We start from the raw sequence: 54,413 nt of genomic DNA on the forward strand, positions 1-54,413 counted from the left end.
GGGGGAGCAGCGACAGTTGACACTGATCTCTGTGACCTATACCTCTATGGGCTCTATCGTTGGTCACACGCCATCCATATTTCTCAATCACTGCATGCAAAACAGCACATATTATAGTTCTAAGAAGACATTCCAATCATGGATGTGATTCCAAGAAATCAATTTGAACGTATACACTACACCCCTGCGCCATTTCCCAAATACAATAGATTTTTTTTTCATAGCTCAGCGCGGTCGATCATCAGCAAAATCGACTGTATGTTTGAAGATTAAGCTAAGAATAAATCTATAGAGTCTTTTGTTTGTATTTTGTTTTGTTTTTCTTTTATAAAAGACCTGGTATGTGGCAAATACGCTCATGCACATTAACTTGTTCATCTCTATAGACTCCACTGTGGAGTGCGCAAGGATTACAAAAATACTCATAAAAAAGACACAGAAAAGCCAAAAAAAAAAAAAAAGAAAGAAGAAAACCCCGAATCAGAATACCCTGCGTCAAAGAAGTATATACTATTTTGCAAATGACTTTTTGAATTGCCTTTTTTTTTTCTTTTTTTTTTCCATATTCGTTGTTGACGGAGACGAGAATACCCGATAACGATTAACATTTAACTACTATATTCAGAAGATGCAGTTTCGATTATTCAAACGACTGCTGACATAAAACGCATAATATAATATCGTTTAAGAAGAAATACGACTCCAGGGCCCCGTCATCAGAGTTACAACCTGATTCAAATCAATGGCAATACGCCGCGTACAATCATGGGTCCTATACAATATGTATCCCCCCCCCCCAAAAAAAAAAAAAAAAAAAATACAATCAGATTTTCGCATTGATAACACCCAATATGATTTAAGTGTCTAAATGCTACTTTAGGGTCTTGAAATAAAACATCTTAGCTCTATTTTGCAGAAAATCCCATTCAATTTGGTTCTGCTGTCACAGAGAAATTCGTATAGTGCTGTAAAGCATGTCATGAGTCTGCATGATTCTTCCAAGTTTAGCACTTGGATGCTCAGTAAACGTGTGTGAACACAATAGACAGAACTTGGAGGGAAGAGATTCCTGACATGCTCCACAAAATTCCTCATTTCTCTTTGACCACTGAAGCGAATCGAATGGGATTTTCTGTAAGATGGATGGGTAATGAGTTATAGTTTCGTATACCCTGAAATTGTATTTGGATTAATTAACCATTTTTAAAGTCATCATTGCAGAGGGTCCCGTTGTATTTTTTTTTTTTGGGGGGGGGGGGGGAGGGGACATATACGGTAGTATAACTTAACGATTGATTGCAATCCATCTGATATAACCGCGATTTATTATATTCATATCCCTTTAGCATGTGTATCATTCAATCGATCCAAAATTGGGATTGTCTTTAAATTAATCGCAATTGTATGTTGCCTCGAAATTGAAATTTGATAGGACCTATATCGGATTTTAAACGCATCCCAATGTATATAGGGCCTTTACTTTTGCCCAACTTTTTAAGCCTTTGATATATTTTGATCCCATCTTCAATATTTACTTTAGAATCCTGCTTGTTGAGGCGGGAAAGGGGTTTATATCGACATTTTTACACTCAGGGCATAATTTACACTCTGCTTGAATACACAGTTGCTGACACTATAGGATTCTGCTCTCGGTGATTTACCTGTATCGTCTCATGTCGTCCACAACAGTGGCGGATCCAGAAAGGGGGGGGGGGGGGGGCGGTGCACCGGGCTCGCGCCCCTCCCTTTATTGTTTTTAGTTAAAACAAAAGAAATAAAGGGGGTGCTCGTGCTCCCTTTAATTTGGTAAAGGCGCCTCCTCTTTACGGAATTTGGATCCGCCCCTGCACACAAAGATACGAGTATAGTGTCTCGATTAGAGCAGGTATACTTTATACACAGCGCAGAGTGTACAAGAAAAGATTCCAATCGGTGGGTGTTTCCACGAAATCAATTTGAATGCCCTGAATGAAATTCTATAAATAACACGACTCTGCGCCAATTTTCTGAATAATAATGTATTTTCTTACTTCATAGTTCAGCGCGGTCGACCCTCAGAATTGATTGCATGATCGACCGTCGACTGCCAGCAGACCGACCTAAGAGTAAGAGTGTTCATTTAAAGTTTTTTTTTCCTGCTATGAAGAGGAAAGACATGATAATGTGGCAAATACGCCCATGCACGCTAACTTGCTTGTCTCTGGATCTTTAGACGACACTGACGTGCACTAAGTTATGAATAAAAAAATTACTTAAAAACATGCATTCATATAGCTCACAAAGAAAAAGGAAAGGCAAGAAACGAATCAGGGTATATCTCTCCGGCACTAGAGCAGACCTATGACTTGATTTTCTTTCTTGAATGCTTTTTGCTGGATAAATAATGCCAGTATAATAAAATGTTAAACTATATGAGTCAGAAAGGGCGATTTTGCGATTTCTGACATAAATGAGTGTCATGTGATACCTTTCAGGGCCCGTATGCTAGGCTAGTACCTCCTTGGTATTACAGTATAATAGGCGTCAGTCTGTAATCAACAATAACTTTACGATTACTGTTGCAAATTCATGGGTCCGATGACAGAGACGATTAAAATCAATCTCAACCTTTACCATGTGAATTCGTTGCAAATGTGTCAAAAGTTGGGACTGTTTCTTTCGATTATCAATCGCATGAAAAATTAATGTTCAGTGGCGGATCCAGAGGAGGGTGCAGCCGGCGCACCCCCCCCCCCCCCTCCCCTTTATTTTTCGAATAAAACAAAAGAAATAAAAGAAACAATGAAATGAAACGCGGAAGTGGCACAAGAAACATTAGTTTCGCCCCTCCCCCTCCCCCTTACAGAATTCCTTGATCCGCCCTTGAATGGCAATTTTTCAGTGGGTTTGACTGAGCTGCTGCAGGGGGGGGGGGGGATATCAATCATCATAGTGACTTCAGGTTGCATGGAATTTGCAATAAGGCTTAAATCAATACACTTTTTTTTTTTTACATCAAACGCATGAAGATAGGGTATCAGATAGAAGAGATACGACCCTCATGATCTGATCTCTGTAATTTCAAGCTCACTTGGAATTCAGGCTTGTTGGAACGGAATTTTGTATCATTGTATAAAATTCACACATCTTTATCAAATTTCTTTGTAATCGCATGTTGAAATCAATCACAAGTATCATGATTTTGATAACAACCTTTGTAAGACGGGGCCAAGGACTCACAGCCTGCGGAACCTGCGCCATACACCTTATCATCTCTAGCTCTTGGTGCGATATCATGGCCCAAACTGAAAGAGCAGTATGAGTAGGCGGTGGGGAGGAAAAAACATCTCGTCGGACTAGTTTTACTTTGAACTTTGAACTTTGAACTTTATTGAGAATTTGGCCCCGTGGGGGCATATAAAGGCTTAAACGCACATAACATAAACATAATATAATACTATAACGATATAGAACATTATTTACAAATATACATGTATATACAGTTGTCAGCCGTCACTCAATCTGTGAATCAAGGTCTACTTGGCAGTAAGCAAAATTAATTATCTAATCACTTAAAGGGCAGGTTCAGCACTGGGGTAAAAAGAGGGAGGTCTGAAATATATTTAAAAAAAAAAGATTTTCGATTATAAATTCATCGATTAACAAATTTTTCATCACTTTTGAATTGCAAGTTCTCTAAAAACTAGGACAAAAATGCAAATAGGTTCTAAAGTAACAAGGTTACATTTTAATCGGAGTATACAATAACAAAAAGTTTTTTTAAGACAGTTGAAAGCCTCGATTTTGTTCCACTATTGAATGTGGCCCGAAACAGCGACCTCTCGCTGTTGTGTATGTTACCAACTGAACCTGCGTACGCTCATAGAGCTGCCTGTAAAGAGTAGCGTGCGCTCTATACTCTTTGCTGTATACTACGTACGCACAAAGCGCACAGCCAGTGTTCGTGCGCTTGGTATGGATGCGACGATGATGTCAATGCATTTACCCACGTACGTGTCTAGTATATTACATGTACACTGTATGTTGGTTTTACGACTGATCTACGAGTACACCGATTTTACGTTAGACAGTGGATGAAACTGTACCGTCGGTACCGAATCCGAATATACAATTCGGCTTTGGCGAGCTACTTGAAGGTGTCCTAAGGATCAAGACACATCAAGACAGATCCCACTCTTGCTTCCCTCGTGGAAATTTAGGTTTGATTTATAAATAAACTCTAAAAAAATGCATTCGAGACGATCCCCTTCACAACTCATCGCTGCTACTGCCGTGGTTATCGGACTGGCCTTATGTAATGTCTGCTCAGTTTGTGCTCGTGAGTTGCAACCTCTTGTTTATCTACGTTAGAAATGTACAATTTATATATACTGTAGTCTAAAATGTGTAACCGTAGCAAATCGTGTTTAACCGTGATCGTTACATATACATGTTGTAAAATTTACTTGTGGTGGTGCGTTGCGTTGTGCTTGTGCTGTCTTTGACCGACAAGTAGACCATCTACATGTAGATCTAAACCTACATGAAGAAGTAGAAAAATGGGGGGTCTAACGTTAGGCCTAAGGCGAACAACTTCTCATTTATAATAATGACATTTATATTTGCTGGGTCAGTTGTTCGCTTCTTAGACAGACACCATTGTAAATACATACGCCATTGCAACGGTTTCCACTGTTGTGGTGGAAACGCAACTTCGACCCAGTTCCCCCGCACAAAAATGGTTAACTTTTTCCAGCTTGGTTTTCAAACCAATCTGGAAAAAATATACACAGGATTAATCAGTCAACATTTAATGACTCACCTCTTCCACTTTTTCCTCCTGTTTTCTGGTTGTTTCCTCCACTTCTTTGCAGCACTCCCCAATTCATCGCCGCCTTTGTTTGAAAAATGACCACACGAACGTCTACGGCAAGCCAAATGCTCCATACAATCACTACTGTAAAACGAGAAATGTTCGCGTGCATTTTAATTTCGCGAATTTCGCGAGCGCCAAGATTCGCGAAATTAAAATGCACGTGAAATTTCTTATCTGCATTGAACGCAAGAGGCAATTCGCGAAAATTTCTTGCCACGAAAAAGGCCGTCGGCTCCAATTCGCGAAAATTTCGTGCCGCGAATATTTCATGTTTTACAGTATATCGGTACACTTACGTTTATTGACAAAAGGACTAGTAGATATTCTAAGTTGTTTGAGCGCTAAATTTAACTTCGTAATATTGTGAGAAACGTACAAGTTTGTAAGTGTACCGATATAGTGATTGTACGGAGCATTTGGCTTGCCGTAGACGTTCGTGCAGTCATTTTTCAAACGAAGGCGGCGATGAATTGGGGAGCGCTGCAAAGAAGTGGAGGAAACAACCAGAAAACAGGAGGAAACAGTGGAAGAGGTGAGTCAAAATGTTGACTGATTAATCCTGTATATGTTTTTATCCAGATTGGTTGAAAACCAAGCTGGAAAAAACAATAATAACCATTTTTATGCGGGGGGAACTGGGTCGAAGTTGCGTTTTCACGACAACGGTGGAAACCGTCGCAATAGCGTATGTATCAATGGTGTCTGTCTAAGAAGCGAACAACTGACCCAGCAAATGTCATTATTACAAATGAGAAGTTTTTCGCCTTAGACATACTTGTCGGTCAAGTGCTGTCTGTGTGCTTCTTTAGCAAGGGCCCGCGTCCGTGGCTGGCTGCCGCCTTCATTCAACAGCAAGCTGCAGTGCGAATGATGAATATCCCACCCTCCCACTAAATTTACTTGTGTCTGAAGTCCCAGTCCCACCAAGTGTTCCTGACAGTTTAACTTCAATGAAGTACACTTTATGACTTCCTTTAATTTTTTGAAGGAAGGACAAAGGAATACAGTAGGGCAATCCTGGGGGGTTTAAAGGGGGTCACACATGTACATGTTTGACCTAAAAAAATGACTCTTGTAAGTAAATTTATGCACTGGCTGTAAATTTAATTGATATTATTATTGATAATCTTTGGCTAGGTTATTTACAATGTAGGCCCTACAGGCGCAGGTTGTAGAGCAAAGTATAGACTCTAGAACTCTATCAAGAGGAATAAATCATATAAAATTGGTGGGCTTGACTTGTGCCTTGAGCAAAGGTACAAATCTTGGCTAACTGTCGTTATCCCTTATTTAGGAAAAATGGGGAAAAACAGGAAATTCTATGTACTGTTTCCTCTTGTGTATCAAGTGAAGTACCTCAACATGTAGGTCCGAAGTCCACACAGCAGAGTGATTGGAAGATGCAATTTGTATCTGTCTGTTGTGAGGGGCCGACCATATTTTACGACCAACTGTACAGTTAAGACGTGTGACTGCATGGCACTGCCAGCTGGATACATCTTGCTAGCCACATCACACACTATGCAATTTACATCATACACCACCTTGAAAATTATCAAACTGACCTAAATTTTGCTACATTCTATACAACTTTGTTTTCTTGAAATGATTTCCACTTCATTCTAATCGTCTGTTTTTTCCTTTGCTTTTCTGGTCTTGTCACAAACATTTGTCTACAGCAAGTTTTCTCAAAGAAGAACTTACTTCCTATCCCAAGGCCCCTGGTGGTTTTAGTCCATTAAGATTTCAATTAGAATTTTGCCTGTGGATGCTTGCATGAGAGGTAGACTAAACTACTGGTTCTGCCAATGTTAGGATACTAACATTTTTCCCATTCAGCATGATGATACACAATGAAATGCGAGATACAGTTTAACATTGTATGCAGATGAGTACATTGTACAATACATCAAGTTCAATTTTTTTATCTGTACCAGGGTAGTTTGTGTACATTCAGAGCCACAATTTATGTTGTTGCTAGACAGTGTATTATGACAATAATATTGAAACCCTTGACCAGTTTTGGTATGGTAGTACCGATTCAGTTTGAGAGAATAATGTCCCAGATGTTTATTCAATATTCTTAAATCCTGACAAAGCACAAGACTCTGAACAACGAGGTGCAGTGATAGAAATAAAGATACCACACTTTACTGTACAGTATGTACTATAAAAAATATATTTTTTAACAAGTGTATATATTCTTGCTTACAATCTACAAATTGTACTGCTACAGCTTTACCTACTTTCAACAAATAATATTACATGCAATTTGTATTATTGTGATGTAAACATACAATTTTACGAGATGTAACTAGATATTTTTCTGTTTTGAAGTCATTCAAATTGGTCTGAAGGCAATAGTTGCCTGAAGCTTCTTACCAGTTTTTTCTTCTCTAGGACAATTTAACCAGATAGAAACTTGACAATGCTTTGCATTTGGTTTCCCCAGACATTAAAAAGGTAGGATTTTATGGGTTTTTTTTACATTCATATGTACAAATTTGTACAACTATATTATATAATTCATATACAAAATGTGAGTAAAAATGTGTGAAAGACAATTTGCATTTATGAGTAGGGCGTACTTTGTAGTATATGAAAGAGAAAGATACATAGCAGGTGGTATGAAAGGAGCAGCATCAGCTTGAAGGCTTCAGTTTCATAGCAAATATCCATTCATAGGAAGATGTACAGCCATGTACATTGTACATTATGTGTACTAGTTATTATGGATCAGGATGATCGCATCCACTTTATGGATTTTCTCTTTGAAAGATTTAGTCACCAAACGAGTAATTCCAAGAACACAGAGTTACTGTATTTTGAGATTCTGTCCTGCTTTTCCAGTGTGATCAGACTGTGAGAAGTGGTGAAGGACAAATTGGTATCATACATGCAATGTATTTCATGCAATATCACTGTCAATTTGCCATTTGCACGCTGTAGTTAATGTCACAGAATCAACTCAAACCGCTCCCACCAACTCAACAGGTAAGATCTGGCCGATTTGTACCAAGAACTTACTGTATATGGTAGTCTGCTGTACCCCCATCAATATCCCCTCCCCCACATGTCCAGTTCATGGTGTTGGTGGACCAACATGTGTGTGTAGGGTTGCATTTTCATATGTAAATTAAGTATGAATGTGTACATTTCATATGGTGCATTTTAAGATTTTTATTTTGAGAATAACACTTCCTTATTTGGCTGATGATTTTGGCTTCTTTTTTTTCTCTCTCTCTCTCCAAAGATTGAAATGCATTGGAAAAAAGAAAACATACAATGTAGGCCTTGTACGTACTGTACATTGTATTGAAAAAAACATATTTTGGTATTGGGAAAGGCACACTTGTAAAACTTCATGTAAATTCTGGTCACCTCCTTCTTTGCTAGATGTCTGTATTTCGCTCCATACACAAATTTCACAAACACGTGTGCCTATATTATTTAGTGCTGTTATTGATTTATACATACCACATATATGCCCTTATAAACGGAGACTGGTCATACAAATGTAAAAGGCACTCTAATTAATTATAAGTGGAAGATGACAAACAACCAGTGATTTTGTGCAGCAAGACTGTTTGCCAGTCGTACAGCCAGCAGTTGCAGTTTCTTTTTACTTTTTTTTTTGGTATTCATTGCTTTTGTTGTTTATTATAATTATGGCCCTAGCCAACATGGGATACTAAGACCATTTCATACATTGTGGGCAAGTCACAAGCAAACTGGATGTTATCAGTGGAAAAAATTCAGAACATACATATGTAATAGACCAGTTTATTCAAACTTCATGCATACATTGTCATCAGTACCTCTATAACACAAGACTTCGTGACAGTCAAAGAGTTTGCCAGAGGCAGGCCTGATGTTTGCCCAACATAGCAACAACTGTTGCATGCAAAGTGCATTACCAGTAGTTGCAGTTTAAACTGCATTTGATATTACATTGGTACAGTAAATGGGATACAAAATTGTACATTGTACAAATTGTAGCTTGTTTGTAGGTCTGTAGAGGAGAAATATCCATTTATAATGCACACTGAAGTTAGTATTTGTAATAAAGAACATTAATTTCCCTACCTCTGTGAGAAAATCAGTTAATCTGAGCGTGTCTCAAAGTTGCAGGCATACTATAACAAACTGTATTTGTGTCTTACAAATGTATGCAATCACCACAGTGGGTGAGTTCTAATTTGAGGCTTAAGATTTAATTTGATGAGTGTGCCTTTGATGGTACAGTAGTTTATTAGGTTTAAAAGTCAATAAAAACATGTGCAAATTCAAGGAATGTTAAACAATATATCTGCAATTTTCACAGGCACACATGTACAGTACATGTATATGAAATTCAGGTGCATGATAAAGCAAATGTAGCATTTATACAGAAATAAAACTGTATCTGTTTTAAACCAAATTGAAGTCACTACAGTTGTGGGTTGTTTTTTGGTTGTTGTTGTTTTTTTTTTTTTTTTTTTTTGAGAACTAAAGTCATTTTGCCTTTCATTAAAGTTTAAATGTGTGTGTGTGTGTTTTTTTTTTCTTCAAATTTTGTGTGGGAAGTCATACTCATTTAATATTGTAAGATGTGAACTGGAAACAAACACACATACACAGTGAAATCTGAGCAACATCATGATTCAGTGTTGATACAAATAGCCTGTTCACCTCATTTTCTAAGTTCCATGTCCATCCCTTCACACCCCACCCTCTTTGCCATTGTACTTTCAAGATTTGGTTTTAGAAAGCAGAATGAGTGTTTGTTTGAGATTGGGGGGGGGGGGGTCTTTTACAGTATGCAAATAGTTTGCCAATTACAGTATTCTGCTGGTTTTGATTTTTGTGTTTGTAATCAAAGATCTCCAACATTTATCAGTGAAAGGATTTTTTTTTTTTTTTAGTCCCAGTGAAGTTTGTTATTGGAGACTGTCAAAAGTGTATTATTGAGTGCATTGAATAGTACAATGAACCATAACTTGTGGAAACACTTCCTGATGTTAACTTTTGTTGATCTGCTCTATTATCCAACCAATTAACAGTAGAATGCGAAAGTTGCAGATTGTGTGTTAATCCTCATACAATTGTAATATTTCATTCCCCCCCCCCCTCCCTTTTTAATGACCTTTTAAGAGATCCATTTTGTGTGAACAAAGTCAACATCATGTAGCACACACCACATCTATGCACCACAATTTTGTGTTCCGGTACACTTGTACACCTGGGCTGATCTTCACTGCAAGTCATACAATGTACATGTACCTCCTTTTTGTGTCTGTTCCTTTGTTGTTGTTTACAGGTATTTATGGTATAGGCATTTGGGACCAAAAACTGCATACAAATGTAGAAATGGTTGATTTTAAAGATGATTTTGAGGATATCTTTTTGTGTTTAATTTGGGCTGAGTTGTATATTTTCATGTGATTTTCCACATTTTTGTTTGTAGAAACCCAGAGGGCTTTTTTTTTTCTCTATTGCAGTACCACTTCCATTCCCAACACCTTGTAATAAACTTATAATACACTGTAGTGCCAAGACTATTATGTTAGTGGTATTCTCTGTCATTCAGTACTGACACTTGGTAAGTCTAAACTACAGGTATTGTATAAGTTATGTATGAATGAATGTTTAATGCGATGACATTATTGTGATAATTATGTTTACCAAGCTTCTTCAAAGTATCTGAGTACATGAAGATATTTTTCTTTCGACAAGAAGCCAACACCGTTACCAGTGGCGGATCCAGAGGGGGGCGCAAGAGGCGCACACCCCCCTCCTTTCAGGGATGCCAAGTTCAAAAAAATTTTATGAGTGAGATTTTCATGACTCGGCATTTCGGCATGCGAATGTGCGCGCGAGCGAGGGTGTGGGAGGGGTTTTTCCCCCTGTGGCCTCCCACGGTACATGCAGGGAGCTTTTTCAATTTTTAGCTCTTAATGGTGCGATCAGGTGCACTCTTAAGTGACTATTTTTTACTTATTTTGAAAGACAAAAGGGAAATATACCTTCAATTGCAACTATCACTTTAGTCTTTTGAGCTATGCTCATTATTATAGGCCCAAGTTAGAGACTTCGCCAGATGCGTGAGAAAAATGGGTGTCATGCGTGAGATCGTGAGATGGCCCCTATATGCTTGAGTCTCACGCAGAATGCGTGAGACTTGGTAGCTCTGTCCTTTATTTATCATCAAAAACATAAGAAATAAAAAGGAAAAAAAAAATGAAATGAAACCCAGAAGTGGCACCAGAAATATTAGTTGCGCCCCCTTTACAGAATTCTTGGATCCGCCCCTGGTTACCTACAGTGGGTAGTGTGGGTCTGCATTCAATTTTTTTTTTTTTTTTTTTCTAAGCAACTCTTTATCATGGAATGCATAGTACACTGTATTCTGTAATTGAAGTGGATATTTTTGTACTTTGTATGACTAATTTTTCGCGCTCCGCCGCGTAAGAATAGTTTCACATGTGAAGACATCAACATATGGCAAGCAAAAATATTTGCATGCTTTTATTGCGCTAGCTCCTGGTTGTGTGAAATGGGCGAAAATTTCAACACCACGAAAATTTCCCCTTTTACAGTACTCAGTAAGTTAGACAATGACAGAAAAACCTGATTCTGTGTACCATAAAAACAGCAGGTGAGTGTAGTTTCATCAGAATAGCTGCTTTTTCTTTCCTCATGCCATTGAAGGATCTGTTCAGAGACCAAGTCCAAGTTCACACACACACACAGAGACACACAGAGACTGTGTTGCTTCTGAACATTTTTAAGGAAATATCTTGTGAGCGTGCAGGAATTCAAGTTACCTTCATGTGTGGGCAGCATGTATGTATGACGTGTGTAAATGACGTGTGTGAATGATGGATAGGGCTACAAGTGTAAGCCACCACGATGAGATAATTGTTTAGAATCCTGTGGAGGATATTGGGCAATTTTAAGACGTGTTTGGTTTGAGGCGCTGTTTTGTTTTGTTTTGTTTTTATTTTGTTTTTTTAAGTGCTGATGTCTATATTTATTAGTTATACAGCTGGGAGGCGGGGGGGGGGGGGGGGGCTTTGGTACAACACTGTACACTGTATGTCTATGTACTGTTTACTATTTGTATACTGATGTGTACATTGCACATTGTAGCAATGCACCTGACCCATTGTATAACCCATTACTTTCATCTTCTAATTTAGAAGCCTTCTAGTCATGGCCAACTTAATTATTTACACTAGTGTTTTAAAACAGAATAGGTCTAGCAGATGTACACACTACTGTACAATGTATGTGAACCAAAGTACAACATATGCACAATGTATAGCTACATGTATGTACACTTGTATAAATGTGCAAAATAATTGTACCCTAGACCAGCGAAATATGTGTGTATGCGGTGAAAATTGGTGCGCGCATTTCATGTGTGTGTACAATTTATACACACTACCCTCTTTGTAGGGGAGCTCAGCAGAGGGCAGTTCAGGATTTGGCACAGTGGATTACGAACCAGATGGATTACGTTCATCTCATCCCCATGGAGTGTACAAGTTTTAAAATGGTGTTCGTGTACATGTACTGTATACACAATTGAGTGTGTGTTCAATCAACTGCACCCATTCATCACAGCGCCTACTGTGGCATGCACGGCACAGTTTAAAAAAGGATTGTTTTGTCAAAGTGTAGGCATGACTGCTTCAAATAGTTTCCCTCTTTCAAACTGTACTGTATATTCAAGGCAGCATCACAATTTCAACAAGACACATATTTTACAAATTTTTTCTTTCAGTATTATCTAAAACAACAACGATGAGGAAGGCTAGATACATGTACCACTAAACCTACTATTGCACTGTACAGTACTGTATGTTGATGTGTTGTCATAAACTCACATACATGTGCAAGTGAAATTACGACATTTGTTATACTCTGTACTCGCTTTCTTCCGAACTGCAATAAATGAGTTACGGTATAACATTCCCTGTATTCAATGATGTGCCTTTGATGCTATACAATGATTTGCGTTTGATGTTATAGTGTTCATCCTCCCATGCCTCCTGTTGCTCTTATTTCAGTCACATTACAGTGTGATGCACAATTATAGCTGTGAGACATTGGGCTGCATTATTTTCAAGAACCAACTGCCTTTCTGAGGGGAATCCCTTTTGTTTTGTTTTGTTTTGTTTTGTTTTGTTTTTTTCCTTAAGCTGTGGCTTCTTGGTGATTTCATTTCATTGTGCACTATTAATACACTGTATATAAACGGCATGAATTTGAAACTTTCCAGTGTTTTACAGATGTTCTTTCAAGTGCATAGAAATACAGCTGTAGCCCATTTGGAGTACTTGTATTGACAATAATGTACATTGTACAATGTACATCATGTACATTATATTATTGACTTGAACTGCCTTTCAGTCTCTATTTCTTCTTCCTTGCTATAAAACAAGTTTGTTATCACTCTCCATCCTGAAGCACTATACACTAATACAGTATATGTACACCTTTGTTCATTACCGGAAATGGGGAATTCTCTTTGAAGAAAACATGACTTTGTGACAGGCACAGCAACACAGGTCTGTAAAATATAGGAGAGTAAATATCCAGTCCTTTGGAGGGGTATTTTTTTTTTTTTTTTTAAGCCGTCAATCCTGTAGTTGCTTGCTACAAATACTTTCCCTTTCTTCGGGGCCATACAATAGTGTACATTTGTACATGTACAGCGTATATTGTAGCTACACTGTATTCATGATCATTTGCTGTATAAACATACATGTACCTGATATCATACAAATATTTATTTTTGTGTCACCCTCTGTGAATAAGACATGGGGCAATTCTTCTTCCAATTTTGAATGATCAATTGGATCACATTTTTTTTTTTTTTTTGGATCTTGAGAAATGCAAAATGAAATTTATCCAAGATCATTGTTCTCATTTGAGTCAAAAAGAGACAGTCATTTTTCAGTACACATACTGTACACTATGCATACATGTACAATCTTTTAAGGAAATATTTTCTATAATTCAGTGATATTTCATGTGTGCTACAACTTGAGAATGTTACGTAAGCAATCTCACACTCCTGTGACCAAGGCAGCTCTTTGTACATGTGCTCAGTAAAATTTGAATGGCTGATTACATTTATGTTGAAAATGTGTCTGTGACTATACTGATCTGGTGCATAAAAGCTTTTCATCGTTGACATAAGTGCCATGTGGAGTTCCTGTGCCACCTTGTTCTCCTTGACTGAGCATATGACGAGTACGCCTACACTGTATAGGCTGTGGCCTACAGAGTTTGTATGTATACAACGTCCATGGCAAAACCAGCTGGTGGTTACTTGCTGTAGTGTACATACGATGTATGTAGTATGTACATCTTGTACATGATTACCAGGAATTGATTCACTTGTGTGGGAGACTGGGAGCATCATCTTACAAACATGGTGTACAATATACATGTACAGTTGTACATGGCACATTTAGTAAACTGTAGAAGATGTTGCCACACAATGTACAACTACAATTGTATACATCAGCATAAATTATCTTGGGTCACTGTTCAGATATTATACTCTGTTGGATTAAACATACTGTACATTGTACACAATATGTATTGTATGTCTTGTATGAAGTTGTATCTCCTGCAATTCATAGCAGTGTTGTATGAACTGTATTTCTCTATGTATACATCACTGGGTGTTGAAAGTCAAGCTTTGCTACAAACTTTACAGGATTACGGTATTCCTGAGTAGTCATCAAGTCCTGATAACATCAGGGATTGTACGCTCTCCTAATGCACTGGTCATCAAAGTACATTTCAGAGATACTGATTCCAGAGGAGCAAGTTTTTGGAAAGCTTACAGTATGCTTAGCCCAAAGATTATGGGATGATGTGAAGCTGCATACATGTACAAGCGTGTACATGTACTGTAACCATCTGCATATTACACTGTGCTTAGTAGGACATGGGCATTTGTGCATCCTAGTGACAGCAAGGACTAGCACAAATTTGTGATTCATGCATTTGTGATTAATTACTCATTTAAAGGCCTACATGTTGTATATCACATCAATATCGGTAATGGAATGGCTCGTCGTATCTCAAGAAAACTGACTGAAGTCTAGTCTGAGTGACAGTAATCATGCAAACTGATGAGTTTTCTTTTATTACAGTATATGATGTGGATCATGTTAATGTCCAGAAGTTTCACAATACATGTACAGTCCGTCATGACTGTAGTTGTACATATGTATTCCCCAACACTACAAAATGTACAATGTGCCGTGAAGAAATTAATGCTTGTGCCAGGACTTGTAGTTTCAAGTTTGATTATTTCTGTTTATGATTTTGTTTAAATTTGAAAGCAAAATGAAGTATTTCTTTCTTTTTTTCATTTTTTTTTTAAAGCCTTCTCTTGATATTGCTCTGGCTTTGGACATACACCTTTAAGTACCCGTACAGTGTTTGTAAGCTGTAGCAGATGTGATAATCAATTTACCGCGTAATACTCTGCAAACACCAATAAGTGATGTCAAAGTTAGAACAGTATTTTTCTTGAGGAGGGGTTCTCTCAATAGAGCAGCCATTGCTAAATTGCTGAAATCATAATCTTCTTGATTTTTTTTTCATAAATTTCTGTAACACTTGCACTTGAGTGAAACGCAACCATTGTGACATGCAAATAGTCTACAGTGTGTATTTTAAAAGTGTTTAGTCTGAATATTTTACGACAGTGGGGCCCCTCTATAGATAAAATGTTCTGACCAGTGTCAGTCAAGCAGATTTTATGACACCTGTGTTTTTACAGCTGTGCTTGTACTGTAGGCTACAGGGTTGAGAAGCATCTATAGGTGATATTTTACATGTACCTGTAGTGATATACAATGTACAAGTACAACATACAAAGGGGAGGGGAAGGAGAGGGGGTGAGCAGGTTACATGCTGATACAGTGTGTATGAGCAAGTGATACAATGCATTCATGTGTGCTAGGGTGTGCATTTTCAAAAATTTTTTTTTTTTTTTTAATTGTGAATTGATAATGGATATACTGGATTGTGACTAATCCAATAGGATTAAGTGGCTTAGTCACATCTGCGTTCCCAAAAACACACCCCAAATGCAATTGAGAGGCTTGTAGTCAGTGTTGGCATTCCTCTCTCTGTCTCTTTTTGCTGTTGTTTTGCATACAATAGGTCTATATGGAGAATATAATCACTGCTCTACAGTTTATTATAGGCCTACTGATAGCAATATATATACACTGTACATGCATTCATGGACAAACTGTGCAGCTCAACAGTTTTCATAGGCACAGTCATCTGAAGCCTTGTAACCCTTGAAAATATTCAGAAGGGTATATTCTTGAATGGGATGATCAGGACATGTACTATGTGTACCTATAATAGTGATGCTGTTGTTTCAAAGTTATAGTTTCATGGAAGCACATGGTATACAAGGAATATTGCTTCTCACATAAATTTCCCTACCAGGTGTATGGTACAGTTTGTATCGTCGCATGTTTGTACGGTACATTTGTACATGTAGCCTACATGTACAATGTAAACTGAGATCACCCAAGTACCCAGGTCACATGACTATCCAAGCGTCTTGTCTAATACATGTAGGCCTATATTCAACTTGTGGGAGCTACATTCAGTACTGATAAGTGCAGGAATAAAAATAGTTATAAAAAATGTTAATTCCTTGTACGCGAATGGGCGAGACACAATTTGGCACTTGCCTTGTGTTGTTGTTATTTTTAATACTGTTTAAATACATTTTGTTGTATAGTTGTATCAAGGAGGTACTAGGCGCTCGCCTAGTACCTCCTTGGTTGTATCAGCGTGTATTATGGAACTCCTGTTGTTGTTTGTAATGCAGTATTGCTATTTCCAATTCCATTCAGTCTTCAGAAACAGAATTATAAACGACCAGACATACAAAAATACAATAGTAAGTGTAGGCCTACATAATGTAGATCTCATAAAGCCCTACTGTTGAGAGGTAGTCTTTGGGATTTGCCATATTATAATAAAGTAGGAATTCCAGGAGGCCACATCGAAATCACTGATCCAGTGTGCAGGGCATGTAGAAAGCCAGCTTGAGTGAAGAAAAAGAAAGAAGATGACCCTGTGCGATCCCATTGACTGTTGTGTGAGTGTCTAAATTGTATGAGGTGGCAGTGCATCGATGGTACTTTATAAGAACATCGTCGTGGTTTGTGCTTTAAAATCATTATTTTGGATGGTCTGTCCTTTCACGCAGCTGGTTATTAAATCTATTCGTTCCTTCCTTCATCCGTGGATGCTGTAGGCAGTGGTAGTTACAGTGAGCATGAGAATCTAACCTTTGGTTGAATATAAGTATGTACAATGTAAATGTACAAGGCTATAAGGTCATGGAGTTTTTACTCTTAGGGGGCATTTTGGACATGTATGGCGTTTGTAAGGAGTCAAAGTAACTTTACATGTTGTACCATCAGTGTAAAACAGTTGTACAGTTTCGCAGTAACTTCCTTGATCATCTGATTAGCATGAAAACAACATCTATATGCACTGAGATTTATACTTGCTTGTAAATCTACAATGTACATGTACATTACATATGAACCATGGTAGTTGCTACCACTGAAAAACAAAACAAGTTACACAAGTCTGTCAATTACTGTATACGCCGAATATTTCGTGAGGTTTTTATTTTCACGAATTTCGCGAGTCAGGTGCTATTCGCTAAATTAAAGACACGCGAAAATATTGACTCTGATTCCGATGTGGATGTGACGTACGCATGTACATTTCTCTGTTCAGTACAGGACTCCACAATCGCGAATTTAACCACTCGCGAAATCGTCGGGAATTCCCAATTCACAAAAATTTAGACTCACAAAATATATGGCGTATGCAGTATAAATTATGGCCAAACCTGTTCCCAATTATTATCATTGTTGCTTAGTTTTTGCAAGACTGCATGCATGATAATTTGATGGTAAATACAAAACATACACTACATTTTGATCATATTCGACAGTGCGAGAAAAATGAAATTTGGTAAAGATATGTACATGTTTTGGCCTACAGGCATACTTTATGACTTGTGAGGTAATGATACATTTTTATCATTACGCGTCTAATCTGCACTTGTGATTGCGACTATCACATATCTGTAAAAAAACAAAAACATTAAATCAGCTTTAAAGAGTCTGTATGTCTTGCTAAAATTGTTTGGCCCAATTTTGATGAAACCTTGGCCATGCTATTCATCATAGAGTTTGTAGTCCACTCCATTTTATATCATTGTCTAAAGCCGATATGAACATCATGGCACATGATGTTAAGTTGTGCAAGGAAGATCCTGCTATTTTCCGTAGTACGTACATGTATGTATCAATGAAGGACCCCATTACAGCAGATAAAGTTATTTCCACACCATATGCGTCTTTTGAAACTTAATATGCCCTGTAATGTGTTCTTAGAAGAACTTTGATCTAGTATTAATAAAGTCAGGGTATGTGGTATTCAGCATGGTATGAACCTGGGCCAGATGATGACTGCATTATAAATAAGCATACTGGTTTGACACCATGCTGGTAGTGTAGTAGCATGAGGAGAAATATTTTCCATAAGTTTGATATATTGCGTTGAAATGATCATTTCTTATTAAGACACACTTCAGACCATAAGGAATAGCGCAAAATGACAAGCTACATGCATCTAAATTCAAACAATTCACATGTTGGGCACTTTCCCTTTTCATCAAAGTGCTTTGAGAACAGGACAGACAGGATATCAAGTACAAGCAGATATAGATGGCAATGATCCATGGTGTAGAACCCATTGTGGCTGCTACCATGTACAAATATACAGGTGATGAGTTGCTTTAATAATCCATTTCTTAGAAAATCCTGAATCAATTATTTTGTATTGGTATGATCTGGTAAGTATGGATCAACTGGATAAGTCATCCAAAATTTGTGATCTTCATGCAGAATCAGTTTGAATAAATTGTTAATTTAAGTAATTTCTTGTCTGTTTATCCATTTGTGTCAGTTTTCTTTTCTTCTTTTTGTTTATATGCCTCCGCCACGAAGTGGTGCCGGAGGCATTATATGTTTTCGGGTTGTCCGTCCGTCCGTCCGTCCGTCCGTCCGTAATGAATTTTGTGGACAGGGTAACTATCAAAACCTTTTGAGGTATCGTAATGAAACTTGGCATTAGGGGGTGAAGTTGTGCCTATACAGTACATGTGTTACCCGATTAAGATTCTCTCGTGAAAGTTTGGGTCATGAGGTCAAAGGTCAAAAGGTCAAGTAAAAATATTAAAACTTCTCCTTTTTTCTCTGTACCTTTGAAATTGTTCAAGGTATCTTCATGGAACATAGTATATATATACATGTACTGACTGGCAGTGATTATCTAGCAAATTTAGGGTTCATGGGGTCAAAGGTCAGGGGGTCAAAGGTCAAGGGTAACGCTTCAAAATATTACCATTTCCCTCATGTTTATGCAATGCCAGCAGGATTATTTTTTTGTAACACATGGTACATGCATACAATAACCTAATAGAGATGCTCTGGAAAGTTTTTTTTTTTCTTTTGATTTTGCCTCAAAGGTCAAAGATCAAGTGAAAGTGCTGAACTAAGTTTTTCCTCCATATCTCGGAAGTGGCTCAAATTATCTTGAAATGTACTACATATTTATGAATGTTCTGCCTGATAGTGATTATCTTATGAATTTTAGGGTCAAAGGCCAGATGAAAACGGTAACAATTTACTATTCAATACAGAAATTGCACTTTTTCTCCATACCTGGAAAATTACTCAATGCATAAACATATGATTGGGTCAAAGTCAAGTTAAAGTCCTTAAATCCCAAATACATGCTCTCCTATTCATCCAATTAAACCTAGATCAAGGAAGGTGAACATTCAACACATTTGTGACAAACTTGTCATTTTAATATTTCGCCAATTTTGTGAAAATTTTATCACACATTGTCCACATGTACTATCTAGACCTATTAGGAGAATCATGCATTATGGCGGAGGCATACCAGTCGCCATAACGACATTTCTAGTTATCTCTGATACAATTTATATCTTGTCATATGGCACCTACTTTGTATGTAGATGGAGGCATCATGTTTCTTTGTTTCTTTGTTTTTTTTTTTTTGGGGGGGGGGGGGTGGTTACTGTGACCTTCCACTCATTCCTGCATTAATGTCACCTATTTTGAAGAAAAAAAAAACCCAAAAAAAACACCAAAAAGACTTTATATCCACATGGTCCTGAATGCCACAAGTGTAAAATTGAAGCCATAGAATAAAAACGATGCAGTTGAAAAGTGATTTGCTCATAACAATTCATGTCCACAGTGGACACCAATGACAAAATGTTGACATTCAGAAAATTAACGAAGGGAGGTTGCATTATTTTTCGTTTATGATCAATGACATTACTCTTTGGACTTTGTTCAATATATTCAATGTTTATTGAAAACTAAGTCCAGCTTAATGTAGGTGATTTGCTCATAACACATGGACACCAAAAAAAAAAAAAAAAAAAAGAATGAAAGAGAAAATAGACCTGTGTATTTTAATGATAGTGATTCTCTGATTTGCTTCATTTCTCTCTTGTTTGTAATTCAAGTTGATAGTTGTATGAACTGTGCAGTTAGTGTCCACTATCTTTTTTTCCTCAACCGTGGACACCAAGAGTTATGAGCTTAATCACTCTTTTCTGCAGGCCCCACCCATGCATTGGAACTCCTAATTGTTCAGGAAGTGTTGTCATGAGAAACTTCCTTCTCTAATATACCAATTCATCACTTATTACTCTTTGCCATATTCTCTCCCTTTAAAGGGACAAGGAGACAAATATTTTAAAATTTCACATACATGTATGTAACAATTTTTCTTGTAAAATATAACATAAATTATCCCATAATTCTTCACAATTCAACAAATATTATGAAAAAATTGCTATAGATGGTTTCTGTAGGTTCTTTGAGTAATTTTTGTTGACAGACGAGTAAGTTTTTATTTTGGAAGACAACAATTATTTTAGTACAGCATTTTTTTGTCTGTGACCTAGAAAGTCTGTGTATTAGGGTACCCAGTATCTGAGCCATGCACATGTATGGAGGAGAATTTCACAAAATGTCCTTTTTCATGAAAAGCGTGCATTCCTCTGACTTGTTAGACTGCAGGAAATCGACATGTGATAGAAAAAAATATGTAAAAAGGAATTCCTCAAATTTCCTTTAAAAAAAAAATTAAAAGTATACAGTGTACATTCTTTTAACTTGTTACTGACAACTGAATGATTTACGTCATACAACACAAGCTCAAAATATAGAAGTAGTATTACACATTGTATGATGGTACGAAAGGACTTGTCTTGGTGGGTCTACGTTTGTATATATATATATATATATATATATATATATATATATTATATATATATATGAAGAGTTTGTACGCAAAAACCAATAAGTCCATTTTTTAAGATTTTGAAGTACGGTCTCTGTCATAAAGTACACAATAATACCTTTTAAATGATATATTGGTCACTACATATAAAGGTATATTTGTGAAATTATGGATAAAAGAAGCAAAAAATTTCTTATTATTCTCTTTATTTTTCTTGACCTTTAATCGCAAAAACAGTTGAACTTCTATTATCCGGCCTCCCTTTATCCGGATCTCTCTATTATCCGGACGCAATCTCGCCGTGATTTTTTAATCTTTTTTTAATAATTACGGGAGGAAACACACATGAATTACATATACTTGATACATTTCTTAATGATTATTTAGGTAAATCATCCCAAGAATTTATAAAAGAAAATGATTTCCGCTTGCAAACACGAACCTCTATTTTGGGGTCTGTTATACTGAGTGTTACAATGAAAAGGTTGCAGTATACACATTACTACATGTGGTACTACAATGGGCTACATCAGTACATGTGTATGTGTATGTACCATAGAGCTCTATTATACGGTATGTACGTGTATAAAGCATTGAGTCTCCCGTATCCGGCCAAATCCCTTATCCGGATGAGCCCCGGTCCCGACTTGTCCGGATACGAGAGGTTCAACTGTATCTCCATTTGGCAAATATGGACTTATCGGTTTTTGCGAACAAACTCTTCACTATATATATATATATACAGTGTATATATATATCTTTTTTTCGGTGTGTAGACAAGGAGTTAGGAGCCTGATAGATGAAAAGGGACAGTGCAAAGACTGGAGGCATAGCTTTGCACCCTACCTAAAGGGCTGGCTGCACTTTGTGTGTCATCTGACAGCATCCAGTAATGATTATGGGTAAGGAACTTCTCAAGGGAAAGACAGCAGTGCCCTGAACTGCCCAGATTCACAACAGGTGTATGGTGCTCGGGGATGTTTACCATGTGCTGTGTTTTCTTGTATTGTTCTCTGAGTCCGTGGGGTCCCCTCTTTTGTTTTTCGTTCTTTCTTTCTCTTTTTCTTGGGGATGGAGGATGGGGTGGAGGTGGAGGAATGGGTGGTGAGTTATGGAATATTGCCTCATAGAATTTATTTATCTCCATGAATATGATTACTGATGTATGAACAGTAGAGTACAGTATTGTATGTGACCCTGGACATTTCCAAAAGGCTGAACATGTTGTGTTCTTACTTTTCACATGTTAATTTGAATCCGTATATGTATGTACATGTATCAGACGGCATACTGTAAAACCGGTTACAGCTCATTATTCCGAAGGTTCGTTATTCCGAAGGCTCTTTAGTCCGAAGATTCGTTATTTTGAAGGTTCGTTGTTCTGAATTTCATTTTCGAACTAACAAGTCTTTGGAATAACGAACCTTCGGAATAACACCACAAATGTTTGGATTAAATAACTCTTTTTCATTTTTGGATTAACGAACCTCTCGTAGGTATGGGGAATTTGCGTGTTTCGGATTAACAAACCTTCGGAATAACGAACCTTCAGAATAGCAAACCTTTGGAATAACGAACAGCACCCTGTAAAACCAGATATATTTGTGGCATTAAATTTTCATGAATTGAAGCCTACAGGCTTTTTTTTTTCAGCAGAAAATGTTTGCAAATTGCCACTGGCATTATTCAATGTAGACAATGTAGACAAGAACTTTCACATGCATTCTTATTTTGCAAATCTTGGCTCCTTGTGGAATTCGTTGCAGTTTGGATTGTACTCTCTGTTTATATTGCATGTGGGACCAAGTATTTTGTTGACAAGGGAATAATGGTAACAGACTTATTGTGTTTGGAATAACACAAGAAAAAGAGTGTGAGAATGCACATTCTTGTCAATGTCACTTGCATTTTGTCAAACTGACTTTGGGCATGAAGGGGGGGGGGGGGGAAATTGAAAGCAAGATGAAATCCAACTGACATTTTGTGTACCTTGGTCAATGCATGTTTTGCCTGCGATGTTTCAGTTGGTCCAGGCAATTTAATGGTAAAGGTTTGCAAGAAAATTTTATAGCTTGTGAAAGCCATCACTCTGCATTTCAATGGGCCGTTTCTGTCAATTGCACGCGAGCTCAATAGCTCTTTCAGTGCTCTTTTAGCCTTCCTTATCACTCGCCCTTTTCCCCTCACTTCCCATCCCATTTTCCCATCTGTTCGTGGATAGCAGATGTGTTTTGTTTAATATTCTGTCTGCCTTAAAGAGAAAACTCTCTCTTGGTGTAATAGTTGTTTTGTTAATCATCACAAAAAGCATTAAAATAAACTGAAAGTCTTAACAAAAAATCCAGCAAATAATAGACATTTTACTGTAAAAGTGGATATTTTTACGTGAGTAATTTTTTTGTGCTCTGCAGGTTAAGATTAGTTTCACATGTTTTTAATTCCGCAAAATCAAGACAAACTACTTGAACATATAGTAAGCAAAAGTATTCATTCAACACTGCAAAATTTTCCACTTTTGCAGTAGTCATATTACTTAACACTGAATCAGGTGCACTTTTTAATGTGTTATAACTTAAAGGGGACCTCCGGATGATTTTCAGACTTTTACATTTTAACAACTATAAATTAGTTAAACTGAGTACAGAGTTTCAGAATTTATAGTGATTGGGATGAGGAATGAGAATGTTTTCAAAATTTATAACAAATTGCAATGAACAAGGATGATGACATGGCAGCCTCACCATAAGAATGTAGGAGTTGGGGCTCAAGGAAGCAGAACAAAAGAAGAAGGCATGCATAGATTTTTCACAGGTGAACTTGTTGAGCATGTGGTATTGTAATGGAATTACACAGCTACATTTCTGAAATATATGAGGCTCCGATGTCATCAACACTGTTCAGTGTAATTTGTTTAAGATTTTAAATTCATTGGTTTCTCTGCTCAAGGACCACAATAAATTCCACGAATCTATACACGGAGCTGTCGATTTATGTACTGCATGATGTGAAATTATGAAAATCGTCCGGAATGCCCCTTTAAATGAAGCTCCCACCAAACTGGAACGGCTTGTGGGTAATGGTCCCTGATTTTGAACAGGCAGGTACTGTAATCATCTACTGTATGACACTTATTTGACAGAGAGTTTTAATACCCACGGCAAGCAGACAAGTTGGCCTGTAGCCCCTTGCCTTTTGTTTTTCTATGTTCTAATCAGAATAACCGTCTTGGTCACACGAGTCTTTTTTTTTTTTTTTTTTTTTTTTTTGCCAAGTACTCCCCTGTTGATTTGTACACAACAAAATTTTATTGACTCGCAGTCCACTCTGACCAGTAGCAGCACTTTATAGAGTTACTGTTAAAACAGGAATTTTCAAGCGAGTAATTTGTCATGTTTGGTGGGGCCTGTAAGATGAATTTTGCATGATCTTATTTCTGCAGTTTCAAAACTAAAATAGGGTTGCATGTCATAGCAAGCAACAAAAAAAAAAAAAAGAAATGTGTGCTTTTATTTTCATGCTAGTTTCTTGTTGCATGAAATGCCCGAAAATGTTCATTTTTACATTTCAGATACTTACAGTGTAAAGTTAGGCATTCATGAGGAACTTTCTTTTTCCCCACATTGGACCAAAAGTTTGGAATGATATTCCTGTCACTGTTTGCCGCTCATCTTCAGTGGAATCACTTTAAAACATCTCCAAAAACACATCTGTTTAACACGTCATAGAAAGAAAAAATCATGTCACATACTTTTTTATTTCTTTTTCTTAAGCGTAAAGCGTAAAAGCGCTGTAAACATCTCTTTGATGGATTGTTGCACTATTGAAGCATATTGTTATTATTATTATTATTATCATTATTATCATTATTATCATTTATCATAATTATTATTACTATTACTACTACGACTACTACTACTACTACTACTACTACTACTACTACGACTACTACTACTACTACTACTACCACTACTACTTCTACTACTACTATTAGTATTATTATCATTATCATTATTTAACAACACGATCCGAATGGCCTGAACAGATTAATGGTAGCAAGGGGCCCAATTCAATTATGTTGTACAAGTAAAGGTCATACCATCTTCCTACCATGTACATCTGTTCATAATTTTTTTTGGGCTTAGCTGCACAGCACTGGGATCCTGGATGAGCACACAATATGGGATTGATCACATCGTGACCATTCTTTCACAAAGCCATAGCATTGTTTTCTCTTTTTTTCTAGTTCTTGGTCAGACAGGATGGACGTGATTATTAAAGCCAAATGAGCTAAAAATATGGTTGTGTGCAATTTTATTGTAGAAATTTCATAATCTGTGCATTAATATAGTGACATTGGTATAAGCTATGCAGATTAGATTTGATAATTGTGCCATGACCTCTCAAGTGTGGCACCAACCTGTTTGCAATGAGGGCATGACATCATAGTGTCATTTAGTTTGCATTTTATTCAATTGAACAATGACTGATGTGTAGTCACGATAGATATTGCTGATTGTGTGATAGGGCAGAAGTTACGAATGTAATCATTTGGTCTTGATTCGCGTGAACATGGACTGGTGTTTCATGTATCACATATTGTTGTGTACATGTACAGTGAACATCATTGTACATGTACAATAGGTCTGTGTATGCATATACAATGTATCATGTACACTACAGAACTTGTTTGGATACAATATGTTAAGTGGACGGGTCAGCTTTCATGCCCTTTCTGGTCAATGCCATTGATTCAGTCAGACAAGGATCTGACCTGACTGAGGCACACAGGAAGGCCTGATTGGTGATAAGTGTAGGCTCAACGCATGCCAACTGGGGTGCTGCTGAGCATTTTGCATGCTATGTTGATCCTGAATGCATTGTGCCATTGTTTGGTGTGATCCTGTCCAAGGTCCATACAGCTGTACCTGGTATTGAGCACCAAATTCCTTGCCCCCCCCCCCCCCTTTACCTTTTGCTTACCTTGGCTTTCAGGCTTTGTCAGGTGTGCTAGCAGTTTCACCCATTTGATGTTGTATAAAGATAAAGGAGACATACAAATGATATGAATATGATATGGACTGGTTTTGAGGGGAATATACAACTCTCATCAACAGCAAATTTTTATTACTGGGAGCTCAAGTACCCTTATGCTAGCGGTTTGTGCATATTTTCTTTTTGTGATTGACCATAGCGTTTACATTAGGTTGATGGCAAAATCTTGAAAAAGAAAGCACCCACTAATATTTCCGGCTGGAAACTGATGGTTTCCTGACCAATCACAATACCAACTACAGTTGCCCAGTAAAAATACCTTTAATATTTAGGTAATAATATAATATCAATATTATATCAATAGAAGATACAAGTGTATCCACCACATTGCATGACTGTCAGAGGTACTGGTGTAATGAATAGACATTTCTCTAGCAAATAGTACCAGTAATCTTGAAGAGGTGTAGGGGTGTGCAGACCTGGGCCAGTAAACCTCTTCCCCCCACCCCCCCCCCCCCCCCCCCACCAAAAGGGAAAAGGTGAAGAGATGGAAGGGGGGGGGGGAGGGAATAGGAAGTTGTTCACAGTTTCCCAGGAATACAGGTTAAACGAGTTGAGGGTCAGGGTAACCAGGTACAGTACCAGCCTTCCTGTGTGATACATGTATTTATTAAAATCATTAAGTCCCATTGGTATCATGTCAATGTACATACAGTATAATAAAGCATTTTGAAGATTTTGGCCCTGAAAGGGTTAGCTGGAATTCAACCGAGTTTAAACCAATATGCTGTTGCTGTTGCAACTTGTACAATGTTTGCATGCCCAAGCTGTCTTTTTCATTTGCAGAGCAGAGAGTAATACATGGCTGGCTGGTATCCACAGGCACCAGACAGACCATCAGGGTAATGGCAAATGAAAGCAGGCAGGTGCCTTGGAGTTAGGCTCTGGTGTTTGATATTGAGAGCTGTGGAATATCATTGCTACCTCAGTATCATATGCATTGGCAATGTATGCTTTTTCCAACATTATGAACAGACAAGATAGTGCACATGTGATTTGGCAGGCATAAAGACAAATGATTATGAGTCACAAGATGTTGAAATAATGTCCACTGTTGTTTTAAAGACATTGTTTCCCTTTTGCAGATAAAAGAAAAACCCAGTTTTAGTGTTTCAAAGTAGTTCTAAAAACAGAGGGATAGAATTAACTAGTGCAAAAAGGTTAATCAGTATCAGCGCTAAGTATTGTTAAATACAATTGTATACAAAATGTGAGCAATAGTTATAATAGAATTGTTTCCAGACTAAACCATCTGCAGTAGTGGTTTAGTGAGAAAAATAGTGATATTATTTGATGTACGGATTATGGATGTAGGCCTACAAGTAAAGTGCTCTGCGCTAATTTTGTGTGATCTAGACCCCGTTTACAGTGCGGGGTTGGGCCGAGCCGCGGCCGAGCCCAGCCTCAATTGCGAGGCCGAGCCCTGCAGTTTTGTCGGTTTACACTGCCGGGCTCAGCCGCGCTTTTAATTCAAACCTTTCAATATTTTGTCGTAGTGGCGCTCTGCTTGTAAACAAACGCAATTTGGTATAGTCTGGTTTTCAGACCCTTTGCCAACTGAATTCTGTGGCGACAAAGTCGCCGTTCGGGCAAAGGCCTTTGCCGAAGGAAAAATCCTTTGCAGGACAAAACCACCTTAAACTATACTAGTTTTCGACGTTGAGGGGGTTAATATCCTGAATAGCGAAATAGTACGGGCAGAGGGTTTGGAAGCCAGACTAAAATTGGCCGCGCATTTGGCCCAGTTTGCGTTTACACTGAGAAAAAGCGGGGCTCGGGCGCGGCTTGGGCGCGGCCGAGACCACCTCCAGAGCGAGGCCAAATGCGCAGCCAATTTTGACCCCGCATTTGGCCTTTTGCGCGTTTACACCGAAATGAAGGCGGGCTCCGCCGTGGCCGAGCCTCGCACTGTAAACGGGGTCTTAGTGCTCATGATTTCATACATAATGAGATGTTTTTAAAGGAGGACGAAGAGCAAAATTACAGTTTGAGCGCGCTTTTTTTTAATGATTATCATGCAGCCAAATTGGCATTTGCATCATGGGAAGTGGGGCTTATTTGCTGCCATGTTTAGTCAAAGTTTAGCACAGTATTCCAGGTGTTTGAAATAACAGGTTGATCTGAAAGCCATTATGGGCTTACAAGACTGATACAGTTCATCAGTACATGTATCCTGTATAAATTTCCAAGCATGCATACAATATGTACAATTGTATAAATTCCTATACAACATGAATATCATACCATTGCTGACTTGTCAGCACCTCTCTTTGTTAGCATTATACACACTAATGTTACTGATATAGTCTTCTCCAAGCAATAGGCCTTATCAATGTTATATTTACAGCATGCTCAGCAAACTTTGCAGAAGGCATTTATGAACCGGAATACAATGGAGTGTAGGTTGGCAATCTAGTAGAAGCAAGGCATTTTATATCTCGCCAAATGTCAATGGAAGGGTATTCAAAGGGATCTGGCCTCTATGAGATTCAGGTACCGCTGTTTACTCACGTACAGTGTAACACCTCTGCATACACATGGGTGATACAATGTACGTGGGGCTGGAGGTGTGCAAGCAGGGACAATGACCTCCCCTCTTGGCACAACTACTGTACTTTGTAGGTTTTGGCTGTGTATTTTATTTCTTAATTTGACAAACAAGTAGTTTTACCTGCTCTCAAAGGCAGTTACCACCCTTTTTCCCCATTTAACTGTTGTGTGAAAAGTGGCAATATACTTCATCAAATATGTCTTCTTTTCTTTGACAAACTGTGTACAATGTATTGCCCAATGAGGATTTACTGGTGTACAGCTACAACCGTACCTGCATAACGATGATTATCAAGTTAATTGTGCTGTCACAGTACAGTGGATGCCCGTCATAACGAGGTTCTTGGGACCGGCAGTTTTCTTTTGTGATATCAACATTTCGTTATTGCGGAACAAATAAACAATAAAAACCATCAAATAATGTTGCGGCCTGAATTTTTACTTCGTTGAAACCGGAATTTTGTGAACTGTGTACGGCATAATGGGAGTGCACTGTAATAGTCACAAGGGGACTGGTATGAGATGCTCATTACATTGTACTGACAAATCATGCACACACAGTCATGAGTACCATTGCTTAGTATGAGTATGAGTACCATTGCTGATAACAAGCTAATATACAAAGTGTAGGGTGGTCAGTATTATTTTTTTGACTACCATTGATCGAAAATACCCATACCTTTATTAGTACCATCTGTACATGTAACCCAGCTACACAATTCTCATCAACAATTTGTAGTTGAAGCTACAATATACAGTGTACATGTTGATACAAAAGAGCTCCGTAAGGTGGTTGTGTGATAGCATGACTGCCATTTATAAGTGAATGTTATATGCTTAAGCACATTCTTGAGAAATGCTGCGGAATCTTTAGTTCTTGATGGTAATAAAGTGTATGTGTGTGTGGGTTGGTGGGGGGGGGGGGGGGGGTACAGTGTTGATCCTGCTCCTGTTAGTGTTATTAAGCAAGAGGACATAGTTTTGGCAGTCACAGCTCCTATCTTCAGCTCCTACTCATGAACTTAACCCATTTAATACGGGAACCTGGTGGCTTGTACAGTATGGAGATTTCAGAATTCAGTATGGAACATGTTAAAACCTCTTTGCTAGCTATAGGGAGTACAGAGAGTCACCTTTTCCACATGCAGCCCATATTCTGCCACTTTCAGCGTTTGGACATTTAGTGTTTGTGCTTCTGAACATACATGTATGTTTGTGACAGACAGCGAAAGAAAAGAGATGAATAAGAGAAAAATGTGTTTGTTGAGAAGTGCTGTAGTGTGTGTGTTGAATGGTGTAATACAATACAAGTAATAGCAGCGCTGCTTAGGTCACTCTGCATTGGCGGTGTCATCCAAGGTATCATGATTTGATATGAACTGTGAACTATGAAAAGAGTTATTTGACGGGTCAGATGAACCAAGGTTTATTTCAGTAACGCTTTTGCCCGAACTACGAATGAGAATGCTGTGCCATTTTTCATCAGAGTTTCATTACTGTGTGTCGTAGCACGTATGTACATGCTGCCGTGGATATCGAAATGAATAGTGCATCTCATCTTTTACCGAGTGTGCAATCTTCCTCCATTGCCTTAAAGACCATTTGTTTCATATAACACCTTGGACATCAATGGATGTGGTCTGCACTGATTCTTGAATTTGATTTATTACAGAAGTGGTAACCATTCTTTCTTCTTCTTTTTTTGTGAAAGGTATAACTCGGGTGGCATAGTACAGTCAGTGGTATGTGCAAAAGTGATTAAAATGAGTGACTGAATGCGCATTTGTGACTGATAAAGTGTGTGTGGCAAAGGTTTTTTTATTGTGATGTCAGAGACATGCAGTGGTGCAAAAACTAAATAAGTTGGTTTTGAGTTTATCACAGGAGTCGATGTAAGTTGTTGACATATCAGCTGTGTGCTATCCATCTTTACTCAACAAAAATTGCATGGACAGCGTGCAGTTGTACTTTGAACTGTATGTCGTATGATGAGCAATGAACTAGTCTGATAGCTTCACATAGAATCTTTTTAGTTGGTTCCTAGTAATTGTCGTTACCTGCTTCTTACATATTTCAGGTGTGCTGGTGACTCCGTCAACGCTGTCTGGCGAAGAAGGCAGCAGATTCACTTTCACCTGCTCGGGACCGGGTAACGCCAACTTGGAGTGGTACCGACAATTTGCACCCAATAACGACACCCAACTTGTCTCCTCATCCAAGTATGAGGTCATCGGCTCCGTGTCTGAGAACTCCAGTACTTCCACACTGACAATAAAAAATGCCATGATCTCGGACACTGGCGATTACTTCTGCCAGGATGCTGCTGATCCAGTACCATTCGTCGTACCTTTGACTGTCAGTGAATGTAAGTACAATCCTGGTCATTACAGATGTTTCTAATGCTACTTTAGGAGAGAGATATAGATGAAATATGCCAAATCCACTATACTATAATTTGAATAAAATCCAAGGTCATTAAGTAGTCAATGGACTGAAATAAGTACAAAATATGTTTCATGCATCTAAGTACACCCTTCTTACGTGGGTGTCTGCATATTTTCATTGTTGGACCTCTGTTTGCGATGTGCAGTGTCACTTGCAAGCATGCAATGTAAAGTCGCATGGAGCATGGACTAGATTGAAACCACCTCTGTGAATTTGGATGAAGGTGTTTAAAATCATAATACTTTCATGTAAAATCTGAAAGTGTATTACCATAAACAGTGGCTCACCTAAAATTGCAGAATACTAGTTTGTTACTAACACGCTGTACTCCAGGTCACAAGTGGATGAGTCACTGAATAAAGTGTTAAATTTGTCATGACTATAGATGCATGTTTGGAATGAACCACTCGTGGCGTACACTAAACCAAAGGCACTTCAGGCATTTGTGAAACAAAACTTCAGGGCACATTCTTCTGTGTTCTAGCATGGCAAACCAAAAGGAAGTCTGACATTTTTTTGTTTGTTTGTTGTTGTTTTTTTGCATCTTGAAAAAAAATGCTTGTACAGTCCGACCTTTCTTATCTGGCCTCCCTTTATCCAATCTGTCTGTTATTCAGACACAATCTCACCATTATTTTTTTTTTTTTAAAGTGTAGTAATTACGGGGAAAAGGGGGATTCGAAATCAAACTCAATTCCTACACAAATTCACATGATTGAGTTACGTATAATTTCCAACATAATTAACATACATTTTCATCAAATTTTCTTCTTAAGCCATATCGGGCCACCTACGGGATATTCCGTAGTTCGTTTGAACGCCGCAGGGGCCACATACTGAATATCCCGTAGTGAATGAAGTGACATACAAACGATGTCATTCCAAAGTTCTTTCACCTTCTAACCTTTGACAACATATCCCAGAATTCTTTGCTACATGTACACTGTCTGCGATAATTCAAGAAGGTTTTGTCAGTTGAACACCAACAATATCGTAAAAATCATTGGAAAAAATGTGTGTTTACATGGAATAACTTGAATAACCACGGAGCCTCAGTGGGTGCTATCTACAGCTGTATGGAGTGCTCGATTTTGGATTTTCTGAGGCAGTTTTTGAGGTTTGGACACTTGCCGGTCGATGATTCGACTGTGATAATAGTCCCACATGTACATCCACATGTATGTACAACGATTGTATAATTCATTCGAAACTGAAAAGCTGTAGAAGTGTATCTATGGTGATGAATTTCGCTTCAACAAACTATAGGATACACACATTATACATTGTACTATCGATTTCCCTTGCACTCGCAATGGCTTCATGTTTAACATAAACATAAACCTGCAATTATTGTATCAATGATCATGATATATACACTGTATGTCCAGAAAGCTGACACTCTGATCATTTCATTTCTGGTACTGGATGTGTAAAATTACAACATTTGCTATTTTTAATCCATCAATGAAAGCAAACAAACAAATTGATTTCGTAACTTTTGGATGACCGTACTTCACTTCTGCTGAGTACTATGACTGCACTGTGCATTGAATGGCACCCTGTTATATACCATTTTAAAGGGAATTTTATCCTCTTTAAAATGACATATAACTTGTCTATATTTTGTTCATTGCTTCATCAAGAGCGATTGTTTGGAGAGTTGTCTGCCTGTCGGCGTGTGTGTGCAAACGGTGCTTGGCCACTGCGGTGTTTGTTTATACAAGTGTGTTGGCTTGATATGGGTTAATAACATATATTCAAACATTCAGTACCCCCAAATTTTGCACTGATAGCAAAGAAAGAGTTTCATTGTACACTACCTGCAATAGGTTACATACATGTATCTGTCATTGGGTAGGCAGCTGCATGTATTAAACATCGAGTTTGATATCTTCAAAGGGCAATCAAACTAATTATTTTGGAAGTTTGAAATGCATCTTTATTGTACTGTGACAGTTGGTTGATTTCATGTATGGATCTTGTCCTCTTATGTCACTTTGTTGTTGTTTTTTGTTATTTGCTCTTTATTTAATGTCAAGTGAAAGACATGAGGATCGATCCCAGCAACCCGCAGTATGAAACAGACAAAGCACTGTACCTGACCTGCTTCGTTAACAATGCTACTGACCTGGAGGTGAGCTGGCACTTCAATGGGGGCACAGGGAGCTTGCCGGTGGCCAGGGGTGATGATGCCAGCAATGTCCAGGTCCTCAACAACGGCACACTCATCATCAGGATGATGAAGCCGGAGAATGCAGGCATCTACACCTGCACGCACGCCTTCGGTGGCACCAGCAAGAGTGTATCTGTCAGTGTCGGAGGTATGAGATCCATATATTAGTGCTGCGCTGAGAGAATTTGCAAGTGAGAAACCAAAGTGCATCTGTGATGCCATTCAAAATCAGCATGTGTAGCATCACACTGTGGTGTTGGTATCGAGGTGTATATAAATACAAATAAACCAGGCCTGAGAGGTTTTGGTTTTAAACTATGTGCATGAGGTGACTCCAGTAATACTATTTCCTGAGGGGCACAGCCCCGAAGAAAATAGTGCTACTGAAGTCCTTTTCAATATTTTGTTGTAGTGGTGCTCTGCTTGTAAACAAACCAGTGCAGTATATACGGCACTGAAACAAACAGTTATTTGGGAGCGTGCCGGGGTCACAGTGCAGAGGCGCTGGCGGGGTTAGTTGCAATGAACAGTAGGCTACCGTTTTTATACAGTCGAACTTTCGAACATCAGGCTCACAGCTGCTCTTTCCTTGTTGGTTATCTGTTTTCTATGCACAAGAACACAAGAATATGAACGAGGACGAACGAAACGATGTAGTGCAGTTATGATGATTCAATAAAACTTAGATTTAAACACAAGTTTGTAAATACTACCTCTCCTCATACCGACTTGCTAATGATGATGATTCTGTAGTATACCCCGAAAAAATTTTGCTAAATGTGGGATTATAATGTCATTTCCTATGATATCACGATCATTGCACTTCTGGGGTTGCAATTTGGTGCAGAATTTTGCCCAGTTTGTGTTTATGAGCTGAGCCCGGGCCGAGACTACCTCCAGAGTTTGGCCAAATGCGCAGCCGTTTTTTGGTACCGCATTTGGCCTTTTAAGCATTGACAGTGAAAGGAAGGCCAGGCTGAGTTCGGGCTGAGCGCGGTCTTTTCACTCACTGTAAACGGGGTCTTATTCAATTCCTCCATTTTAGACTTTTATGCATTCAGTTGTGAAACAAGTACTATTTCCAAATGTTTTAGAGTATTTTAGTCCATCGTCAGGTAAGCAGTACCTTAGATAAACTTAAAACCATATTTTGTTGCATAGTGAGGAATATTCTTGTACTTATGATTAAAGATATCCCATTTCAAAAAACAAAAAAAAATCTTTGCTTATAGCAGGTTTAATCGCAAATATCTCAAATTGACAAGAATGGAGTTAAATCCTTTTGTGATCAATCTATTTCCAGGAGATATTACTCTCACTGCACCAAGGTCAGTGAAGTTCACAGAAGGAGACCGTGCCCTCATCGAGTGCACTGCCGATGTGATCACCAAGGCACTCCTTCCCAACATCACGTGGCTGATTGAGGGCATGCCGTACGATTACAACTGCACTGACCGCTGCTCCGTCAAGGTCTCCAAGAAGGAGCTGAGCATCACCAGCGAGCTGGAAATCGTGAAGATCACGATGGACGACCGCAAAAACTACACCTGCATCGCCTCCAACGGCGCCTCGGAGGAGAGCCGGGACATCCTCCTCCGTGTCAGAGGTGAGGATTGCTGTATACACCATATATTTAGCGAGTCAAAATTTTTTGTGAGTCTGGACTTCTCGACAATTTCGCAAGTGGTTAAATTCGTGATCGTGGAGTACACTACTGAATGGAGAAATATATGCGTGTACGTCACATTCATGACGGGGGGGGGGGGGGGGAAGGAGGGGATCAGAGTCAATATTTTGGCATGTCTTTAAAGATAATAAAAAGTTTTGGTACCTCAAAAATTTCCTTGTCTTAGTTTGTGTTTCAGGTTAAAGTACCTTTCATATAACTAACACTGTGAGACTTACTCGCCCCAAAGTGCTCTCATGTCTTTAATAGTAATCATGCAATTAACTGCAACCAGCAGCCCCAAACGCATAGCGACCAGCAGCCCCATACGCATAGCGTAATCGGGCTTCGCATTGTAGCATGCAGGATCATGACAGATTTAGTATCGCGGGATAAATGTTAACTTAAAATCCAAAAAATTCTTCAATTTGAAGACTTACCAATTAAGGTGAAGTATTGAAAACAGGCTTCGGGTAACGTTTGGTTCTGCCTATAGTCCCTTTCTGTTCGAATTGATGACTGAATGTGACTCGGCCGAGAGAACCTTGGGAGAGCTACGTACACCATGTACACTGAATACTACAGCCAGTGCATGCGAACACATCACATGCGCACAAATTTCAAATCCCATATCAACGGATAAGATGTTTGTGTGCGCATGCGCTGGCCGTAGTAGTCAGTGTATGCATCGGTCCATGGTGTACGTAGCTCTCCCAAGGTTCTCTCGACCGAGTCACATTCAGTCATCAATTCGAAAAGAAAGGGACTATTGGCAGAACCAAACGTTGTTCGAAGCCTGTTTTTAATTGGTAAGTCTTCAAATCGAAGAAATTTTGGGATTTTAAATTGACATTTACCCGCGATACTAATTCTGTCATGATCCTGAATGTTACAATGCGAAGCCCCATTACGCTATGCGTATGGGGCTGCTGGTCGCAGTTAGCTATGCATACAATGGGCTGCACGCTGCTGGTCGCAGTCAGTGGTTTCGTACAGTATTTATCGACGCTGTACGGCGACGGCTCTGGTACGAAACCATTATTGCATGATTACTAAGACATGAGAGCACTTTGGGGCGAGTAATTCTCACAGACAACGTGCTTTAACGTGAAACACAAATCAAGACAAGGAAATTCAGGGAAACTTTTGAGGTACCAAAACTTTTTATTATCTTTAAATTTGCGAACCGCACCTGACTCGCGAAATTTGCGAAAATACCAACCTCATGAAATATTCAGCATATGCAGTAGTAAGCAATTTTTGAGAAGGGTCTCGTGAGAGCAACTTAAAAGTCTTTTGTCTAGCTGGTGCACCACTGCATTCAGATCCCAGTCACAGATAGATACCTTTGAGGAAATCTGGGCAAACTCGCTTTAGTGGCTTCTGACTGAGCCAGCCGCCCATTTCACAATCAACAGGTGCCGGAGTATATGTCACAACATCTTATTCTGCATTTGCCTACTTTGATCTTCAGCTCATTAACCCCTCATGAAAACAGACAATATGGTACCTTAAAGGACAAGTCCACCTTTATAGACATGTGGATTGAGTGAATGCAACAATATTAGTAGAACACATCAATGAGAGTTTGAGGAAAATCGGGCAATCCGTTCCGAAGTTATGAATTTTTAAAGTATCTGCGAAGTTACTGCTGGATGAGAAGACTACTACAGTGTATGATGTCATATGCGTACAACGTTATAGGAAAAATAAAAGAGAATTTCACAAAACTTTACATTTTGAATAAAGTGCACATTTCTTCAACTTGTTACTGACGTATCTTAAGGGTAATATTATTCCCCCTGCCTTCTGAAGGAGAGAAGTTGAGTGTTCTTTTGTTGTGTGAGAAAAGTGAAAATATGTTGAATTTTCTTTATTCTTTCTTTATATCGTTGTACACATGTGACATCACAAGCTATAGTAGTCTTTTCATCCAGCCGTGACTGAGCAGAAACTTTAAAAATTCATAACTTTTGAATGGGTTGTCCGATTTTCCTCAAACTCTCACTGATGTGTTCTACTAATATTGCTGCATTCACTCAACCCATATGTCTATGATGGTGAACCTGCCTTTAAAGGAGACCTCCCGATGATTTTCAGATTTTTACATTTGAACAACTATAAATACTGAGGACAGAGTTTCAGAATTTGTGATGATTGGGATGAAGAATAAGAATATTTTCCAAATTTAGAACAAATTGTAATGAACAAGGATGATGACATGGCAGAGTCACCGTAAGAATGCATGAGTTGGGGCTCAAGGAAGCAGAACAAAAGAAGAAGGCATGCATAGAATAGATTATACACAGGTGAACTCGCAAGCAAGTGGTATTGTAATGGAATTACACTGCTACATTTCTGAAATATATGTATGTGAACCTCCTATGTCATCATCCTTGTTCAGTGTAATTTGTTTAAGGTTTTTCAAAGGAAAGGTGTTGTTTCTCTGCTCAAGAACCACAATAAATTCCAGAGATAGAGTTGTCAATTTATGTACTGCGTGATGTGAAATTATGAAAATCGTCTGGAATGTCCCTTTAAATGCTTTCTCACAGCACTTGCTTTCTATCATTCTATGAGACACATACTTTTCTGCAATAAATGATAGGGAATTTTGAGTAGCTTGTTTATAGTTAGTGCCTCGATGCATCAGCAGGAACATGCAGTAAATATAACCTAGTTATGTTATTACGCATTTCACGTGTGGTAGGTGCCATAGGGTACATGCAGGGGCCAGCTATATATATCAAAGTATACTACATGGTTGCATGGAGGAGTGGTGTATTGTTACAGAGCAATGACCCAGTTTGCCTCAAAAAAAAAATTTTCCTGTTGTGGAATCTATCTGAATTGTTTTGATGAAAAAAAAATTATTGTAATTCTATTTGTTTATGAATGATGTCATACTGCAAAAACAATGTCCTTAGCCTGGCGGTACCCTTGAATTGTTTTATTGGCTATTTAGCTTTAAAGGGACTGTACAGTACTGGCTGAGGTGGGGATTCAAGTTTTGAACATTCCTAAGTGAGATAATGAAAAGCCTCTTATGGAATATGAAAGAGCATGTAATTTTAAGAAGGACTCAACGTTTATTTGATGAAAATTGGTTTTCAAATGGCTGAGATATCAAAAAAAGTGCTAATAATAAAAGGCGACATGCCACAACTTTATTAGGATCTCTTTGTTTCACCTTGTTTTTGGATATCTCAGCCATTTCAAAACGGATTTTCATTAAATAAACTTTTGATACCACTTAGAACTGCATGCTCTTTGACATCTGGTAGAGTGATTTCTGAATATCTCGCAAAACATTAAAAGCTACTCACCTCGACCAGAACTGTTTAATGATAGTGCACACAAAGTTTTGTGATGCCTATTGTCTTTGTGGATTGCATTGTCCGCATTCAAGTGTCAATTTTTTTAACAGGGGAATGTATCTCCTCTCCTTGTTCCAGTTGGCTATGATAAAATGAGTGACAGTTTTTGGAGGGTGTTTTTACAATTACACAAACCACAAGAAAAATAACTGAGCAAAGACCCAAAACCTTGCATTTCTTCTGTTCTGAGTGAGTACTTAAGTGTAGCGACCTGTGAACAGTATGTTTACCTTTGATAAAATTACAATTGGGGGTGTGATATCATGCAGGATTTTTTTTTTTTTTTCTTAGTGAGCAACTTTACATGGGGTCATTTAAAGTGTCTCTCTCCACCTCTACCCCTCCCATGCGAAACAAACCCACTCACTTCATAGACACTCCATATAATGTGATCTATGTGAAAGATACCAAAGTAGCAATGCTTGACATGAAGCTTTAGTGTTCATTCTTTTATTTTTCTCTCTCCCTATACCTCTTTGGACTCTCTCTCTCTCTTTTGCTTTCTCTCTTTCTCTGTCTGTCTGTCTGTCTGTCTGTCTCCGTTTTCTCTGATTGACTGTCTTCATGTCATTGTTGCTCGCCCAGATCGCCTGGCTGCCCTCTGGCCCTTCCTGGGCATCGTGTCAGAGGTCGTCATCCTTATCATCATCATCTTCATCCACGAAAAGTGCAGCAAGGGAGAGGACTTTGGGGAGGACGACGAGGACGATGATGACCTCAAGTGAGTTTTAATAACCCTCGCGGTTCCGATGAGTCAATTGGGCTCAAATTTCACACACATGGCTTTGGATAAAAAAATTCATGCAGCACACAGAGGGTTAAAAACTGACCACAGACTGTGACTATATCACAGATCTTTATTCTATGACCAGGGCCTTGCAACACTGGTTTTTATTCACTGACAGCCTGACCTCCATTATCTCTTGAGGCAAACATCTACGATATTTGAGCGTGTTCACGCAGTGAAGATGCAAAAGAAAGGGATTTCAAACTCAATTTAAACTTCTACAAAACTCTCAGATGATTTGCCTATAATGTTCCCAACAGAAACATGTTATGAATTTTACATTAGAATGTTGCAGTTTTCATAAAAAATGGCCTGTAGTCCTAATAGGCTGGCATAGATTACACCACTGTTGCGGTACACGCTACCTACATAGCTACCACTGGGTCGGCAGCTGTATGTACAGGTACGTGTAACATCGCTTCTCCCATATCCAGCCAAATCGCATATCTGGATGAGCTCTGGTCCCTACATGGCCAGATAACAGAGGTTGGATTGTGGTCATGTATTTATCTTTTTTTATGCCTCCGCCAACGAAGTGGCCGGAGGCATTATGTTTTCGGGTCGTCCGTCCGTCCGTACGTCCGTCCGTACGTCCGTACGTCTGTACGTCCGTCCCGTTTTGTTTTTGTCAATATCTCAAGAACCGTTAGGTGGTTTTGCATCAAACTTGGTATGAGGGTATATCCTGGGGGATGATACTTTGTTTGGATTTTAGGGTCACGGGGTCAAAGGTCTAATGTCACAGGTTATTTTGTGAAAACAAGGTTGAAATTTCATGTTTTTCTCCATATCTCGCAATGGTTCAAGGTATCTTCATGGAACTTAGTATATATGCATGTACCAATGGGCAGTGATTATCTAGGGAAGTTGGGGGTCATGGGTCAAAGGTCAGGGGGTCAAAGGTCAAGGTCAACTCCTCAAAATATCACTACTTTCCTTATATTTATCCAATGCCTGAAGGATTTTTTTTTTAACTTGATGTATGCATTTATAACCCAATATATATTCTGTGGGAAGTTTCTTGCTAAAAGGTCAAAGGTCAAAAGGTCAAAGGTCAAGTGAAAGTGCTAAATTGCACTTCTTCTTCCATATCTTAAAAGTAACTCAATGTATTATCATGAAACTTACATATTTATGCATGTTCTACCTAACAGTGATTCTCTTTGGAACTGTGAGGTCAAAGGTCAAAGGCCAGGTTTAGATAATACTATTTTACCATTTGATACTGAAATTATACTTTTTCTCAATACCTTGAAAATTACTCAATGCATAAACTTATAAAAGGGTCAAAAGTCAAGTAAAAATCATCAGTTCCCCCAAATACCTGCACTCTGACGTTTTAATCATTCATCCAATTGAACCTAGTTCTAGGAAAGTGAACATTCAGCACATTTGTGGCAAACCTGTCATTTTAATATTTTGCCAATTGTGTGAAACTGTCATCACACATTGTCAAGACATTGTACTATAGACCTATTAGGAGAACCATGCATTATGGCGGAGGCATACACCAGTCGCCGTAGCGACATTTCTAGTTTATGCTAGCCACTTCATCTATACTGTAAAAGTAGACATTTTCACAGGGTTGAAATTTGTGCACATTGTGCACATAATTGAGTTTGCTTGAAAATTAAAGTGTGCAAAGTTTGTGCTTGTTATATGTAATATTGTTTTATGTGTGTGATGTGATTTTGTAGTTTTTTATTTCTTCACATTCACTTGTCCTGTAGCATGAATGAATTTGCTGTCGTAGTGTGAACCAGTTACCATTTACCATATTGGGTGCTGCCAAAAGCAGTGAGCTGTATGCAGTGCTTTGTCAGTTGTGACTGTCCACAAAATTAAAAATACACAAAATTCATCTTACCCAGCCTAGTGCGAAAATTTGCACACATACAAATTTCCACTATAACAGTACTATATCCTTTTTCTTTGATTGGTAATGCATATCTTGGTAATTCCTGCTCTAACCATTTAGTATATGTATGTGTTTGTACACAAGTTCTCGTCTCAACTTACTTGGGATTACTTCATCTTTTATCTTAGGGAAATGAAATACGGTACCTTCGTGACAAGTTCTTGTATTTTCCTCTTTTTTCTTTTCTGAAGTAAAAACATGATGATGTCAGTCCCAAATACCTGTAAACATAATATGTAGACTGTCGTCCATGTTCATAGTGTTACAGCAATACCTTCTGATTTTCATCTTGCAAATATCAGTGGTGGAAGAGGGAAAGCATGTATGTCTGTGTGTATGTCTGATTAAATGTCATGTGTGGTATGTATGTGTGTATGTAAGGTATATAGATATTGTGTATGTATGTAAGGGTGTATGTAAGTATGCGTGTGTGTGTGTCTGTATAACTGTTTTGTGGGAATGTACATGTATGGTATGTTGTGAGTACATGTATGTGTGTGTGTGTGTGTGTGTGTATAATTGTGTGTGTTTGTTACTTGGTTGTTGTGAAAATAATCTTCCTTTCTTTTTATTCCACCATCCAGGAAAGAGAAGAAGGTCCCTGATGGTGACAACGAGATGAACACCAAGTCAAAGGAGTGACAGGACACACCCCGTAGGAGAGTGGCATGGGCTGGCGAGGATTCTCCCCCATCCCAGTAGGACACCAGGGAAGGGAAGGGGGAGAGCATCTTCTTTCACTCCTGACTCCCTCATCTTCTTCTCTCTACATCATAGTCCCATCATCTCGTCATAATCAGAGATGCTGAGAATTTTTTTTAAGTGATCCAAATGCCTGACATTCTCATTTAAAGTTGGTAAACATCACTCCAGTCCTTTCATATATTTTGGGTGTGGTTTTAAGTTTTTGATTTTTTATTATATATATATATATATATATATGTATGTATATATGTATATATATATATATATATATATATATATATATATATATATGTATCAAGAGGGGCATTATGCTATATAAAAAAGTTTGAATCACAGCAAGGTTGCGAGGGATGATGGTGGTGGTATGTTAGCCTTCGAACAAGGCTGCATTCAATTTTTTTTTTTCTTTTCCAAGTCTTCACAGATGCAGCCTCACAGTCTGATTGCTGGGAAAAGTTTAATTGGTGCATGGTACATGTTCTGTGCTGGGTCAGATTAATGAATTTACATGCAGCTGTTCTCTACTGACTGATGCATGGAAAGTAAGGAAGGTGTAGGAATTGACATGCAAATAAGACAGCATAGACAGCACCGCAGAGAGGAAACACATTGTGTTATCTTGGAGAATGTTCGGGGGGGGGGGGGGGGGGGTGATGCCCCACTCCTTTCCAACTTGGGTCACCCAGCTGCCAAACATCTTGGCTTCTTGCTATGTGCCAAGCTGAAGAGTATCATTCAGAATAATCAAAATGTACTCACTTAGGGTAAATATTCTTTCTGTTGTTGAGAAAGGAAGCTGTTTAAAATACATATGAACTCTGATGCTCCCTTCAATCAGTGAGTTTTGTAATTGTTTCCAAAAAAATAACAAACAAACAATTAACACATTTCTGGTTTAGAAAGGACATAAACATCTTGGTCGAACATTGAATGTTTGAAATCATCTATTTTCATCTTTTTTTTCTTGGAAATTTTCATGATTTGTACCTTATCACTTTTTTCATCTTACTTTTCATATTGAAGTATAACAAAAGTGCTGAATATGTGGGTAATAGACTCTTTTCATACTAACAGATTCTTGTATGGGCTGGCAGATCTGAGAGATATTTCGCATGCGTGCATGTGCTGATAAAGGTATTGAGTGCCATTATTTATATGAAATCACCTTTCAAACTGATAATGATGCTGAAAATGTTTTTGTGATTAGATGGAACCTGTGACTGGTGCAAGGTGCACGCGAGCGTGCTCTTTGTATTAAATTAACATTGGTGTCACTTTTATAATTTGCTGTATGATGAAATCGCCTCAAGACACCTTGCATGGACTGTTGGTACAAGGGACCAGGTGTCAGTTATCGAGATGAAACACTCATAATGCACACCCATACACGCTAACACTAACACTTACATTAACACCAGGACTACTACTAACACATGTATGCACAGATGCCAGAACAAGGGCATAGTATGTGCAATACACATCATACAATGCATAGATATGGTATCGCTAGGAGAGGGGTGTTAACACCACACACACATCTATGGAGATGCCGCCTTTCTATCTTATTTAGCATGAAAAAAAAAAAAAACAAAAAAAACAAAACAGCAACTTGCCTAAGGGGACAGTACGGGATGTGAGATCATGAACCTTTTATTTCTCGCTTTAATGGTGAATGTAAGAGGGTAGTGAATTTTTGCACTTCAAAACGTGGATGTTCAATATAATGTGGTGATAGTAATTGTGATATGTTTGCAAAACTCTTTCCTATCAAGAAAGAATGCTGTTAGAAATGTGTCTAACATGCAGTCAGTATCAACGTGACCAGAAGTGACTCACACACACACACACACACACACACACAAATGAAAGTCATAAAGAAAAGGGGTATACGAACCAGTATACTGGTAGCTGTAGCAGAAATGAAAAGCACCCATTGCACACTCCCTAGTGAGTTCACTGTCAGGCAGAAATCTATTTAATTGATATAAAGAGTCTGCAGACGTGCAGAGATTCCAACCCCAAGCACCTTCTGATCTGGAGATTCTCCCGCCTGAAACCCTTAGCAAACGGGAGATTCCAACTTGATGTGCGCGAAGCACAAATCACGAGTGCAAAGCGCGAATTTCCTTGCGTCTAGGGTCCAGGGCCCTTAAGCGGGCCCTGGAAGCTCTAAGGATCTAGATGCTCTTTTGTGCTATCTCAGGCTTATTTTTCAACATACGATGACACTAAGAGATCATTTTAAGCGGGAGACACAGAGCTAGGGTGGGAGAAATCAAATCTCAAGTGGGAGAACGGGAGATTTTTCAAACATGGGTTTTCGGCGGGAGATCTCCTGTAGAAAGCGGGAGAGTTGGAGTCTCTGGACGTGTACTGATTTTGAAAGAGTTTTTCATGTTGTGGCATATTTCTGTAAACTTCTATTTCCTGTCTGGAGACACAAAGTGTAAGTGAAACATACGTAAGAGTTGGCATCAGTGGTAGCCCTCTTTCAAAATTCGTACACTGAACTTGTGACACTATGAAGGAGTCTGAAGCATTTCAGAAAATGTCTGCATCTGCTGCCATTACATTTCGCCCCATGTTCAAGTCTCTTTACAGCATCTTTTTTCTTGTTTTTGTTTCAACACTCCTCCTGCATAAGGCTTTGTATGTCATGTGATCATCTAAGGTGGACGTTTGTTCTAATATCCACTCGATCTGCATTACCTCTCTCTACCTTGGTGAATATCACATGAGCATTCACTCCTTTGAAACATTTTTTACTCAATATCGCAGGTTGTTGACAAGATCTTGAAAGGAATATGGTACGTAAAGAATGCATATGTGTATGTGTATACATGTATATATGCATACACATAAGCATATGTATTGTAAGGAACACATACGTATTGTAGATATATAAAATGTTATGAAAGTTATTTAGGTAAATGTGAAGACTGTGTATGTAATCAATATATGGTTAAAGGGGAGAGATGTATTAGATGTGCAACGTACCCTTGTTGATGTCTGTGTGTGCTTTCATATAGTCACTTTCAACCCCAAGTGAAATTATGTGTGAACCTCCTTCTCACCCCCCCCCCCCATACCTTTAATTTGTTTGCAAAAAACGGGGATGGATGGAATATCATCGCATGTGGCCAAAGTTCCATTGCACTGTGCCATAGCAGATTCTTCTTTCTTGTGTGTGGTTGGTGCTGAGATTTTTTTTTATTCTGTCCCGTCACTAAGGCTGTTCATCAGTTATTCTTTCGCAACTTCACCGAGATGTCCTACATCAAAAGAGGGAGAGTTGCCTTTCAGTTGATAGATTCAAAGGGTCTGGTGTGAACAAAAGGTCTTAAACATGCATTTTCTCTCTGAGGGAATTGTTTTTAGTGGCTGCATACGGCAGGTGGCCGTTATAGACGGGTGGTTGCTAAGGCAGGTTTGACGGTACATCAAAACCTTTTTCTTTGCAGCCCTGGCCACTGGGTAGGAAACATCTACAGTTCAACCTTGGTTATCTGGGCATCACTCATCCAGACCTCTCATTTCTCTAGACGTGAGCTGGCTTACTTTTCTCTTCATGCTTTTTTCCATTTCATATCTCCAATTATCCTGTACTTTTTATTCCTGTGAATAATTTGTCATTGAAACTTTTAACAAAACCTGCAAAGTGCGTGCACACAATTTGAAGTTCAGTCGTATTTACTGCGAGAGAAGATCGCATTTAATGCTGGGCTAGTCAATTTTGAGTGCACTTCAATGGTACCATACAGCGGCAGTATTTTATGAGCCACAATTTCAGTCTCGTTCTCGGTCATTATCAATTATTGGTAAACAAACACAAATTTAAAAGAATATTTTACTCACAGTTCATATCATACATAGAAATTCATGCAAATGATCGTAGTATTGACAAATTGATTGTACATTTGTTTATCTTCAGCAAAATATGCTAAAAATTGCTATATTTAAACATACCTCTCTTATCTGGCCAAATCGCTTATCCCGTTGCCCGCCAGTTCTGACGTGATGGAATAACCAAGGTTGGACTGTATGTGAGAAACAAAACTCTCCTGCTGCCCCCTGGCAAACAGCCTGGCGATCTCCAAATGACTGCCAGAATGTATAAATGAATTGTGTTGTTAATTGTCACTCATGCTACTGGCTACTCATGTAGGTATCCATGGTGATGGTTAAATAATGTAATTTGGTTTGATGGTTTTTGGGGAAGTATAGATATGTATAGAGGGACTTTGTTTTTTGTTTGTTTTCTTAGTGCACACACGAGCGTTCGTTTATTTTCTCTGTCATGAGTGAACAGCCTACTTTAGCAGTACCTGGTAAATTTTAAAAAAGAAAGAAAAATGATATGAAAAATTGAAGTTTTGGTGATAATTGTCTGTCCAATCCCTATCAATGTTATTTGTGTATGTGTGTCATTGTGTGTGTGTGTCAGTGTCTATTACATCATATCTGGTGGAATAAGAAGATGTATCATGTGGTCATACGTGGGGGGGGGGGGGGGGGAGGGTCAGGGTCAGGTTTGGAGGTTGGGGTACAGGGAGGGGGTAGGAGTATTTATTCAAGAAAACTTTTCCACTCCAGACTCTTAATGTGAAGAATTTTTATGCATGTACAGAGTACCGGTATGATGCCCTCATCGAGACACAATCACCGAGAAATGAGCAGTGTATTGTTACTTTGTGTGTGTGCCTGATTGTGCCCCCCCCCCCCTTAACTACACTGTGTGATTCTTACCATTAAGAGTAACAATTAAGCTTATTATACTGGTGTCTTCTCTATGTGAATGTCTTGCTCGTATGTCAAGAGCTCTTCATTTTATACTACATGACTTTTTGTTTGTTTTTTGTTTTTTGTTTTCATCTGGTTGTGGTGTGATGGCCGTATCTGCTGATACATTTTTTTTTTTTACTCTGTCTTGGTTGATGTCATGCACAAAGTTATACCCTCCAGTGTAGAATGTACTTAGTGTGCATGGAGATTACATGTCTATAAAAAGAGTAATTATGTAGATATGATTTCAGAAGAACTCTGCATGTAGGAAACGTATCTGAAGTGTTAAAGTAGATAGTTCCAATTTGTAATTAGTGACTCATTTTTAGCTACACTGTGTACTTAGTTAATGATTATGGTGTATCATAAACAGTAAATTGGTTCAATTTATGATGAGAAAAGATGTTGCCATTGAGTTTTGGATGATTGTTGGTGCAAAAAAATAAAACAAAAGTTACATGTGGTACCCATATCACAAATGGTTGACAATAATTGAAAGTTGCTCTAATTGCAGTTACCATGGTAATGACTCAAATGCTCACATCTGATTGGTTGCTTAGTGGATGCAGCCATGGAAACTGCAATTATGTTAACTTTGAATTGTTGTAGAGAACTGTGAAATAATGCTCATGGGTCATGCACAGGACCACCATATTGGATGCAATGCTAATTTTCTTTTTGTTCTGCCTACATGTACATTTTGGGTATAAATGTGAATTTATTGTGAATGCGTGAATGAATAATATAACAAGGGTTTGTAAAATTATCAGTAGACTGCGGTGTCATATTGTTCCCAATGTTTCTTTTCTGTGTCACATATAAGCTTGTGTGTCTGTGTGTGTGTATGTGCATGCGCAGTCACGTGTGTGTGTGTGTGTGTGTGTGCATGTGTTTGTTTGTATGTATGTAATTATACTGACCTTAGGACCATGGAGCAGGGATAATGGTCTCATCTTTCCTGGGAAAAAAAATGACAACAGTTTACATAAGTAACAAATGGAAATGAAACCAACAGAGTGATAAAAAAAAGTATAATATATATATTTCAGGGGCCGTGGAACAATGATACCACTCTCCCTCCACCGCAGCCCCCTCCCCATCCCCTATAGTTCTGCGGCCCCTATAATTTGGCAAAGCTATATTAAGAAAAAAAAAAGCTGATACAGACTGACGGGAAAGTATACAGAAAGGGACTTTTTCCATACAACAATTTTGGACGAGGTGAAATATGAGATGTTCTATTCAACGATGCCAAGCAGAGCTTAAAGAGGATGTGGTTGGTGATTTCAGGGTATGTTATCCAAAACTTCTGGATGGCATTTGCGTGCTCGATGGCAAAGCGTGAAATGCTACTTTTTTAAGCGATTGCCATTCGATGAGCCGGTAGACCGTCGGGTAGTAAAGAAATGCACAACAGCTTGATCTCGTGATTTTGGTGTCAGACGCTTACGCCACTTCCGTAGAATAATTTGAGGGGTTGGTTTGTTTTGTTTCGCTGTGTTTTTTTTTTTTTTCTGTCTAGATATAACCATTATTACTTGTGCGTTGTATCTTGAACAAGTTAAGGATAGTGGCTTCCTGCTACTTCCTCAGACATCACGTGACAGTGGCGGATCCAGAGGAGGCCCACCGGGCACGCGCCCCCTCTTTACTTGTTGTTAAAACAAAAGAAATTAGAAGAAAAAATGCGATGAAACCCGGAAGTAGCACCAAAAATATTCTTTGTGTCCCCCTTCCCCCTTATGGAATTCCTGGATTTTGCACGAGGACAGTGACCTTGATGTCATCTCGGAAATATGTCTCCTTTGGCGGAACATATGACATCACAAGGACATTTCAATACCTACAACCAACCAGTTCTGCGTATCGATAGGTGACGTCAATAGTCACTTGACCAAGACGACTGACGTCAATAGTTACTTGACCAAGACAGCTTTATGAGCTGTCCGTAGGAAGCCATAGACGATCACTCACCATTGACCATCGCCAGTGTAGTCACAACAAGAATAGTTCTATATCTTTTGATTTTCATTCAAATTGTTCATCTATCAGTTTATTTTCGTGTTTCGCCCCACGTATAGCGTTCGCAATGAGAGCCAAACATTTAGCCTAGGCCTACAAGCGTTACTTATGAGCTTTTCCCGCCTTTTTCATGGGTTGACTTGGAGCATGATAATCTCATTAGACTTTGATTTATCGACCCTCCCTCCATCTAGTGACGTTGTCTCTATAATGAATATCGGGCCCTGTAGTTTTACTTGATGTTTACTGAAGGTAGGGCTGGGGGCAATTGGTGAATGCAGTTGAAATTCATTGAAATTACATGTTTTATTCCCTTAAAGGGTTTACTACGCTGAATGTTAAGTCATTATCCCGAGTTTCGATAAAGGGTTACACCGCTGTCATTCACTGCGATGCAAAACAATTCCTTTTTTTTTTTCTCTCTCTCTTTCTCAATCTTTCTGATTGCTTAGTTATTTCAGCGCCTGCCTCGAGTAGTAAATACATGTATTCTTATTTTGTTTATATCAAACTGAATTTGACAGTGATTGTATGCACCTTCCAGCAGATCGCAATATTATAATCGTGACGGAAAAAAGGGGGTATGGGGCTTGAACAGACTCATAGTCCATTGTAGCCTGAAATGAAGACACCACAATAACCATTCATGGCGAGGTACAGTACTGCGTCCTAACGTTTTATTCTATTAAAAAAAAAAAAAAAAAAAAAAAAAAAAAAAAAAAAAAACGCCTTCCAACAGCTTAGGTTTTTATAAATAGTTTTGATCAGATGAAATTTAATTTGTATCGGTAGTATACAAGCCTGTCCGTTAAAGCAAAAATTTATAGAGAATCTAGAAATATGACAAGTTTGATATCTGCGGAAAGCTAAGAAGCTAGTTAACAAAACTGGATATCTTTTAGACGATGTAACTTTACCCCAAAACTGTTTTTGAGATTGAAAAAACACCGAATTTCCATGACCACGTAGCTCCGTTCGCTACAAGAAACATCGAATTTGAGCGACGTCACCAAATGTGTATGAGCTGATTTGCCGTACGGCTATATGAGACCCGCTCTGGCAAAACTCGAAACTTCTCGGCAAATGTGATTTCGCGCTACAGCCCGAAAAATGTCAAAAAATGACCTCAGGGACCAAATTGACATTTTGGTGTCACGTTGTAGGGGAAATTTTCTAGTGTCTGATTGATACATGTATCAACAACATTTCGAAATACAATCTACAAAATGTGGAATTTTGAAGAGATAAGTGGGATGTCAATCTCAAAGGCTGGCCAAAATCTTACGTCTAAAGACCAAATCGCCTTCGCTTACGGCGAAAATGACTTTTCTTTTGGCGATCGTGTCTTAGATATTCTGCGTTGAACCCTGACACATTTGGTACCTACAGAAAGCTCTACCTCTGCTTATTCCAAATATGGTCATGGCATGATGTCATGCTACTTACTTTCATTCATAAATTCGTCTGAAACATGCGTAAGTTTATGCAAATCGTCTCCCAGACGCGTAAACAGCCTTGTTGTTTACCAAGACACGTGATCGAAATACGTGTTCACGATTGGTCAACTGCGCCGAGGACCCCCTTGTTTACAAGCAACTACAACGTGTTATACTATGGGGATCGCTGCAGCAGCGGTGCGTGCACACAGTTTAGTAAATCCCAGTGGGTTGCATACACATTTGGTGACGTCGCAGATCTGGCACTTTTCGTAGCCGTATCGAACTTTTTCCAGTGCTCAAATTTGGTAAAAATAAAGATTCTAATATTCAAAGCAGAGACAACTTTATTGCATGATTTATGTCAGAAATTAATCAAAATAACATTAAATGATGGAAAACAGTCAATTTATATGATATTATTTCCTATGAATTTCTTCTTTAAGGGAAAAACGACGGAAAGAACAACGCAATGCGAGACGAATGCACTCGTGTAAAAAATAATGGTATTTATTGCAATTTCGACATCCTCGAACGACATTTTCTTATTTCGTCAGCCAATGACATAATTATGGTATGAAATATCTAACGGGCTTCCCTCTGTCAGCCTCACATGTCATAATGCTCTTCATTGTTGTTGTTATTTTATTAACTTCCTTCTGTGTTTATCCTTCTGGAATAAATAATTTCCACCCACTCTTATACCCACTCTTGATAGTGCAGCAGACACAGAGCACAGTAAGAAAGTTATTTCGTTTTACCGCTCTCTAAGAACAAGACGACCATGCACACATGGCCAGGTACATTAGTCAGTTAATTCACGTTACACACAATAAAATCAGATAAGAAAATGTGCATAATAAAGACAGTATAATAATTACAATGATATTGCGAATGATGATAACGAAATGATGATGATGATGATGATGATGATGATGATGATGATAATAATAATAATAATAATAATAATAATAATAATAATAATAATAATGATAATAAATATAATAAGTGGTAATGATGATAATAATAACAATAACATAACAATAACATAATAACATAATGACAATAACAATATAATTAATAATGATCATAATCATAATAATGTAGTGTTATCAATGTAATGAAGATGACATGAATACTTAGGCCTGTTATTATATTAGTCACGATTGTTACAACAGGAATAATCATATCGATGATGATAATCATAATGATAACAAAAAATGCAATGATTTCAATACAATTTTGTTATCATTATCAATGGTGATAACATCATCATCAGTGGTGGATCCGGGGGGGGGGGCGGTGTGCGCCGGTTGCGCCCCCCCCCCCCCTTTATTTTTCGTTAATTACAAATGAAATAAAAAGAAAAAAATGAAATGAAACCCTTAAGTGGTACCAGAAATATAAGTCCCCCCCCCCTTTCAGAATTCCTGGATCCGCCCCTGAACATGACCATTCTGTACCGTCATCTGGAAAACTTAAAAAGAGTTTTTGCTTTCTGTTTTATTTGTGCGTATGTTCGATCCATTACGCAATACCCAATCACCCAAAATGAGACAAGATTTAAAGCGGCGTTCCAGACGATTTATATAATTTCACATCATGTAGTAGACCTACGTGAAATAATAGTGCCTTGTATCGATTTGTGGACTTTTAGTTGTCCTTCCGCAGATAAACCAATAAGCTTAAAAACCCAGAACATAATGTACTGAACAAGAATAACTACACACGAGACTTACATAGGCCCCTATACCAGAAATCCAGCGATGTTATCCCATTGCAATACCACTTAACAAGTTCACGTGTGTATAGAATTTATGTTTGCTTTCTTTTATTCTGCTTCCTTGACCCCCTATATGCATTCTTATGTGAAGCTGCTATGTCATCATCCTTGTTAATTGTGATTTGCAATGAGCAAATTTGAGCAAATTTTTATTCCCTGTCCAAATCACTTAATATTCTGAAACTTTAGCCGGTATAACCATTTTATAGTTGTTCAAATGCAAACATCTGATAACCATCCGGACGTGACGATTATTACATTGTGTAGGCCTATAATCATGATGATAGTCTCGGTAAACAGTTAAAACCGGTTTCATTGTCTTTTGACGACTGATTGTTGTGCGCTGTCATCCACACAAGACGAAATCATGCATGCATAACAGACAGAAGATATATCGGCCATAGAATAATGCTAACAATAATGCCCATATAATACGTGTAATGAGCATTTTGGGAAAACTGTGCCGGTTTTTATTGCAACTGACTGATAGTTGTGGGTTTTGCTGAGTTGCCTATGTTGTATTTGTCCATCTGATCCCCGCCATATCCTTGTGTGAGAAATACCACTCGCCAAATTTATTTCACTCGACTTTTAACCCGAATGCAATGCTCTTCAAATACCGCCTTTCAAAAGTTCTCCACTTTAGGAAGATGCAGTGCGCCGATTCACGGCGAAGAATTCCGTATCAAACGATGCCCGTATATACATGCGATTGTTGACAATCGGCTGTCGACGCAAGCGCGACATCTGCCGAGTGGTTCTGTTTCGAAAAAGCAAGTACCTGCACATCAAAGCCTCGTGCTCTAAGCAGAATTAATGTGCACTTGAAAGACTCCACGGTCGCTATAAATATGCTAGCGCGATTGTTGCGTCACTCTCTGTGACATGCACATAATGTTCAGTGTTAAGCTATCTCATCTTTCCCGGATATCCTTCTGTTCTTTTCTTTTTGAATACCACAAAAATCGCACCACTAATATACATGTATCATTGCACCACTAATGTACCAGATAATAGAGAATTAAACCTGCCCAATATGTATATCCTCTCGTTGTTCATGCTTCGTATGTTTCCGTGATGAATTGACCTATTTTCAGTTAGACCCTCTCCTCTCGGTTACAACATTCACATGATAAACACGAACTTCCTTCACTCTTTGCGATGAACAAAATGTAAGATCAGTAACTCAATTGACCCTAAAAGGACGCTGCTTTGTCGTCAACGATGTCACTCCGCAATGATCGAGCCTACAGGACACCGTGTCAGAATCACACAGAATGATAACAGTATGTTATCTTATCAGTCGGGATGACGCAGTTCATGTAATATAATTATGCTCACGTGGAGTCATCACAACAACAACAACAACAATAATCTTAGTAATAATAATGATAAGAAGAAGAAGAAGCATAAGAATAGTAACAATAATGATGATAATAACAATGATGATAATAATAATAATAATAATAATAATGATAATAATAATAATAATAAGAAGAAGAAGAAGAAGAAGAAGAAGAAGGTATTATGTATCCAGGGTAGCCTCTTCAGTATTGCCAAACGTAAACGTAATGTTCGTGAAAGATGACGAAAAAAAAAAGTAAATGAAAGGAGAGGAGGAAATATGAAAGAAAAGATGAGGAAAAGAAGATGAGGAGCGCCACTGCACTGACCTACATGGCGTACCTTGTCTTTTTTTTTTCATATATTTCCAATGTAACTGGCTTGTTTTTAAAGTGGCCTCACCAAAGATCATTCTAACAATAAGCTGCGATTTCTTGCTTTCAACGCACCTCATTTCGATTACCTGAACAGCAGGTCAAGCTCATTTGTATGCAAGAAAGAACAAATAAAATCGCATCGCAGTCTTCTTTTTTCCGTGTACGATTCTCGCCCACATTTCTTTTATAGCACCCGTACCATTATGACCTTTCGGTTTCAGTATCCAAGACCAACATATCAAAAGTAGACACACAACTGGAAAACGACATAGAGTTGAGAAAAGCGCAAGCGCTTTAGGACTACTATGCGAATCCAAACAGTTTCATATGTTGAATACTTGCTATCTTCCACTTTGTTTCTTCCTGTTTCAACTGCATTTCAGCTTCGCACACGCGATGCGAGCTGGCAGGTCGGTTACAAGAGTCAAAAGGTGAAGCACAAAAACAAATATAAGCGACTAATTTCCATCTTTGCTATCACACACCAGAGTGTAGAATCTGTACTCGTCTGTCCGCTCCTCGCCACATACAAAATATATGGTTATCACTATAAAAAACGTTCATAAACCGGTACAACGATCATCATAAAAAATATACACTGTGAGGATAAAAATACATCTCTGAAATAATGACTGTCGAGTCGTAAACAAAACGTTATACTGTATCTATATAATAGTGCGTGTATTCAGCTCACAAAGGCATACCAATCTCACGGAGTTTAACGCATTGTC

At 38.4% G+C, this 54,413-nt stretch overlaps 1 protein-coding gene across 1 annotated transcript; it reads left to right on the plus strand.

Annotated features, from left to right (window-relative positions):
* The first annotated feature begins 4,065 nt into the window (after positions 1–4,065).
* On the plus strand, positions 4,066–42,116 carry LOC140230881 (basigin-like). Its single transcript, XM_072311026.1, has 6 exons — positions 4,066–4,318; positions 30,945–31,232; positions 33,352–33,633; positions 34,789–35,091; positions 39,114–39,249; positions 41,818–42,116. Exons 1-6 carry the CDS (start codon positions 4,228–4,230, stop codon positions 41,873–41,875), a joined length of 1,158 nt encoding a protein of 385 aa, XP_072167127.1. The 5' UTR covers positions 4,066–4,227; the 3' UTR covers positions 41,876–42,116.
* The last annotated feature ends 12,297 nt before the right edge of the window (positions 42,117–54,413 follow it).

This window comes from Diadema setosum, chromosome 7, assembly GCF_964275005.1.
Source record: "Diadema setosum chromosome 7, eeDiaSeto1, whole genome shotgun sequence".
In the NCBI taxonomy this organism is placed as follows: Eukaryota; Metazoa; Echinodermata; class Echinoidea; order Diadematoida; family Diadematidae; genus Diadema; species Diadema setosum.

Coding starts and splice junctions, on each gene's coding strand:
- LOC140230881 (XM_072311026.1), top strand. CDS start 4,228: ATGCATTCGAGACGATCCCCTTCACAACTCATCGCTGCTACTGCCGTG. Junction 31,233..33,351: donor ACCTTTGACTGTCAGTGAAT/GTAAGTACAATC, acceptor TTTAATGTCAAG/TGAAAGACATGAGGATCGAT. Junction 39,250..41,817: donor GAGGACGATGATGACCTCAA/GTGAGTTTTAAT, acceptor TCCACCATCCAG/GAAAGAGAAGAAGGTCCCTG.